This window comes from Eufriesea mexicana, unplaced genomic scaffold, assembly GCF_001483705.2.
Source record: "Eufriesea mexicana isolate 0111107269 unplaced genomic scaffold, ASM148370v2 scaffold474474898, whole genome shotgun sequence".
In the NCBI taxonomy this organism is placed as follows: Eukaryota; Metazoa; Arthropoda; class Insecta; order Hymenoptera; family Apidae; genus Eufriesea; species Eufriesea mexicana.
In genome coordinates, this window is record NW_016907983.1 from 288,157 (window position 1) to 344,062 (window position 55,906).

General features: G+C 27.9%; 12 protein-coding genes across 16 annotated transcripts; 6 read left to right on the top strand and 6 right to left on the bottom strand.

Annotated features, from left to right (window-relative positions):
- Positions 1 to 3,586: 3,586 nt before the first annotated feature.
- LOC108551305 (thioredoxin domain-containing protein 12) lies at positions 3,587 to 4,308 on the bottom strand. Its single transcript, XM_017905426.1, has 2 exons — positions 4,037 to 4,308; positions 3,587 to 3,902 (listed from the first exon to the last, which is right to left on the bottom strand). The coding sequence occupies exons 1-2, from the start codon at positions 4,306 to 4,308 to the stop codon at positions 3,587 to 3,589; spliced, it is 588 nt and encodes a 195-aa protein (XP_017760915.1).
- Positions 4,309 to 4,887: 579 nt separating this feature from the next.
- On the top strand, positions 4,888 to 8,501 carry PIG-O (phosphatidylinositol glycan anchor biosynthesis class O). Its single transcript, XM_017905524.1, has 4 exons — positions 4,888 to 7,486; positions 7,567 to 7,737; positions 7,797 to 8,017; positions 8,144 to 8,501. The coding sequence occupies exons 1-4, from the start codon at positions 4,906 to 4,908 to the stop codon at positions 8,336 to 8,338; spliced, it is 3,168 nt and encodes a 1,055-aa protein (XP_017761013.1). The 5' UTR covers positions 4,888 to 4,905; the 3' UTR covers positions 8,339 to 8,501.
- Positions 8,502 to 9,109: 608 nt separating this feature from the next.
- LOC108551390 (uncharacterized) lies at positions 9,110 to 11,500 on the bottom strand. The gene is made up of 4 exons (XM_017905535.1): positions 11,389 to 11,500; positions 9,527 to 11,235; positions 9,276 to 9,310; positions 9,110 to 9,200 (listed from the first exon to the last, which is right to left on the bottom strand). Exons 1-4 carry the CDS (start codon positions 11,498 to 11,500, stop codon positions 9,110 to 9,112), a joined length of 1,947 nt encoding a protein of 648 aa, XP_017761024.1.
- Positions 11,501 to 12,156: 656 nt separating this feature from the next.
- Positions 12,157 to 13,929, top strand: LOC108551681 (uncharacterized). Its single transcript, XM_017905931.1, has 5 exons — positions 12,157 to 12,181; positions 12,335 to 12,665; positions 12,734 to 13,223; positions 13,312 to 13,626; positions 13,891 to 13,929. Exons 1-5 carry the CDS (start codon positions 12,157 to 12,159, stop codon positions 13,927 to 13,929), a joined length of 1,200 nt encoding a protein of 399 aa, XP_017761420.1.
- Positions 13,930 to 19,236: 5,307 nt separating this feature from the next.
- Positions 19,237 to 22,526, bottom strand: LOC108551582 (uncharacterized). Its single transcript, XM_017905811.1, has 7 exons — positions 22,464 to 22,526; positions 22,242 to 22,380; positions 21,075 to 21,411; positions 20,707 to 20,948; positions 20,435 to 20,629; positions 20,008 to 20,283; positions 19,237 to 19,929 (listed from the first exon to the last, which is right to left on the bottom strand). The coding sequence occupies exons 3-7, from the start codon at positions 21,220 to 21,222 to the stop codon at positions 19,237 to 19,239; spliced, it is 1,554 nt and encodes a 517-aa protein (XP_017761300.1). The 5' UTR covers positions 21,223 to 21,411; positions 22,242 to 22,380; positions 22,464 to 22,526.
- Positions 22,527 to 23,049: 523 nt separating this feature from the next.
- Positions 23,050 to 25,606, top strand: ICA69 (islet cell autoantigen 1-like protein). 2 transcript variants are annotated; one of them, XM_017905742.1, is made up of 6 exons: positions 23,050 to 23,322; positions 23,529 to 23,797; positions 23,901 to 24,243; positions 24,338 to 24,613; positions 24,696 to 25,302; positions 25,463 to 25,606. In XM_017905742.1, exons 1-6 carry the CDS (start codon positions 23,312 to 23,314, stop codon positions 25,580 to 25,582), a joined length of 1,626 nt encoding a protein of 541 aa, XP_017761231.1. In that variant the 5' UTR covers positions 23,050 to 23,311; the 3' UTR covers positions 25,583 to 25,606. The 2 variants fall into 2 exon arrangements, with proteins under 2 accessions (XP_017761231.1, XP_017761238.1); XM_017905749.1 differs by having other exon boundaries at positions 23,050 to 23,124; positions 23,535 to 23,797.
- Positions 25,607 to 26,211: 605 nt separating this feature from the next.
- On the bottom strand, positions 26,212 to 29,601 carry LOC108551445 (armadillo repeat-containing protein 8). Of its 2 annotated transcripts, XM_017905626.1 has the most exons (8): positions 29,492 to 29,601; positions 29,295 to 29,368; positions 28,634 to 29,084; positions 28,068 to 28,562; positions 27,705 to 27,996; positions 26,932 to 27,455; positions 26,579 to 26,745; positions 26,212 to 26,398 (listed from the first exon to the last, which is right to left on the bottom strand). In XM_017905626.1, exons 1-8 carry the CDS (start codon positions 29,516 to 29,518, stop codon positions 26,362 to 26,364), a joined length of 2,067 nt encoding a protein of 688 aa, XP_017761115.1. In that variant the 5' UTR covers positions 29,519 to 29,601; the 3' UTR covers positions 26,212 to 26,361. The 2 variants fall into 2 exon arrangements, with proteins under 2 accessions (XP_017761115.1, XP_017761109.1); XM_017905620.1 differs by lacking the exon at positions 26,212 to 26,398 and having other exon boundaries at positions 26,493 to 26,745.
- Positions 29,602 to 30,080: 479 nt separating this feature from the next.
- Positions 30,081 to 31,552, top strand: LOC108551638 (DNA polymerase delta subunit 3). Its single transcript, XM_017905871.1, has 2 exons — positions 30,081 to 30,191; positions 30,333 to 31,552. The coding sequence occupies exons 1-2, from the start codon at positions 30,123 to 30,125 to the stop codon at positions 31,533 to 31,535; spliced, it is 1,272 nt and encodes a 423-aa protein (XP_017761360.1). The 5' UTR covers positions 30,081 to 30,122; the 3' UTR covers positions 31,536 to 31,552.
- Positions 31,553 to 31,764: 212 nt separating this feature from the next.
- On the top strand, positions 31,765 to 33,858 carry LOC108551312 (toll-like receptor 7). Its single transcript, XM_017905439.1, has 5 exons — positions 31,765 to 31,798; positions 31,883 to 31,933; positions 32,113 to 33,200; positions 33,267 to 33,454; positions 33,559 to 33,858. Exons 1-5 carry the CDS (start codon positions 31,765 to 31,767, stop codon positions 33,833 to 33,835), a joined length of 1,638 nt encoding a protein of 545 aa, XP_017760928.1. The 3' UTR covers positions 33,836 to 33,858.
- Positions 33,859 to 34,840: 982 nt separating this feature from the next.
- Bem46 (abhydrolase domain containing 13-like protein Bem46) lies at positions 34,841 to 36,963 on the bottom strand. Its single transcript, XM_017905669.1, has 6 exons — positions 36,910 to 36,963; positions 36,155 to 36,467; positions 35,853 to 36,084; positions 35,584 to 35,777; positions 35,347 to 35,507; positions 34,841 to 35,113 (listed from the first exon to the last, which is right to left on the bottom strand). Exons 2-6 carry the CDS (start codon positions 36,318 to 36,320, stop codon positions 34,841 to 34,843), a joined length of 1,026 nt encoding a protein of 341 aa, XP_017761158.1. The 5' UTR covers positions 36,321 to 36,467; positions 36,910 to 36,963.
- Positions 36,964 to 37,009: 46 nt separating this feature from the next.
- On the top strand, positions 37,010 to 38,303 carry Pgls (6-phosphogluconolactonase). The gene is made up of 4 exons (XM_017905684.1): positions 37,010 to 37,131; positions 37,468 to 37,668; positions 37,754 to 38,037; positions 38,130 to 38,303. The coding sequence occupies exons 1-4, from the start codon at positions 37,011 to 37,013 to the stop codon at positions 38,238 to 38,240; spliced, it is 717 nt and encodes a 238-aa protein (XP_017761173.1). The 5' UTR covers position 37,010; the 3' UTR covers positions 38,241 to 38,303.
- Positions 38,304 to 41,110: 2,807 nt separating this feature from the next.
- Positions 41,111 to 52,265, bottom strand: SCaMC (Short Calcium-binding Mitochondrial Carrier). 3 transcript variants are annotated; one of them, XM_017905581.1, is made up of 9 exons: positions 51,631 to 52,265; positions 50,380 to 50,506; positions 49,646 to 49,733; positions 49,424 to 49,535; positions 42,450 to 42,608; positions 41,917 to 42,174; positions 41,663 to 41,830; positions 41,339 to 41,590; positions 41,111 to 41,264 (listed from the first exon to the last, which is right to left on the bottom strand). In XM_017905581.1, exons 1-9 carry the CDS (start codon positions 51,817 to 51,819, stop codon positions 41,190 to 41,192), a joined length of 1,428 nt encoding a protein of 475 aa, XP_017761070.1. In that variant the 5' UTR covers positions 51,820 to 52,265; the 3' UTR covers positions 41,111 to 41,189. The 3 variants fall into 3 exon arrangements, with proteins under 3 accessions (XP_017761070.1, XP_017761086.1, XP_017761077.1); XM_017905588.1 differs by lacking the exon at positions 41,111 to 41,264 and having other exon boundaries at positions 41,499 to 41,590; positions 41,686 to 41,830; XM_017905597.1 differs by lacking the exons at positions 49,424 to 49,535; positions 49,646 to 49,733; positions 50,380 to 50,506; positions 51,631 to 52,265 and adding an exon at positions 46,837 to 47,261.
- Positions 52,266 to 55,906: the final 3,641 nt, after the last annotated feature.

Genomic DNA, 55,906 nt, shown 5'->3' on the forward strand with positions numbered 1-55,906 from the left:
TCTTTCCCTCGCTCGCTCTTCGCCGCTTTTCTCTCACTTTCACACCTCGCCGCAACTTTTTCTCTCTTCCCTTCCCCTTCTCCAACCCCTCTGTCCCCGTTCCTCTTCCCGTCTCACTTTCTCCCACTTACGTCTTTTACCAAACGATTTTCCTCGTTTCCCACTATGCCGCCCTCGAATCCACCCCTAGCCACCTCTATTTCTCTCCCTTCAATTTTTGCACATTCGCTGATGCGGCACATTGCAAGCTGTGCCGGCGGATACGACGGCGAGCAGGACTGGACCCCGGTCACTCGAATCACGGTTGGACCGGAAGGGAGGAGGCGGAGGGCCGCGTCCAGGCTGGAGGGCCGCGTAAAAATAATGTCCTGGCTCATTTTTTAAAACCCCCAACCGCAAAGAGCGGCCAGGACTGCGAGCGAGCCAAGGTCTGGGATAGAGGGAGAAAAAGATAGAAAAAGGGAGGACAAAAAATAAACGTGACGGACCGTGGATATAGGCACCGACGATATTACGGGGCGCAATAGCACGGCCCGACCGACGCCGGATGAAACGGTCAAAGCTAAAAAGCTCTCTCCGCCGAAACGGGCTATATATTATCTGCAACCCTTCAAACACAGAACACACCGAGATCCATACATAACCCATATGCGTGCGCTTCTCTACGTGCTGTTTCTCTGCCCAAGAGCTCACCGTACGGTCGCAAGTATACGTCTGTTTCCAATAGACATCCATTCTACGAGATGCTGACGCTTATGCATGACCCCTTTGCACACAGGTAGACTCGTAAAGGAACCGCAAGAAGTTTCTTGTGAACGATGAAGAACTTTTACTACTGAGAGGCTCCAAGGATGGACCATTTTTTCGTTTTCCACGAATCGCGTGAAATTTCATGCCAAACCTTCCAATGATCAGTTACGTGTAACACTGTCGTTATGTGATTAAATTTCAGGTATACTGGTTTCTACAAAAATTCTTCTTTTTTTAAGTATCTCACTGTCCCTTATTACCAACCAGTAGAAATCTCAATTTTATGTCGAGGAAGATAAGGTTGACACAAAGAAGCAGAAACAGTGAAACCATCTGTGCGATCTGCCTAGGAAGCACGAATAAAGATTGGATTCTGTGTTCCATGTGTCTAAGAATGAGCTCATGAAACATGTGCTGACATTCAGACAAATATGTGGTCATTGTGTTATATCACGTTTTTTCGTTCTATTCAGTAGCAGATGCCACTTTTTGTTTCATCTGTAACCACAGGAAAATGTTCATTCAAGTTACGTGTAATAATAATAATAATATTGATTATTTTGTTATTTCGTTTTGAAAGAAATATATCTATGATTAGCAATGATTAAATACCTTTCCAATATACAATTTTTCATAATTAAATCGTAATGCAAGGGATTAAGAGGGTCTTCTATGTTGAATGGTCAAAAGAATCGATGGTCCTTTTTGCATTATTTTAAAATTTAAACTTTGAAAATGTGGTTACCAAGCCATTTCGCGAACCTTCCGTGAAATGATCAAAATCTGATGCGTTTTTCTACTATTTCGAAGCGCGAGAGGTCAAAGAAGATTGACGAAAATGGATATTTCGACTTCAAAATGACGTTGTTTCCTTAACTCTCGAACTATATTTAATTGTTTTTTAGTTCGGGCATATAACTATGTCCTTACTACACAAAATATTTTATCATTTGTCCTTTCCGTATAAATGGCATAGCCAGAATCACGAAATCAGGAGTGAGAGTACAGTTTTCAAACCAACCTGTGTTTATCGCATTATTACTTTTACAATTTTCACTTTCTTCAATTGAAATAATTCATTCATATAGACTAAGGACAAATAAAAGAGACAGCAAAATCTCGATAGCAAAATGTCTTACGGTTTTCTTTTTTAAATTTCCAAATATGACCTTTTTTTCATCTCTGAAAGTAGAAGGCGATCTTATGTCGCTTGAAATGCTAATTCTTCTTAAAACGAATTACAAATTCTCGTTCTCGTTTCCATTACCTACATAATTCGAAATTAGCAGAATTGATAGAAAGGCGTATGACCTGGTGAAATTTGATCGAGAACTCGCGTACACAACATAGGTTTCCGTTGTTAGTGTGCCAATGGCACGTGCCACGATGAATAGTGTTGCACATCATTACGTAATCACAACCAAGAGTAGAGATACCACCAACTAAAAATAATTTCCCGATTTAAATGCGAAAAGAGAAAAATCTATTCTTCTGGCCCTCGAAAGTAGAAGACTCCGTTAACAGATTCTACAAACTGAGTTTAGTGATTGTATCGCGAAAAGGATGCTTGATTTAAGTAATTGTAAATCCTTTTAGGGCCAATTGTTCTTTTACTAATTCATCCGTAGTAAATTCCTATGGAAATTTTCTTCCAAATAAATGGTTATCGCGCGCAAGTGTGTACTTGAAGACATGTCCTTAGCGACTCTGCTAACGACTCGAATTGGTCGTTAAAAAGCGATAGATACTGTTTGTTTGAAGGTAATCGCGTAACTCCAAATGTAAGCAAGTCGATTCAAAGCGAGAGTAAACCAAGCCACGTGCTCGTATATGGGCACACTATACTTGAAGAGGGCGAAACGGGCGTGGTTAGCGATCTTGATGAGACAGTGTCGACCAATACGGCGGCGTTACGCGATATGGCAACTGTTGCAAACGCAAGCGCTGTTAGGGTTGCTGTTCCGAGCTGGTGATAGGTTGATGTGCAGGGGTGTTTAATGTATGGGCGCAGACTCGAACATCGGGAACAATGTTGAAAAGGTTACGCCTGCTGTAAGCACGCGTTTAGATTGGTTACACATTAACCCATTCACGAGAAAGTCTCGAGGCACCTAGACCAGTTGCTCATTTTGTTTCCTTGATCCTATAAGTGTCTCGGTTAATTTTGGTTATATATATTATTTTCTTACAAAATAAAAAATATTGCTAGTTACCTTTCTGAAAAATTCGTATTTTTGTTACCTATAGGATCGTTAATTCCATTTATCGAATTTAAAATTCGATCGATTCGTAAACAAAACAATATTTAGAATTAAAAGTATATTTATATTAAACAATCGAGTACTGTTATTCTAAAATATGTTGAAATGACGAATGTTCTAATTCCACCTATATCGTATTTTAAATAACAAAAGTGAATTATTTTTTTTTCCATGGTGAATATATTCGTTATTGAACAAAAAATAAACTCAAAATACAAAACTAACGAAGAATTCTATGATTTATTTAGTGAAATTTTCAAAATTGAAATAAACAATTTTTTGTATGTGCTAAGTTATTATTAGTTATTTGCTCCTTTTAAAATATAGTTCGCTAATAATACCGTATGCTTCAAGCGCATCTTTTTCTATCTTTCATTTCATATTCATTTCATGTACTTTGTCAATTTTTATCGACGAAAAGAAAATCGTTCTTACATTTTTCCCATTCAAATTCTAATATCCAGACAAAATGGAATAAAATTCATTTCATTTTAAAAAAATTTAGTACTTTCTATTATAAGTTAATGTTGTTTGTAAAACTAACAAGGTAGTCATTTATGTTTTGATCGGTATCACTATGATATGGTCGGAGTAAGAATATCATCTTTTATATTGTTGCTTTCCAGTTTTAACGATTGTTCAAACATTACTGGCAATGGCTGTTTAGAATAATTTTTCAAAACAAATAACATAGTGTTTATAACTTGCGAGGGATTTTTGTAAAAATATTTGTATTCCGTATCAGCATCTGCATGCTTGTTGTAGGCTTCTTCGATGAAATTGCCATCAGACGTAAAAAATAATATTCTAGGGACATATTTTCCATCTGGTTGAAACATTTTTTTATTTAAAATTGCATCATTTTCCATGTCCGCTTTTATCATTATAAACCTGTTACCCATTAATGAAAATTAATTTGATTACGTGAGAAATAGTCGACGCCGTTATAATATCCTTTAATTTTATTTGGTTATTTTTGGTAATAATTATCTAACCTATATAGATTAATACGTATCAATACATACCGATCACTAAGATCCATCAACCGTACAGACTTTGAAAAATTCTGTTTTAATTTTTGACAAGAAGGACACTGTAGTTTATATATCAGCAAAAATATCGGTTTGTTGCTAACCTTAGCCTCTTGAAAGCCATATTTAAGAGACCTCCATTTGAACAATTGTTCGAAACTAGCTTCAAAATTTGAATCTCTAGTATTAACAAGCTTGTTTCCGACTATATGATTTGCTAAATTAATTAAATTTAAAGCACTGAAATATTTGATGCATTGATTCATAACTTCAATATTTTTCATAATTTTGTCATAGAATGTAAACATAATAATCAATTCTAAATACTTTCATTCATAAGATTTCGATATATCAATTTACATTGTAAAAAAGATGGCACTGGAAATTTATGTCCCATTAATAAATACTATTTTATCGTTTGATACAAATATAGTGGCCGCTTCAAAAAATTTTCTAAAAACTGATATGACGATTTTATTATAAGTTGATATAACACTGTTTTATTAGCATTACATAAAAGTAGATTTGCGAAATAATGTGTTTGCAAATTGTGCCGACATGGCGACACTGTACTAGATACTTAAAATTTAGCGCCATATGAATAAGCACAAAGTTACATTTTTATACTTATTTTACTCATATATTGTATATGTTCCTCGGAGAAATGGATTATCAATTTGTCTCATGCTTTTAACAGTCCTTATCTGATATTTATTTTAAACAAGTACTCACATTATTTTTACAAGAATGTAACGATAGTGAAGAATAAGTTCACATCAAGAAATAGGTTAACATTATGTTAGAGTTCCTTTGATATCGTATTCTTTTTGAATAACGCATGAAAATATCGAATTGTGGAAAAAATGAGCAAATTATGGAATTATTTAATATTTCAAGGATGGATGTCATATTTGATGGCAGCTGGTTTATTGATTTTTACAAGCGGTTTTTTACTGAATCGTATTGCGAGACCAGAACGTGCCGAATGCAAATACTGTACAGATTCTGACTGTACCATTGAACAACTTCTCCAGAATCCCGAAATTGCTGCAATCACGTGTGTTAAAAGGAAGTCACGCGTTGTGTTACTAGTTGTAGATGCTTTAAGATATGATTTTGCATATTGGTACAATGATAGTGGTTCTACTTCATCATACTATCGCAATAAATTACCAATAATTCACGAATTATTGCAAAGTCAACCTATGAATTCACGTTTATACAAATTCATAGCAGATCCTCCAACAACCACTATGCAACGATTAAAGGGTCTTACTACAGGATCGTTACCTACTTTCATAGACATTGGATCTAACTTTGCTTCTGAAAACATTAATGAAGATAATCTTGTTGATCAAAATGCTGACAAAGGTATTGTTTTCATGGGTGATGATACTTGGATTAATTTATTTCCTGGTAAATTTAAACGTCAATTTCCATCACCATCTTTCAATGTTTGGGATATAGACAGTGTTGATAAGGATGTTAGATACCGTATATTTTTTGAAATGAAGAAGAAAGATTGGTCTCTTCTTATAGCACATATTCTTGGCATCGATCATTGTGGACATAAACATGGTGCTAATCATCCTGAAATGACTAGAAAATTAAATGATACAAATACTCTTATAAGAGAAATTATTGGATCCTTAGAAGAAGATACAGTACTTTTTGTTGTTGGTGATCATGGAATGACAGAAAGTGGTGATCATGGTGGTGATAGCAACAATGAAATTGAAGCTGCTATGTTTGTTTATTCTATGGTTCCTCTTGTAAAATATAATTCATCTAGCAATACTGTGAATCAGATTGATCTTGTTCCCACATTGGCATCAATTCTTGGAACACCCATACCATTTTCAAACTTAGGATCTGTCATAATTGATTCAGTTCCAAGTTCAACAAAAAATGGAAAATTAGAGAATGATTTATGGTATCTTTTACTTTCAATGTGGAGAAATATTGCACAGACAAAAAGATATATGAATGTGTACTCTAGAGATAGTTATTCGTTTTCTAATGAGCAACTTCAAAATTTAGAAAATATGTATAATCATCTGTTTCAACAAATTAGAAGCATAACTACTATTGATGAATTTGAATCTTTTATTATAAATAGTAAAAATTACTTTAAACTGCTCAAAGATACATGTTCTGAAGTTTGGGTTCAATTTGATTCTAATCTAATGTCAAAAGGGCTATTTTTAATGTTTAGTGCTTTGTTTTTCTTTTATCTATTTATCACAGGCATTCCAGAAAATCGCATGTCTAAGATATTTCAATCATCATTTTCACAGTACTCTATTTTAACAAATTTAATTACTGCACTAATAGTGTCATTTTTATTCTTTTTTGGCATCGTAGAAGAATTTAAAAATACTACATTATTTGCTACTGGTACAGTATCTATAGTATTATTAGTATTATTAATTGCTAAAAACTGGGATGTAATTTCTTTAACTTGGTATGATTATCGAAAAATAAAAAAATTGATGTATGTTACAAAAGTGGTACTTTTTTTAACAATATGTAGTCTCTTTTCTAACAGTTATATTATTGAAGAAAATAATGTACTATCTTTTTTAATTGTTACACTTCTTTGGCTTCTTATGTTTAATTTAAAGAAAGAAAATACTAATGAAAATTCAGAAAGAAAAACAAAGCCATTTTTAAAATCACAGACAAAGTCAAGTTTAAAGACAGTTATAATAGTCACTGGTTTAGTAGCATGCATTTCTATACGATTATCTTATTACTTCTGGCGATGCAGAGAGGAACAACAGACACGTGTATACTCTACATTTATAATTGGTAAAACAGGATCTATAACATCAGATAATTTAGAACGTATTTTACTTGCTATCACCTTGATTATACTTGCATTATATATTACAATTATTAGATTATGGTTACAAAATTGTGGAAATCTTTCTGGTTTCTCTCCCAGTGTTTTGGTAGGACAATATTGTCCTGTTGTGATTGGTGTTTGTATGGGCTGTTATTGGGTCCTTCAAAGATTACCAAAATTTGTGAAAGCAAAGTATGCATTGTCGTGGCAAGTAAACACATTGCCCAATATAGTGTACGCATTAAGTCTGTTTGCAATTTTTATTCTGTACTATCGTCCCCTCAGTATATTTCTACTACCAAAGAAAAAAGAATCGATTAACATATATCATAACGAAAATATAGTACCTCGATTATTTGAGAAAATAAAGGAATCAATTTATCGCAAAAAAATAGATGTAGATCAAACACCAGTTGTTTATGGTTTGGGTACTGCCTATAGCGCGGCATTTGTCTCATTAAGTGTATTTCTTATGTTATTGTATTCTTTATTATTAGGAGATATATTATCACCTAGTACTTTTTTAATGTTTATATGTTGTGCCTCTGTTTTGGGCTTATCAGCAATAGAAAGATACAAAAATGCTAATAGTATATGTAAGTACTTTGAAATATAGATAATCTATAAATAATTTAAATTACATATTGTATTTTTAATATTATAATTTTAAACACAGCTGAACTTGTCAAAGTGCCTACTCCTATACTGTTATGTTGGTTCTTAATAGCAGAATATTTCTTTTATGGCACTGGTCATCAACCAACTTTCCCCACCATTCATTGGGATGCTGCTTTTGTGGGGACTGGTGGACACTTTTATGGAAATTTATTACCTGCAATCTTGATAGGTATACATAATTTTACTTACATTAATTTAAAAATACTTTCTACAAATAATTATTTGCAGGAATAAACACATTTGGATCATATATTATATTAGGTGCAACATTACCACTATTAGTAATTGTGCCATTTACCTTTTATCTTGTATTTCCAAAATTGGTCAAAGTAAAATTTTTGGAGGATGATATGAAAAGGGGAGAACTGCTTCTGTTTGAACAAGATTCTGTATTTCATACTGCAATCTTCTCAATTGCAGGAAAATACATACTGCTTCATGGAATTAGAGTAAGAAATACTTTTAATATTTTAAATATATTAATGTATTAAGAAATATAAGTTGAATGAATACTATAAATGTTTGAAATTCAAAAACTACTTTGATAAATTTTCATAACTTCATATGTGTTATAGACATTTGGCAGCATGCTTGCTACAACTATTCACTGTCGGCACTTAATGGTTTGGAAGATCTTTGCACCAAAATTGATATTCGAAGGTTTGGGATTATTGGTAACGTTAAGCAGTGTACTGGCATCTTTTTATATGGTGTTCAGAATTGATCAGCAAATGGAACATCTTATATCCAGAGTAACAAAAGGCAGATGATAAAACTTTTCATGATACGAAATATAATCAATATAGTAAAGTATCAAAGTTTGAAATGTAATATTAAACCAGGAATGTCTGCAATGACTTTATTCTTAACTTTGAAAACGAAAGTTTCTATCAAAGAGAAGTAAATTAGACGTCCAACATTAACACTTACCGATACTGCCATTTTCATAATTTTATATGACTTTATATAAAAAATAGTGAAAGTGTAATTAATATGAAAATTGAACTGAAATATTTAGCACATGAGAATGAGATGTTTTTCCTTCATTTCTTCAAAAATTATATACCGTGTTATTAATTCTGGTGCTTCCTAACACACTAACGCTACCCTGCGTGCAATGCATTGCTGATTACAGAGAAACAAAGCAACGCACTTGATGCAGGATTGCGTCCATGTGCGCTGATGATTGCTTGACCAATGTACGTATTCATTTTAATGTTTTATGTTCATCATTGTTAATTGCATTTATATTAATTGATACCATAATGTACATTTCCGTTTCATTTGTCATAAACATAATAGAAAATTTAATAAAAAGATATACATCTTTAAGATAACTCTTCCTGAACATTTTAAAATGATAAAATTTTTCGATTTTATACTCTTTTAGTACATAATTTTATGTGCACTAAGTATTTTGTAAAACATACTTTATTGAAGATATTATTAAACGTACACATTCTATATAGTATACGATAAAAGCGATCAATTTAAAGGTTCGTAATTAAAAGGGATAGGAATATTTCTGCTCTATTAGTAATCTAATGGTGATTGTGATGTCTGTGTCCTTGGTAGCCATTTTGCAGATATTCCATCCAGTTATTCCATCTATTAATATCTTCATAATTGTTGGTTTCCTGTGACAGATAAACATGTTCAAAATATTCATAGTACTCAAATTACACATACTTATTATTTTAAAAGTATGGTATCTGCATATTAGGTAATACAGGCATTTGTATCTGAAAACAAATGAAGTTTTCATGTTTTATAAGATTTTTTGTCACCATCATTTGTTTTACAATGATACAAACATTCCCCATATTTTTTAATACTACAAATTATCATTAACTATTATAATTAAGTTTCATTGTGTCTAATATATAATACAAACATATAGATTCAAAACATTTAACAAATGTTTAATTTGCAATTTTTATTTCAATGTAAATACTTACAAATAACTTGATTCCTCCACCTTGATGTCCAAGTGTAGATCCTCCACCTGCCTGTATGGATTCTATAGAACCAGGTGGCAAACTTTGATATCCTTGATGCATTTGCATATTAACTGAACGTGTTTGCTGCTTTTGATTGGAGTTACTTTCCTCATTCATCAAAGATGTAATATCATTATCGACTTCTCGTTTTATACTTTGTTCATCTTTAGGGTAAGAAACCCAAAATGACGCTGGACTTTTTGACAGTGTTCGAGTCATTACTGGTCCAAATTTATCAAAACTTGTTTTGTATGAAAGAGGCATTCCATAATCCAATGTATCTAATTTATGTTTAATAGCTTCTAGTAAACTCATGTTATTGAACATACCATCAACACTGGGAAGAATGCCATTAGCCATAGGATAGTTGGCATTAAATGTTTCTTCTGAAGTACCTGTAGACACCATTTTGGCTTTCATTATATTTTCAATTGCTAGAGTAATATTCTTTTGTAAATCAGTTAGCATATCAAACACTTGACTTAAAATAGCTATTTTTTGCTGGAAAGGAAGTAATCCATTAGCTGATTTTGACCATGCACTAGGACCAAAAGGTTTGAAAGGCTTTTTTGTTGACAATGATGCTGCAGAGTTTTCATAAGAAATTAAATCATTCATTGTTGTCACCATGTTACTTTTTAAATCACCTAATTCAGATAAAATGCTAGTAACAATTGAGTCTTTAGCAGCATTTATCGATGATAAATCTTCAACAGATCTTACAATTTTTACTTTGTCTTCATCAGATGCAATAGCTCTCACTAAATCATTTTTAACATTTACGCTATTGTCAGTGGTTATCATGGTTTTATTCAATTTTAAAGTTTCAAATAACTTATCTAGGAATTGTGTTACTTTTTTATTATATTCCATTGGACTAGGAATTAATGATGATGGTAACCAAAAGTCTGGTGCTACAATAGTACTTTTCATTAGTGGCACTTCCGTCGAAGTTGGTGATGGAGTAGTACTAGCTATATTTTTGAACAAAGTATCCAAGAAAGCAGATTTTTTTGCTATAAACATAGTTGGATCCATCACTGGTCCAAATGGTCCAAATAGTCCTGGTAAATATTGTTTTGGTGTGACCATACCTCCCAATCTTTTCTGTAGATTTACATCTTCCTCAGGTTCTTCAGAAATTGGAGCAAGAGTGGGATATGAAGGTGGTGGTCCTAAATCTTTTATTTCAGGTTCACCATTATCCATAATTGACCGAAGTTTTGCTACAGAATATTCATCTATACTTCTTCTTTTACGGGAATACTTATTTTTCATACTATAATTAGGTAAAGTATTTAAACTTGAGAATTGAGACATAGGTCCAAATTTAGGACTTAAAGGATCAAAAGGTTTGGAACCAAAGGGTCCAAAAATTCCACGTTTGTATGGAGCAATACCATCATTCACAATACTTTTGCTCAATAACTGTGCTGCATCAGGCATATTATATGAAGGTGATCCACTTGTAGTATATGGTATAAATGGTTTAAAGTCCATAGGATAAGCAGGTCCTAAACCACTAAACAAATTACTGAGTAAATCTGTCTTTTTTGAAATCATCATTTTAGGATCAACAAATTTTGGAAAAAACGATGATTTTTGCATGTAAGGCACTGTTATGGTATCTATTCCTGATGCTGGTGGTCCAAAAGCTCTTGCATAAACTAGAAGGACATTTTTCACGTAAGAACGACATAAAATAATTCATATGCATATACTGTATATTTACATCTAATATTAAAATATCAATTTGATTAAAAAATTTTAACTTAAAATAATATCAAAATTATTTTTAAAAATTAAATAATTTATATTACCAGGTTTTGGTGTAATGTTTATCCATGGTGTTCCTGCAGGAACTTCAATAGCTGCACTAGTTGTTAAAACTATTAAATAAGAAAAAGGTACCAAATATTTTGGTAGAATCATTTTGCAGTAATTTACTGAACTATGTTCTGTTACTGCTTTTATAGCAGTGATCAGATAATAATACTTGCAAAGCTTTTAAGATTATTAGCATAGAACTAATACTCTTATTAAAATAATCCATGATGTACAGAAGGTACATATGTGTTTTATAATTAACGAATATAATTTATTAATGCTACTTAAAAGAAATATAATTTCCTTCTTTCTCATGCTATATAATATTCCAACTACTGCATTTTTAATATATTTATTAATATTTAATATTAATTTAAATATATTTAAATTAATTGTTTAATATACTAAATAATTTAAAACAAAAATTTATATGAAAAATAGTTAAATAAATAGTGTAAAAATTAATTTTAATTTCCAGTTATATTTATTTATTTTATTCATACTTCTATAACTTTATTCATTTGTTTTTGTTTACCTATAAATAAAAAATATTTCATTTATTAAATGTAAAAGCGGGACATTTCTTTACTTCAAATTATAATCCGATTTCAATCGACTTGCAAACGAACTTGCGAGAAATGCGTTACTCATTTATTAACAATAATATCTTGAAGCAGCTGTTTTCATTATTTGGTAATTACCAATTGATTGTATTAATATCGCGGAAAGCTGTCACTTTATAGAAAGACGTTTACATCGAAATGGAAATGAAAAGCTATTCTGATAGTAAGTAACAATATTATTTAATATTTATTATTTAAAATAGTAATAAATACTATTCTACGTTTAATTTTATAACAAAAATGCTATAAAATAAATCGAAAAGTCGTTGAAATTTTTTAATCAGCTAATTAAAAAAAAATTAATTTATTTTAACAGTTATCAAAAGTAGGAATGCCATATCAAATATTGTTTCTACATGTAAAGATTTCTCATGGACTGCTTTACAACAAACTTTGAAAGACACAAATATTATTAACGCAATAAATCAGTTGTTAAGTATATATCATCCTGATGACGGTATAATTGCATATGAACGTGTATTAAAAGCTTTACTTATTTTATCTAAAAATTTGGATAATAGTATACAGCAACAAATAATTTCTGTAGTACCATTACCAAAAGGTGTATCAAATGACAAAATAAGGAATCTAATATATAAAATTACTGAACTGATTAAAGCATCTAATATTAAGTCTTCATATCAAAAGTATGATTTTCATTAAAGTAATTTTTCATATTTTTATAATATATAATGATAAATTTATTTCTTTTAAGAATTATCACAGTTCCTGAAAAATCTAACAAGGAAATATTAAATGACAACTCAAAGATCCATCTAAACCAAAATATTTTGCTTAACACATCTCATAATTTTGAATTAAATGAAAAGTTTGTATCTTCAGTACCTAAAGTATTTAAAGGTTTTCCTCCTAATGAAATTTCAACCATTCATAATCATGTGAACTACATGTATGATACATTGAATTATAATATTTCATGTATAAAACCTCATGTTAATATTAAACAAAACTTTACATCAAAAGTTTTAACTAATGAACAAGAATCGTTAAAACTACAATCAAAACTAAAATGGTTCAACACTCCTCATCTTCTGTATAAAACTAATTTTTATCAAAACTCTACATCAGATTACCAACAACAGTTTTTTAAATCAATGGATGATAAATACTTTCAATTGTCCATTGACAGATTCAATAATTGGAATCATTGTAACATAACTGATGTGCCTCATACATTAGATCAGGTTTGTAACAATTGTTTTTTAAAAGTATTTTTTATAATATTATTAATTTAACTATACTTAAATAAAAATAATAAAATTAATGTTACAGAATACTACATGTTTAAAAAAACTACATAAAAGTGCAATTACAAATAAACAGAATAAAAATGAGATCTTAAATTTAGAAGTAACATGTAGTGACAGATTTATACAAACAGAAACAAATTATGAGATTTTAGATAATGGTGATGTAAATAAAAATTCCAAAAAATATAGCAGTATAAATAAAAATAAAATTTTTAACATGGAGACACAATATTTTAAGCAAGAATTAAACGATGAACAAGCAATTCAACAAGATATATATAAAATGGATGTTGTACATTATGAGGAAGAAAGAAAAGATACAATAATCAATATACAGGTGAAAGAAATTTATATTTATAATAATTATTTAAATAACTTGTTATGATCCTATAAATATTACAGACTTTAAAAGAAGATCAATTCTTAATGGATGATTTTACTGCACATAAAAATCTTAAGAGAAGTTTGCAATGTTTCTTAAAACGTGCAGAACAGGAGACTTTGATCGGTAATAAAACTATTTTTATAGTCATCATTCACAAACATACTTCAATTTCATGTGTACATATATTACAAGCATTTCTTCTTTTTATATATTCAGAATTTCCAATATTGCCTTGGACAAAATCTCTGTATGTAGTTCCTCCTACATCCAAACGTTGCAAGATTGTAAATCAAAAAAACCTGGAAAACAATAATCAATTAGATGTTTTAAGTAAAAACATGAATAGTTCTAAGAATATTAGTACATCAGGAAATACAAAAAAATTTATTGAAAAGAAATCATCATTTCATATCTATCAGAACCCAGCTCAATTAAAAATGCTTCATAAAAGTTTGAATACTGTAGTTAGTAAAACTAAAACAATAGATTGTGAAAAAGAGGATTACATAGAAAATTTGTTATACAAGTACCATTAAAGTTGCTGTGTAAATTTAATATTTTTCCACAGTCCACAAACTTATTTAATAAAATTATTTATATGCAGATCTGCAACGAAACAAACAAAACAAAAAAATTTGAACACTTTACAACAAACTGCATCTATTACAGAGTTGGTTACATTTAAAAAACAATACTATGATACATTGTTAAATATTCAGAAAGCCAAGAGTTTGTTATAATTATTATAATTTTCTTAACATTCTTACAAGTATCTAGGATTATATGCATATATAAATTTATTATTTTGTAGTGGCAGTAGCAAATTCCTTGGCAATATCATCTGTAGAAAATTTCACCAAATATGATCCATATTATTCCAATCATTCTTATCAGCAGCAACAATTATTACAACATGGACCATTAATTATGAACCCACAATTCGCAGTACATACTATGACACAATCAGGATTATCAAATATACATGATACACCTTGGGTGAAATACAACAATTGGAGACATTCATCCATGAAACATTTAAAACATTCACAACAGGTGAGATATAATTAAGAGTATTACTCGTATACATACATATTGCTAAATATTTATTCAATTACTTTATTCATTTTATCTTCTTTTAGTTTCCATTTCAAGTTTCAAGGAACAAAGAGTAAGTTTTCTAATCATGTCTTCTATAGTAATGTATTTCATCATTAATTCCTTCTCATATACTTTTTTTGTACCAGATATTATATTTTACTTTTTATTTCTTGTTTTTTATTTTTTCATTATTCTGTTAAAAGGAATTCTGTACTACATTATGTAAAAACAATGGATATTCAGTGTTTTACGGAAGATAAAAATAAACAAATGAAACAGAGTGTACAACGTAGAAAATTAGAAGATATAGTAGGAAAGTTGAAAGAAATAGAAAACAATAACACAAATAATTAAAAATTGCTACTGACCTCTGTTATTTTTAGTTTGTAAAAATATTATTGCATACTTGTTCAGATGAATAATCATAAAAAAAAGTCAAATCATTATAATATATATGCAAACAGATTTTATGAAATTATATCTACTAAAGAAGAGTAAAAATAATACAAATGTTATAATAAAATTTGGTAAAGACTATTGAATTAGGAGAATACATATCAAATAAAGTTTCTCATTCTTTCATTTATCTCACACCAGTCTCAACAATTCATAAACATTGATACGTTTACATGGTACATAATAACGCGCGCGCGCGCGCGCACGTGCGTGTAATTATTATATACATGCATAAATGTATGCATATATATTTTCTATTATATTTTTTGGCACTGGCAAAAAATAATTAAGTATTAGATTAATCGCAAATATTTTTAATTTCGTTTGTATTTCGGACGATTACGTGACAGTTTTCTTTGTTTAATCGCTTATATGCAAAATTATATCTTGTTGATGTCAATCGAACCTTAATACTTGCAACATAATAATTAAATAAATCTATTCGTATTCTTCTTGATTAACATAGAATAAAGTTGTTTCTAGTTTACTAACATTATGTGGTATATTTTATATTAACGTATAACATACGCACTTATGATTTTTGCATAGTCTATACTATACAATGGTCATTCATCTCATTATTTCTAAGTGTATAAAATAATTTTTAAAAGAATAAATGATAATAATAACTTAGGTGTTATGGATCATTAATTGTTATTGTCCAGAACAATCGCTATGAAATATGACAAATTACCAACAGGTTAATATGTAATGTAACTCTTGGTAATTTACCCAACCACATGTATCAACTCACAATAATCTTTCCCTGTCTCAGAAAACATCCAATATGCAAACCTTTACAATGAGTCTATAATAGAAATATTATTATATACTCATATTTATCATTAATTAGTATTGACAGCATCATTTAAAAAAAATACAGAGATAGATATTCATACAAATGATGCTGTCAATACTTGGTATAATATCTAATTATGAATCAAAACACATCCAAAGGATCTACAGTAATCGATTTTCTTGGTAGTAAAGACTTTTACATTTTATTTTTGATATTATCCAATGAACCAATGTTAGGCCAAAGAACTCTTGTGTCATGTAGTACATATATCTCTTTTGGATTGTCATTATTTAATATTATAATTGTTAGAAACAATATGAATTTTTTTCATAAATAAATAAAACATGTTAAATTAAAACCATACTTCACTTTTATTAAAATAATATAGTTTAAAAAGGAAAGAAATGTACTATAGCAATGTATTTTAAAGATAATACAGAAAAAAACTTTAATGAATCAAGATATTGTATATTTCAACTTAAATAGTAAATAGAATTAAATTATACATGCAAAAAGCAAAATAATAAGTATTTAGCTGTATTAATTTTTTTGTGCGTACAATGTGTGCTTCTATTTTTCAACATAATCCTTATTTACAAACTAATTTAATTCAACATTTTTTATTCAATTTAACATTAGTATTTGATTAGATAATCGTTATGCTACTTTTTAATGCAAATACCTCTTCGTATTTCAAACTGCTTTCCTAGTGAAATAAAAGATATTCATAAATGTTTTTTAAATGAACATCATAGTACAAAAAATAAATATTTACAGCAACAAGATTATAATTAAGAATAAGTTTATAGAAAAAATTTTATATAATTTATATTAATTTTAATAACTTGTTTTAATTAATTGAAAGAAAATACTTTTCAATCAGTATTATTTATAAAATGTAAAGGAAAAGTATGTTTGTCAAAAAAGTAACAACCTTATTACAATTGTGAAATAGATTTACATTTCATTTGAACAGTAATATTCTTTACTTTCTAGAATGAATTCCAATGACTAATATTCAAACCTAATTTCAATCTTTATTATTTGTGCTATGATTTGAAGCGCTTTCAGTTAAAGTTTGTACAGAAATATATTAAAAAGTGTTGTAGATTCACATACTAAATATAAGTTTAACAATTTATTTATTATGAGGTATTGCAGATTGTAGCGAGGTAAAGCCTCTGATACTAAATTATCGAAAAGTAACAAAGTTATTCGACATACATGACACTCAAAGAGCGTTATATTTCTTCTGGCAGTGTCTGTACATTTTTTTTAATCATTTTGGTTAAACTTTTAAGCTAAATATCTTGCACCACATAACATTTTCATCGAACATTTTTATCATGAAATCTATCCATATTTTTTAAACATTTTATCAGTACACCAGTAATGTACCATGTATAAGAAAAATTACATTTATTTCTTCGTTGTGTTCAAGAAAATCAAATTACATCATCAATATTTTGACACAACGAAGCTACCATAATATATACTATTCCTTTCTTTTTGTTATGATCCTATATGAACACGCACTTTTTTCCTTATGCTAATTAATTGATTAGATAACTGACGCGTTATACACGCCAACATGTAATTAGATGCCTGATCCAAATGTATATTCTAATATTGTATCAAAAGACAAAGTAACTGTTGCTTATGTCTCTAGTCAAAATTAATTACTTCTTTGTGTTTATGTGATTATAATAATCTTAATCAACTGAAATATAACAGAGGTCCCAATGTAATTGAATCTATATACCACCTGTTGTACGATAAAAAGAGATTTCAAGGACCAACTGGTCAAGAAACGCAATCTTCTGATAGCCTTGAAGATAAATTGTACCTCTAACACGATATGTATGTACTAAAAATTACTTTACTCTTTAATTTGATGAATCAGTAAAGACAATATTGTACAAGAGTACTGGACTAGAAATGGTTTGAGACTTTCATTAAAGTAAGTAAGTAATGCAACAGCATTGCTACTCATTATATTCCAAGTTTGCAAATAGTGCTTATATCTTTTAGGAAAGTAGAGATAAACATTCCCTAAACTCCCAGACTGCATAATTATATAAAACACAATCATTTATGTATAAAATACTAATAAAAAAAGTAAAATTCATTATGATATAATTGTAGGAAACAATTATAATAATTATAGGAAACAATTTTTGTTTAGCTTTGTCGACAATCATGAAACACATTTCTATGCCCATCTCTATGCAACAATAATACTGTTTTAAACAATAATTGAAATATTATAATTTAAATACTTCTTCCATGCATACTAATTCGTTGTATAACACAAAAAGTTAAACTGATATTAATTTTTCAGTCTTAACATAAATATTGTTGTCTGTTTTATTTGAGGAGCAATTTTCATAAATTTGTAACAAAATGCATTAATATAATTGTCTCTTATTAACCTTTTATCAGTGTTTATAGATTGAGTATGCATGGAGACAGAATAGACATTAAAATATAATAAAATAACAAATGAAGAAATATTTTAATCAGTAATTACTAATGTAAGTTATACTTACAAATAATCCTGTTAATACTTAGACTTACTATTTAATGTATAATTGGAATGAAACGACATAATTTGTATGTCGAAGTCAGGCAGTCTGGTTGTATGATGCAAAGTGTAAAAAATCGACAACTAAAAGGAAATTATCTTCATGGCAGCATAATATACAAGGCAACGATAATTTTATACAGGATTTTTAAATGTTTGGACATAAGACATTGTCTCAATCTTGATTACAATGTAGAGCTTTCTCATTAAATGTGAAATGGAATTTTATCTGCAGTTGCATTGAGTAACTGATTAATAATATAATTCCAAACTTACATTTCATTTTACGCACAAATGAGAAGAACATAGATGTAAAGGATGATAACAAAGTTGTTGTGGTCACTGTGCACTACTTTAACATTAAAGTGACTCTTACATATGTAATTTCAAACACATTCAATTTGGGCAAATGAGAAACAACGGAAATATTTCACTGATAAAACAATAAAATATTGTTTCATTCTTTTTTCCTTTCCTTAGTGTAAACAGTGAAAGAAGATTCAATATGATATTATGAAACTATCATCCCAAGGGAAACTTCTGTATTACATAACTGTTCCCAAAAGTCATTCACTGCAATGAGTCCAACATTTTCTAAGACATATGTATGTATTTTCAAATTCAATCAGGCAAAGCTGTAAGGATCAATAGTTTTACTAGAACAAGGTTGGACATCGTCAGGTGGTGGATGCCATTGTCCAGTCCACATGGCAGTACGATCCATAGCTATTTCTGCTGCTTTTTCCATATTGTTACTAGATGTACATTCCATTTCCCAGTGAAAACCATTTTTAGTCACTTGCATTGAACTAGATTCATCTATGCTACAATAGTCCTGTGCTTTATTATTCACTGGCATTTGTAAAGTTTTATTTCGAACTTGTATAGAACTATTGCCTCTATGCTCAGCACCAGGCCAAGGTCGGGATTGCTCTACCGACTGCAGAGGTAATTTCCGCGGAACTCGTCTAGGTTTATTATCTTCCAGAATATGACCACTATTGGTTTTGGTACTTATTAAATTTCCATCGCCTGTTGAACTACTATCACCTTCTCTCCTTCGTCTTCTTCTTCTCCTTTCAATATCGATATCACTTCTTTGAATATCTTCGTTATTTTCTTGGGAGTTTAAAAAGTGCTCCCTTGCAGAAGCCCAATGATCTTTTCTATTAGCACCTTGCTTGTATCTTGCATGATTATCATTACCATGATGGCCATTATTTGTGTTTGTATCACTGTCTGTATTTTGTTTCCTCGACTGTTGATTTTTAACAACCCATGAAGCAGGCCTTTTAGGACTACGTTCTTTAAGAGTAACCTGGAGAAATAAAATTAGAATTATCAGCAATAATATAAATATATTTGTAAGGAAATGATAAAAAGTAAAATTACTTACTCCAGAAGAAGAGGAATTATCAACAGGTTTATAAAGTTGTGTTGGTGTATGATTACGACTATCTGAACTCCTACAACTTGATCCACTGCGACCATGTATCCATGAAAGTAAGAAGGCAAAAATAGCACATGACAGTCCAAGCACTGCCGCAGCAGACAACTGGGAACGAGTGCGTTTTGGCACCCAGCCACCAGTATGATATTCCCATATAGAGCATGCTAATAATGCACTACTCAAGGCATAAGATAAGCCTATGCCAGTGAATATCCAAGCATTCTATAAGAGGTGATGTCTATCAGATACATCAGTGTTAAGATATTAAAGCACTACTAAATATATATAAACATATATAAAAAAGACTTATATTTTTAATCATGATATTAACCTCAACCAAGAATAAAATATTAGTAAATTATGGATTACTTACCAATTTTGCCCAATTGAAAGGAAAAACATAGATAACATGCGAAATATCAAGGAAGAGGAGTAATGCAGTGACCAAAAAACAGAAAACTGCTACAAAGATCATGAAACGCAGCCGCCCGACTAAAGGCAACATAAATAAGCTGACCTTGGCAGTGCCAGAGCTGCACAATGTTGCCAAACACGCTGCAGATGATATCTAGGCAAACAATTTAAAGTAACTTATTGTTTCAGAAATTGATAAATAAAAAATAATTGAAATACAATATTACTTACAAGTAGTAAAAGTCTAATAACACCAATAGCTGTTTTAAGATGCCCCTGTATGTCACAATAAAGGACCAAATGACTTGCTCTTGGCCAAGCCAAAGCATTTGAGGAAGAGCCATGGTGATCACCATAGCCATAATTACCATGATAATTAGCATGTGAGTCCCATGAGTGGACTGTTGAATGGACCCCTGGTGAATCCAGCTCCAAAGGTTGGGAGCTAATTTGCCCCCCTGTTCTACTGCCTGCTATTAATATCAAATAATGTATATATTTAAATGCTGTACTTTTTTTTTAATATTTTACATAAAAACACAATATTTTTTAGCAATCTTTATTAGAAATGATTTGCAATTTAAAAGCTATTCTCATACCAATATCAAAGTCCTGAATGTCCTCAGGTCTAGAATATGCAGAGGCTGGTAATTCCAGGTCACGAATCTCTTCTAAGAGAAGTACTTCTATCTCGTCGGCTGCATACAAGTCCGAAACCGAGTGAAGATGATGCTGAGTCTCGCTCATTACTTAGGCACACTCGATTGTTTACTCCTTCCTGCCTGCCGATGATCTTTCCTATTTGTTCCACTATTAACCACCATTCGTTACTCATTGAATTTAGTAACTGCTTTATTTGTTTGCCAGTCATTGTCTACACATATTGTGTGCCATCTCTTTTCTATAGGCAATACCATCCCTTGGCCTTCAGGCCACCTATAGGAATTAATTAATATTGCACTACAACAACAGGATAAATACTAGGATATTAATAATCCATTGCTAAATGATCCAACTGTGTAAGGATAAGGATCAAATTTTGAAGTAAAAGAAATAAACACAATTATAAATAAAAATAATTTATTCTATATAAGAACATAACAGCAACAAAGTGATAAATAAAAAGTAGTAAAATAAGGAGTAATATAATTATTTTAAACTATACATAAATCCAATTCAATAGATCAACAAAATATCTATTTTAATATAGTATTGAAACTACATTACATGTAAAAATATAAATTATTAACTATAACTATATATTTAAATAATAACTTATATGATAATAGTACAATATAAATTTCTAAATATTAAACATTGTTTCATTACAGGTTGGGACTTATGTTTCTATTATTGACAAATATAAGCAGATATTTCAAATATGCTTAATATTATTTACAGTATTAGCTTTAAACATTAATACAGAAAATAAAAATAAAATTAGTATATCATTTACGAAAAAATTACAAATAAAATATACTTTTACTAGTGTAAATCATTGTTTTTTCAATTTAAGAAATCTGCAGTATAAACGCGATAGAAATAAGAGAAAATTTTGTTACAAATTTTGCATTCTGTTTGACATCTAATATTAATATTAATCTAATGTATAAAAATAAACATAGTTTTCATGGTTAGTTGTTTTTATAAGAGAGTATCTATTAATTCTAAATCCACATGTGGTTGCATGTGACATCACATCGGGGTGTATTAAGTACAATGATCATCGAGTTCATAAATTCTCCGAAAGAACAATTGACACGTACCTCAAATTTGTTTTTGATGAACTAACACAGAGATCACATTTTTTCGGAAATTTTCATAATAAATTTTGTGACTGCCTGAAGAATATCCGCCATTGCCTTTTTGCTGTTTTTGCTCATAATCTATGCTCGTCACGACGACCTAGAAATAGCAGATGGAACTTGACCCTTTTTAACATTTGCTACTAATAAAATATGGGACAAATACATAAATTGTTTACTTACGATAAACAAACTTCTTTTCTGTATAGTTATTTATTTACACTATGAAAAAAGAAAAGAATTATAATTATATATTTAAAAAATACAATTTTTTAATTTACATGCTCTGTTAAAATTGTCAAGTTTTACGTTTTCTTCTTTTTAAAATATCAATATAGACAAATAAATTAGGAAAATGGTAACTAATTATAATAAATAAGAAATTAATTTGTTTTATTTTAACATCTGATCAATTTCAGTTATTTCAGTTTTTTAAAGTACATTTATAACTTTGAAGCTAGTATAATAATTTATCTGAAGATAAATCTGAATATTAATATTTCAAAGTTTAACTTATCATATATAATATTTACAGTTATATTTTCTAAATAAATTTTTTTAGGAAATTTTTTAAAGAGCAATCCTAAGTAATTGATTTATACAAAACTATTAATTTTCCTTATTCCAAATTTATAAAATAATAAATACTATATCTTTTAATAATGTTTCTTGAAAAATTGTTTCTTCTGTGGCATTGTTAATGCGCCTTGTTGTAGCTTCTGCATTGAAGTCGCATCCATTAAAATCTCACTTTAAGCAGTTCTTAGATGGACAATTAGCAATAGTAAGCTGTATGTCAACTCGATCTGTCAAGTTGACAGGAGAAAAATGTATCAATCTTTCTGTCAGTATTAAAATACACACACTTATTTTAATTATTATAAAAGTATTAATCATGCATGTTAAAGAAATATGATACTTATAAATAATTTGTTATTTTAAATCATACTTAGAAATCATTTGCGTCTTTTAGTTGTAAGCATTAACCATTATAACATAAGCATTCGCATTTCTAACCAGCGTCTTCCATCATGAATACATAGTAAGTTTTTTAATATTAATTTTTATAATATTCTCTTACTTTAAATAGTTTTATATTCGATAAAATACTGTTTTATTTGCGTAACATTAAACGTATTACTCGTAATTGATAAAATATCCACCCACACATTTATAATGATATTACTTTTTATAATTACTATTATTATTATTATTATTACTATATTTACTAATGATATTAATTTTTAGTAACAGAAATGGACCAGGTATATCAGGAAACACTTTTGACCGTTGGGTACAGAGGACCAATATGCATGATGATTCTACTATTACAAAAATGCAACATCAGTTTTGGGTTACTAAACAAGCTTTATCACGGAAGTTAGGAAAAAAGGAAGATGATTGTATAGTAGCATCTGATGCAGAATTGGATGCCAAGTTAGAATTGTTTCGCAGCATTCAAGAATCTTGTTCTTATTTGCAAAGAATTATTGACAAATATCAAGAAAAATTATGTGGTAAATTGTTATAACTCCAATCATTGTAAAATAGTGATAAATTTAATTAGAAAAAAAGAACATAAAGGTTATAAAAATAATTATTGCATTAAATTTTATACAGATCTTGCACAAGAAGAAAATGCAATGGGTCGGTTCCTTAAAGATGCTGGTAAACAAGATAAAACTAGAGCTGGTAAAATGATGACAGCAGTTGGAAAATCACTATCATATTCTGGTCAACAAAGACTTGCATTAAGAGCTCCACTGAGACGATTATATCAAGAAGTAGAAACATTTAGACAGAGAGCTATTGAAGATACATTGCAAAAGGTTCAAGCAATGGAGAAAGCTCGTACAGAGTACAGAGCAGCTCTCTCATGGATGAAAAATATTTCTCAAGAGTTAGATCCTGACACGTCAAAACAATTAGAAAGATTTCGTAAAGTCCAAACATGTGTTAGACAGTATGTACTGTTATTTATTTGTTAATTGATGCTAAAATTTAAATTTTACATATATTGAAATACTTCTAAATTTATAATTTGTTTATTGATCTAGGGGTAAAATAGCCTTTGATAACCTGGCTTTAGACTGTCTTCAAAAGGTAGATTTACTGGCAGCAGCAAGATGTAATATGTTTAGCCATGCTTTAGTTTTATATCAAAGTACACTTCTAAATTTCACTGAAAAATCTGCACAAGCATATTCTACAATAGCAAGCAGTTTTAAAGGTTATCAACGATACAATTTTATGGTAGTGCGAGAACTCGCTGAACCTTCAAGTAAATTAGCTCAAGAAACTGGAGGTGACGATGATGCTGATGAAAAAAACAAGTATATTTTATAAGAATGAAGAAATTTCAGCAAGTACTAATGATAGGAATTTACCATGTTTATAAAACATTTTTTATTATAGATTATCATTTTTTGATATGGATTATCATGATAATGTTGAGGAAGCTGAAGAAGTAATGTCAACTAAGAATATAATTGAAAATGACAAACACGATGAAAAACTACTGGATATTGAGTATGAAACACAAGACATGTTAGGATTGGAAGGATTAGACATAAATTCCAGTTCTTCAAATAATAGAATTACACAATCATCTTCTAATATAGAACATGAAAATCTCGATAAACTTTTTGAAAATTTAGTTTTAGATAACAATATTTCTCATAGTGATACTTCACGAGAAAAAAATCAATCTGAATTTGATAAAAAGTTTGATGAACAAAATTTAACAATGGACATATTCGATAAATCTGATACAAATTTTAATTTAGCTGATTTTTCTTCCTTAGAAGAACAAAATTCAAGAGAACAATCTCTACAATCACTCACATCCGAAAATATGGTACTTTTGAATGATATTCTCACTGATAAGCAAAATACTAATAGTGAATGGGAAGTAATATCGAACGATACATTTTTACCACCAGATATATTAAAACAAAGTTTAGGTGATGTAGCACTTGGTGTTGAACAGAAAAATATGCCTACTACCAACATGGGTGATAAAGTATGTACAAATTTTTGGTAATATTAAATATTAATAATTTTTATTAAAATTAAATTAGAAGTATTTAAGAAAAGCAACATTTCATAAAAATTAATTAAACTAAAAAAGAATTACTTGACAATTGTTAATTCTAATAAATTTTTATCATATTTTTTCTTAGAAAAAAAGTAAGACTGGCAAATCTAAAGGTAATTCCTGGTTGGATTTATTTGCTGAATTGGATCCTTTGGCTAACAATCCAATGGAAAATCTTTCCAGTGACAGTAATGCATCTGCTTAATTTTTTAAAGTGCTTAAAATTATATTCTCATGACATGGTTAGTTGCTATTTATAGCAACAATTAAAAAGATATTTTTATTTTCTTCAAATAGTAATAATGCTTAAAGCATTATCTATTTCTTACATTTGCATTGATATTTCATATCTATTATGTGAATTTCATCATTCCAGATTTACTAAATCTAATAAAAAGAGTAAAATGGTGGTAAGAATCAAAAATATTTAAATTTAATGTATAACTTTCCAAGCTCCATACCAAAAATGTAAGATTCATGATAGTTTATAAAATACTAGTTGCATACTTTTTTCAAATACACTAAAAAAATTTCTTTTCTGTGATGATAAATAAATACCAACTTTCCTATCTGCATTTATATAACAAAATATATTTAAATTATGTTTAATGTTAAAGTATATTAAACAAATACTTGTAATTTGTTATCATTTCACAGTCTGAAATTTTAAAATCAATTTCTTTAATATTATCATTGTATCAAACAATTCATGTTTAGAAAATGTATAATAGAATTATTACATTATTTCTTCTTTTTTTAATATACTGAAATATTGCATACTACTTTTTTTTTAAATAAAATAAATACAACATAAACAGATTACATTGTCAGGGATATTGTTTTTGTATGTTTTCTATATAAATATAAAATGCTTATGCATTAACAAAATATAGAATCACAGTGTAACACCAAAATATAATTATATTTCACATATAAAAGAACTCTAAATCAAAACCTAACTTTCATCAATAACACATTTGAAATTTAAGCATCATAGAATTGTGCCATAGCAGTTCTGACCCTGGAACAAAACAAATGTATATTAAAAATTGAAAATGTACAAGAGAAAATATTTTTATATTGATTATATTAAAATGTAATATCTTATTGAATTATTATAATTTGCAAGAATATTTAAGAATTATTTTTAAGCATTTTTGAGTGCAAATAGAAAACAAAATTCGTAAACTGTTTATCATACCTATCAAATAATTGAAGATCCTTGCTATGACGTAATTGTTGTAAAATACGATAAAAGCCTAGTTCTTTTAAACGTGTTTGTCGTTGTGCAGCACCAGGCTCCTCCCTCCAAACTAAGTTGCACACACAAAAAACTGCGGCAACTTGTAGCTTTACATTACTATGCATCTAAATCAATACCATAAGTGTTATAAATTTCTACTATTACTTCGATAACGTGTTATTTAAATATAATCAATAAATTATATAAAAATCATAAAATAATGGAAAATATATGCTGTATTATTCTAAAGAATAAAAATAAGACCTAAAAAGATAAATTAAAAAATGAGGAAGTAAAATTTGTTTACAAACCATATAATCCATAAGTTTCTTAAGCACATCCTCATTAGCCATAATATGATCCTTTGCTCGATTCCCATCAGCTACATTTGCTAAAATACAGAGAGCTTGCTCCTTTACATCTGCCGGATGTCTTGGATCTTCTAAAACTAATATAACAGCTTGCATAACGTGTGCAGCGTGTTCTCCCATTATACGATCTATATGAGCTTTTGTAGAGAGCAAGTTTCGTAATAAACCTAATGTCTTCATTAGAACCGGTATATTTTTATCTGCCAGAAGACAAAAGATCTGATCGGTTCCCAAACATTGTAGAATTTGCAATTTTACTTGTTGTTCGGCTTGAAAAGCCACGTTCATCAAAGCCCAGATTCCGTTTAATCGCAATGCCGGTGTACACCGCTTTGTAAGTGAGCATAATAACTCTATTCCTCCGGATTCAAGAATCGGTTCTTTACTTGGACTAAATTCCAATAATAAGTTACATAAAGTACTCGAGGCAACAGTTAATAAATCAACTTCACTTTCACCTCTACCTACATAATACAATTATATTAATCATTAATAATAATAAACACTATTAATAATATACTTTGATTAAAACTTTTTTTACTCTAAATTTACATAACGCTAATTACAAAAAATATACAAAGGGATAAAAAATTTTCGGGAATCGTATATAATTTAAGCAATACAATTTTATATAGTTAAAGTGGAATATAAAATATCTTATAGTTTTGTACAAATTGAATTGTTTAAATGATAATTCATGAATTATATTTTACCTTCCAATCCTTTATCTGCTCCATGTAACAATTGCATAAGTGGTCTCCAAACAGCATGATCTTGAAAAGTTGTTCGGAGTTGTTGAACACTTCGGGAAAGAGAATGTAGGCACCTAACTGCTGCTAAACGTACATGCGAACCACCCGGATCTTGAAGGCCTGCTACCACCTGCTCCATAAGACTTTCTGTTTCAATAATACGTTTTCTAATATCTTCATCATTAGCACTAAGAGACGCAATTGCCCTGAAAGCAGCTTGTCGCATATCTTGCGTTAATGTTGCATCTTGTACCTGAGAAAATTGTTAACAAAATATTAACAATGGCAGACATAAAATAAGTATATGTATATAAATATACTCACATGTGGATGAGGTCGTAATAACTCTGCTAGCGTAGGAATTAAATGATTACTAATGGAAGCTAAACGTTGCAATTCTGTATTAACTTCAGTAAGAAAAGCCAAAGTTTCAGCTGCGGCTACTCTTTCACGAGGTGGATGATCTTGATGACAAAGACGCACCAAACAAGGTAAAGCACGATATATAATCCTTGAATCTTTGTATAGTAAAACTCCAGTTCTATGCATATATGTAACACATCTTGCAGCTTCAAGTTGAATCAACGAACTTTTCTCACGGCCCATTAACTGTCCTAATGCTACAGGTACAAGCCTACCCTGTGGTGTATTACTGGTAGTTGCTGATGCAACCATAACACATACCCTATAATTCTTATGACACATATTTGCCAAGCATGCTAAAGCTGATAACTGCACATCAGGTAATGGAGAATCCAACTGCATTGCTAATGTTTCTACTGCACCTCCTTTAGATAAAGCATTTTGCTCTTCTGTTGTCTAACAGAAAATATCTGAATTAATTTTATATATTATATAATAAAATATGTTTGATTTTGTCATCCTTTTACCTTACATGCTGTTGTTAAAATTGTTGCTACACAAATTTGACAAGTAACAGATTGATTTGCTAATGATACTAATCTTGGTACCAATGCAGGATCCTGATATATCGAATGAACTGGGGCTGCTGAATGTTGAAATACTGTTCTCAAACAACGCAAACATGCTTCATTTAATAAATCTGTTACTTTTGGTTTTCCTTCTAAAGGAGTTTCTGTGACAGGTGTAGATAATATAACCTGAAAAAGCAATGGCACTACACCAAGATCTATAAGTGCCAGTACATGCTGATCTGTTCCTTTAGCTAAAGAACCTAAAGTCACTGCAGCCTCAAGCCTAATATTGTCTCCAATTCTGTCTGATGAATCTCCAAGAAGTTGTAACAAACGAGGTACTACTCCTTGTGCTATTACAGATCCTTTTTGTCTATTACTCCCAATTACAGAATTTTTTAGACATCTAGGAATGATAAAAAGAAATTAATTATAATTAGTATACATGTTCAATTACATAAAAATTAACAAATTAAAAAAAGAAAATAACAAAAATTAAGATTACTTTAATAATATTACCTTTCTAATACTTCTTTTACACCATGTATTACAGTGATTTTAATAAATAATGACCTTTAGTAAACAAGTTTAGAGGTTAAGTACAATTTGTACTCACATAATAGCTTCTAAGCATTTTTGAGGATCCAGCGAGTATAGTTCATCGATGTAACTTCTCGAGCTCTCAACATCCTTTGACACAATTGAATAATCATGTAATTTTCAGAATTTTCTACTTATTGTATAAAAATGGTATGATTAAAAGTAAAAAAGAAAACAATAACGCGTTTTGCCTTTTCAATATTATTCACCTACCATGAATGGTTGCATCACTGACACCATACTTCTTTCCTTTCGGTTTTACATAAAAATATTGCAGATATTCACTTAAAATAATTCTGTACCATATAATAAACTACCACGAGGAATCGTTAATTCAACAATCGACTTTGTTTGTTATGTGAACACTCCCCGTTTCATTTGATATAATTTGTGTTCAAAAAATATTTTCACCAGAATAGTGTTGCCACTACTATATAATTATGGTATTATAATATTTAGCAAAATTCAATCTTTTAAATTTTTTTATGTGAATGTAAATTGTAAACTACTATAATCGTACAAATTGTCTTTATTAGCGAATCTAATTATTTATATAACAATTAATATATATTTTAATATTTGTCATTATTCATCACATAAATTTTTAAAATAGAAGAATTAATTTTATTTAGTATATAATTATTTTAATAAAATGAATTTATCTTTAAAAAGTTAAACATTCTTTTGATTGTTTATTGTTTATAATATAGTAACCTTTATATAATTGGTAATCTTGAAAACGTAAGCAATTTACGCGCATTTATTAAGAAAGGGTATTTATTTAACATTAAATTGTGTATTTGTTATAAAAATATTTTTTGTCCGTCAAAAAAATTAATTAAATATGTTTCTGGAATCATTACACAAATATTTAGATATCGTGGCAGGATATATATTCGATGAGGATAAAGTGGTAAATATTGTACACACTTTTGATTCCTCATTTTGCACTATTAAACTTATATTGATTATTATATTGATTATATTGATTATCTTCAATATTATTTTATAAAAATGTTCTGAAAATTATTTTAAATATTCAAAATAATTGTAGGTAACGTATAAATGGTTAAGTAAAGAATTGGAAGTTCATGTTAATATTTCAAAACAAATTTTATGGGAATTTTGGCACAAATATAAAGAGGAGAAAGATTTTGATTGTACTTTTTTATTAATGGGGATTTTGCATGATAATGGTATGCGTATTGAAGTCGTAAGAAGTAAAGATCTATTAACAGCAAAAGAAAAATATAGTAAAATTATTTGCAAGCATATTTATAGCCTTCAAAAAGTATTACCTGAAATACAGATACTTGGAAATGTTGAAAATGGAGATATTAAATTCAGTGCAATTAAATGTATTGAGAACAATGAACGTAGTGACGAAGAAATGCATATATTTCGTTGGAATGCTAGGTCAAATGAAAATAAACCTGTACTTGAAGAAAAGGTACAGTCAATATCTAAGACAAATAAAGTAGAAAAAGAAAACAGTTCAGAAGAAAAACAAATTGTTAAAAAGAAAAATGCTGAAAGAAAAGGTTTTGATAATTTGTTTGGGAAAGCCAGTAACAAACAAAAGGATCCATCTGTGCCACCTAGTTCAGAAAAAATGGAAGTGGTTTCTTTTGATCAAACAAAACAACCATCTAAAGATGTTACTCTTAAGTTTTCAAAGAGCATTAAACAAAAAGATGGACTTAGCAACTTCCTTCAACCAAGCAAGAATCAAACAAAAATTGTAGAAACTGTGGATGAGGATAAAATTTCAAGTTCCATAGAAAAGAAAATTACAGAGAAAACAACTACTTTAAAAAATAATGATAAACAAAAAAAGACTGTACGCGGTAAAAAACGTACTAGAAGCAAGGAGACTAATAACACTGTAAAGAAGCGAAAACGTATTACAATTTGTAGTGATTCTAGTGGTACAGAATTGTCTGATAAGGAACAAGAACAAGAATTAGAACTACCACCTTCACCTGAGAATTCTTCTTTTATAAGGAAACGTTCTGTTTCTCCACCACAAGTCAAACATGAAAATGGAAAACGTAAGATTTTAAAAATAGTAGATAAAACATTTGAAGAAGATGGTTTTCTTGTAACAAAAAAAGTACATGTTTATAAAAGTTGTTCTGAAGATGAATCAGAAACCATAGAAGCAAAGGAACCTATAGTACCTGAATCACGTTCAGAAGTCAAAGGAAAGAAAAACTCAAAACAGACATCTCTAACAAGTTTTTTTAAAAAATTATAGCATATTTCATTGCTTAGATTGCATGCTTTATAATTATATTTATTTATTTTAATAACAATACTATTTTTTTTATGTTTAATAAAATTTATGAAACAAAATCAGTTTAATTTTTATTTAAAAATTATAATCATCTTCTGAATCTAGATGATATAGATATATATTCACTTGTTAAATACAGTTATCAGATATGTTATCACAACTGATGCTAAATGCATGATACACCCTAACTATGAGTAATAGTAATCTTGTAGTGATTGTTCCAAGTATAAGGTGTTTTTAATATAAATAATAATTTAATAAAATGTCTTTTTATTTATATCTATTTACATTCTGTTTCTTATGGACAGTACAGAGTTCTACATGTGACATATGTTCAACATGTTCGTGTTCAGTTCTAAGTAAGTAAAAATTTCATCTTTGTAAGATATAACTTAAAAAAACTTTAAATAAAATTATATACTAATTACATATGTGAATTATAAAATCTGTATTAATTTGTATTAATATCTGTATTTCAAATGTAATTATTTTTCACTTAAATATTAAATGTTAATGAATTATATTTTATATGTTACAGTAAATGAAGAACTACAAATTAATTGCTATGGAAAACATTTGAGAAATAATGATATGCTTAATTTTGATTTATTAACATTAAATAATTATCAAGTATTGAACAAGCTTATTTTATCAAAAAACAATATAGTTAATTTATCTAAAAATTTATTGAAAAAGTTAAAATTTTTAAAAAGTTTAGATTTATCTGAAAACAATATGGAAGAAATATATACAACAATATTTATGGACTTGAATAACCTTGAAGATCTAAATCTTTCTCAGAATGCATTAAGAACTTTTGATGACTCCCTACTGGAAGTACTTCCTGCATTATTGACATTAAACCTTAGTTATAACAATATCAGTTCAATAGAGCATATAATGAACAAAACTACAACACAGATCAATACACTTAATCTTTCTCACAATAACATATTCAGTTTACCTGAACAGTTCTCTAAATCATTATTACATCTGCAATATTTAGACCTGTCATTTAATAGAATTCATTCTTTGCAAGAATGTAATCTAATACATTTATCTTCTTTAAAAGTAATTTATATAAATAATAATTTTCTTCTTCTACTAAACATGCAGATATTACCAAAGACATTAGTTGAATTACATTCTGGATATAATCAAATTACAAAAATGCTATATAACACGCATTATATTCAAATATTGAATATAGAATACAACAAAATTTCTGAAATAGATACAAATTTAACAACAGATAGTTTACAATATTTGAATATTAGTGGAAACATGTTATCGAGTTTCCCAAATATGTTGTTTGAAAATTTGAAAGTTTTAGACATATCTAACAATAAATTAACTTATATTCCTGAAGTGATGTCTGTTAAAAATTTCCCATTACTGATTCACCTTGATGTTAGCAAAAATCCTATTCAAAACTTAACAATTCACTCTGATTTGAAATTAAATTTGTTTATTGTAAATAATATGGATATGTTGGAAATTATTGATGAAGATACATTAATAAATTTAAGATCACCATTGAAAGATTGTATCAATCTTATCATATCTAATAACAAAATGTTATCTTTCATTCATGAAGATGCTTTCAAACATATGAATTTATGTTCAGTAAGTTATAAATTTTATTTTAAAATATATTTTAAAATTAAGTAAATAATTTTTTGTTATTATTAGTTAGATTTGAGCAATAATCAACTTTCGTATGTGGCACAAAAGCTAATTTTACATAATTGTACTTCTGTAACATGTAGAATTAATCTACAAGGAAATCCATTTAAATGTAATTGTGCCTTACAATGGATGCTAAATGACTTGATTCCGAAACTTTATTCTGCTCATCCTCATCTATTAGATGATTTGAGGTATATATTTTAAGAAAATATTATTAAATATTAATTCATTATTGTAAAATTAAATACAACAAAGGTATATTAATTATTTATTACATTTTGTTGCATCATGTAAGGTGTTCTTGGCCTTTACAAATATCAGATATGAGAATGGTACATTGGTATGGATGGAAAGATCAAATTTTTTGTACTAATGAATCAGTTTTTAATGAAAATCTTTCAATGAATGCTGCTGGTGTAGTAACTCATGAGATGATAAAACTTGATTCTAGTCCTGGTTTACTAGTTGCTGTAGGAATAGCTACAACTGTATTAACAATTTTGATAATAGTGGGCATTATATGGACACAAAGAATAATCATGAAAAAAAGAAGAGTCAATAGAAAGTTTTAAAATTCATTATTTTTTAATATGCAAACCTTTTTGTTCTTTTATATATTATTTTTAATTAAAAGAAATTTCTTAAATTGTTAATGCATTGATATTTTACAAGACCATTTCTAAAATTATCAAAGTAATTTAAATAATAGCAAACAACTTGTATTGTTTTTTAAGTTGAAAAATTAAATAATAAATCATAATAAATTACCTTTTGAACTAATTTAAAATATAAATATTATCATTCATACAGACATTAGTCATTTTATAAGATTGACAAAATTACTAACGAACACGCTATTAAATATTAGTAATGTTACAAAAATATAAACACTATTAGATACATCAGCTAAAAAAATTCGGAAATTTTTTTTAGCATTGTATAATATAACTATCATGTCGATATTTGTTTCCCATTAAATTTAAATGTTATTAAAAATATGGTCATGAATAAAATATTTTTAATATACAATGTATGTATAAATAAATATGTATGAATACGTATATAGCAATACATTTATCAAAACATGAAAATAAATGAATAAATAAATAAATATACACACATTCCCACACATACATGTGCGCGCGCGCTCACATACGCAGTTAATTTTTCGACGAAAATAGTTAACGAAGTCTATTCGAATATTTTCTAAATCTTATAACTACTTACCAAAATACCTTAAATATTGGTAGGAAGTTTTATTAAATTATTTGCCAATTTTAATCAAGATAGATTCTTAAATTTTACAATTCAATGATTTTACGTATCATTTGCAATGTTCCTATTTTAGTATTTTAATATACATTCTAATAAAATATTTTGGTAGAAGATTAATTATTATTAATTACAAACTATATTATCTTTGTAATTAAATTGACTGATCACAATAAAAACTGATAATGTATTCAGATACATTAATCTATGCTTTTATTATTTGTTACAATATACTGACCTAATATTGAACGATCTTAAAAATATAGTCATCGCTTTGAACGTAAAGTGAGCTTTGCAATTTGCAATTATATATCATCTATTTGCCAGTGACTAGATGTCACTTGAACTGGAGGATTTTCTCTTAATTCATTTAAAAAATTACAGATATTTTCATAATAGCGTGGTTGATACCACGTTTCATTGTGTGTACCTCCAGTGATTGTAAGTATCTTTTTATACGGACTTTTACAGTTCTTATAAAGATCTTGCATCATACGCGGAGGTACTAAAGTATCCGCCAGGCCAGAAATAAATAACGTAGGCACCATTACCGATCGCATTTTGAGAATGGATAAATACTATAATACAAAATGCTTGTATGAAATTATTTTAATACAAAAAATTAATACGTTCGCTACCACACCAAGAAAACTGTCTACTACAAGACATACTTTTTTTTCAAGGTTCTGCAAAATATATAATAAATTTATATCTATGTACGATTAAAATCTAATAAATGTGAACAAGAAGCATTAAACATATGTGATGCTAGTAACGAACGTATTAAACTGTAAAAAAAAGGTCATATTACCTTATTTTTATACAAAAAAAGGGGTAAATATTGCAAACATTTTAATCCAAAAAGTAATGCTGCCATATCAGGAATACTAGTAAAAGTATTCTCAAGAATTAGACACCAAATTCTTTGTGAATTTTCTGGTTTTGTAGCTAAATTAATGGCTACAGCTCCACCTATAACAATATTTAAATGCAACAAACATATAACACATGCTCTTTATCAAAAATAATTAATTTAAAATATATATACCTAATGATCTACCAAATACAATTATTTCATTTGTATTTATATCAGTTCTACTAGATAAATAATCAATTCCTGCTCTAGCATCCATATATAATCCCTCTTCAGATGGCGAACCTTGTGATAAACCATAGCCTCTGTACTCTAACATTAAAATATTACATTTAATAGTATGATATAATCCAACTGCATTTTGTAATCTGAAATAATTCTAGAATTATTATTTTATATTTTAAAATAAAATTATATAACATAAGATACTAAAAATTACTGACCTATGTCCTACATTACCAGCATTGCCATGAAGAAATAGCAAAGTAGGCACCTTTTTTGCTTTATCTTCTGGTTGAGAAATAAAAAACATGTGTATCATTATACCATCTTCTGATTTAGTATAAATACTTTGATAAGGTAATTTAAATATTGAAGGTGCAGGAACATATACCCGAGAATTAGCTGGTAACTCTGGACGATATACAAGTTGATCTTCTCTATGATATAACATACCTATAATCATAAATGAGGATATGAACTTATTAGAATTATAAAATTTTATTATAAATATTAATAAATTTACCTGTAATGGCAAAACAAAGTAGGAAAAAAGCAGAAATTCCACCATACAGCCAGTATAGGAGAAAACAAGCAAGTATATAAGTTCCAGAGAAAGCCCAACATTTTATAACTATATTTCCTAATAAACGGATGGGTTTACTGCGAACAAGTCGCATATAAAATGACATGATTGCTGTATTGTATTTTCAAAAAATTAATTAATAATCATCTAAAGCACTTCTACAGTCACTAAGTTTGTGATATTGTGCATCTTGACTTGATCATAATATTTCACTGAATCAAAGTATTCCAGTTATCATTAGAGATCTTATAACCTAAAATTTGTATTAAAATTTATTTTATAAACATAATCCACTTCATAAAATATTGGATTTGAATTGACAAATAAATGCATTTAGCTTTTTAAATAAATTTATTAAATCATAGTTTACATAGTATAAGTAAAATAGCTTCAATTTGTAAAAAATTTGGAAACATCGAATGGTAATTGGTATCGTTGCTATGTGTTCAAATATAGATTATATCAATAAAGCATGTAAATATTAAATACAAATTACGGATAAATTTTTTATAATAAATGATATATTTCAAAATGAAATTTCATATTGATTAAAAAAACATTTATATACAAAAACGACTGGTAGCGCAATCGTAGTAACATTTAGAAGATGGTATTGTGAGTTTATCACGTGTCATCGTGAATGTCCAATACTATATTCTGATTACAGTTAACCGATGCTATATAACTAATACTACCTTACATCTTTCTACTCATCACGAGTTTCACTATTCGTATAGAGTTCCTCGTTTATTTACAGTTTCAAATATAAGTGCTGTTTAAAAATTGCTCATAAATAATGGAGAAAATACTAGTCGAATCTCAGGATGGACCTGTAGTGTCATGTTTATCTAACCTTCTTCAAACGAGTGCCGATGAGGCACTCGCAAGTCGTGATATATTTAAAGTTGGATTATCAGGTGACATGCCTTAAATAAATATTAATTTGATTTATTATTTCTAAAATATTACAAAAAGAAATTAATTATATAAATTCAAATATACTTATAAAATACATATTAAACAAAAACTAACTGTAATATTTCTGTTTAAAATACATACATATTTATAGGTTATACATGCTGTAAAAAATTGTATAATTAAAAATTTATATGTATATATTTTTTAATTTAATTGTGACATGCACTATTGTCGTTTCAATATAGTATATTTTTATAATTTTTGAAACATAAGAATTATTTCTTAGACTGACATATTAATCTAGTAGTAAAGTATAAAATGCTTATTTCTCTTAGGGGGGTCATTGGTACAGTTATTGGCTCAAAGCTTACCTAACATTTCGACTGATTGGAGTAGATGGTATTTCTTCTTCTGTGATGAAAGAGTTGTTCCTTTTGATAGCAGTGATTCTACTTATGGAGAATATAAGTCAAAGTTAATTGGGAAGATACCAACAACTGAAGATCAGTTTATAAAAATTAACCCTGATCTGTCTGGTAAAATAACATGTTTCAATTTATCTCTACTCTGTTTCTTCGTAAAATGTCACATGTATAATCACACTAACAATAATAATTATAGCTGAAGATGCTGCAAAAGATTACATTAAGAAGATGTCTGTATTTTTTCCTCCTGATCGTGTTCCATGTTTTGATGTGCTTCTTTTGGGATTGGGTCCAGATGGACATACATGTTCCCTTTTTCCTGGTCATAAGCTTTTAAATGAAGCAAGCTTATGGGTATGCCCTATTAATGATTCGCCTAAGCCACCTCTATCTCGTATTACTTTTACTCTTCCTGTGATAAATAATGCAAGGAGATGCATATTTGCTATTACTGGATCTAGTAAAGCTGAAATTGTTAAGGTGACTATCTCATTGAAAGTTAAAAGGAAGTAATTTTTAAGTTTTACTTTATATAAAAAATATATTTTTATATTTAATATTTAATATCTCAGAAAATTTTGCAAGATAGAGAAAATTTACCAGCTGCTCGTGTGCGACCATACAATGGAGAATTATATTGGATCCTAGATGATGATGCTGCAAAATTGTTAGAAATGGCTTAAACAGCATATTCAATGAAATTAACTAAGACATTCCATATTGATATTATGTCCTAATGTTCAGCAAATTTCTTGGACTTACTTTTGTAAACATATGTGCATCTTATTTAAGATACCTAATAGAAAAATAATTAAATAATAGCATTTTTTGTAATTTATTACTCAAATACTGATACTTGTTTATTTTGATGTTAGTATCATTTAAAATATATTAGGTTATTGTGTTATTCATATTTATATAATTAGTATCTAATACTTTATTTTTTCATTCAAATTTGTAAACTATAATGAATATAAAATACAAAAAGCTAAAGCATTTTTACATCACATTGCTGTATTATTATTATTATCATCAAAGCACAATTTATATTTTCGTATTATTTTAATAAATTTACAAAATCATATAAAATAGAAATGGTAAGAAAATTTTTTAAATAATATATGAAAGTAAGTCAATTTTATTTCTGGAATAAAAAAATACACCTTTAAAGAGCATATAAACATTTAGCAATATTTTTTTTTATTTAGATATAACAAATATGAAAAATAAAAATATAGTAATGATAATAAATATATATAATATAATACGATTTAATTTTTAAATTATTTTTCAATTGAAAGTAAATTATAAATATATTAAAACCAAATAAACGATTTTACTTCTTAATTTTGTTAAATTACAAAGTTTAGTACACAGAATATTAGAATTAAAATAAAGCTATAAAAAATTAAAATTTTTGAAAAGATATACTTATGAAATGAATATATTTTTATTATTTATACCATACTATAAATAAAATAATATATAACACGTTTTCGCAACAATTTCTATTTAATTCTGTATAGATTAAAAAATAATTAATGAAGTAATTATATGAAATTTTTATGGGATTATATTTCATTTGTAAGAATGAATATTATAATCACTATCATTTTAAATACAGAAGTAAATAGATGTATTTAATATAAGTTGAATAAAGAATTGCGTCATTTGGCGGTTTATAAAAACATTCTTTGGTGATTTACATAAAATTAATAAATATAGATAAATAGGTATGCAGCAGATTACTTATATACAATGAACATATTTTTGTATAATATTATATAAAATTAATATCATTAACATATATATGTAATTTAAAGTAGAAATATCGTTTGCAATATATACTTAAAGGACAACATCTACTATCACTCAAATTTAGTAAACAGTGTTATTTTCTTAGGAACTAAAGTTTTTTATAATAATTTAATAAATTATGTTTATTTTTTTTACAAAATCTTAAATGTACAATGGATATCAAATCATAAAAAAAATTTAAAAGCTATTAATTCACATTCGTCATTTTCTAATAATTCACATTTCGTCATAATATTAACTAAATAATGTTGTAAAATATTTTAATTGTATACAGTATGATAAATAACTTCTTTACAATTGTTTTAAGTTCACATGAATTATTTACAAGATTCTACTTGGAAATACATCAAACAAATTACATTAAAATTAAAAATATTCAATTATATATTTCTACATAATGTACCTAATATATAAATGCTATAATTATTTATGAAAAAAGATTTCGTAATTTTTAATTCATTTACTTCCATTAGATTACAAAGAGAAAAAAAAAAAGAAAAAAAAAATATATATATTTGCAATATATATATAATGAAAAAGTAAGGATGTCGCTGAGTTTAAGAAATCATACGTGAAAGTAATGTTCGTTGAAAACTGAATTGCAAAACTATTATTCTTTATCATCATACTCAACACTCATAACTATTTTTGTGATTATTTTGAAGAAAAAAGTAAACAAGCATGGATATACTTGTTAATACTATATCATCGTGTACTTCTCTACATGAAGCCTAAATGTACATATTTATAATACACGTAAGATATACAATTGTTCTCAAGATTCAGTAATTAGAGAATTATGTCTGAATAATATGTGTAACATCAGAGTAATATCGAGAGTGAAACACTCGGTTATAGAACAAGTTTAAAACATAAATTATAACATGTAAATGTGCAGTTTTTGCAATAATTCATAGCATAATACCATGACATTAGCGAATTCATTAGTATCATTATCATTATTATTATAATTATTAAAAATAATTATTAACATTAATATATTAATAATAATAATATTATTATTATTAAATACGCGACTGGAAGATGTTTGCGATAAGGATTAAATACATTTTTGAAATTGATAAGATGTTATGCATTGAATTATCTTTTTACTTTACCTTATAACCATATATATCACAGTAACAATATAACTCGATCCTCCTAGTTTCGAAATGTGTAAGATTACATAATGTATTTTTAAGTAATACATTCGTTTACATTTTCATAAAATTACATTTCATGTATATATTACCTGACTTTCGAAACACTTTACAAATTGTATGAAGTATTTCATATTACAACTATCAGTTTAGTTTTAGTTTCCTTTCCATACAAAATAAAATGAAATTATGAATCATAATACTTTTTCTCTTTTCTAATGGTTTTTGTACTATCATTTCTATTTCAAAATTATAAATCTACACGTTCGTTTTTCATAGAAGTAAAATACGAGTATAAATCAAAATAGTGAATACAATTAAACTAATTCGTATGACATTTGCACAAAATGTATAAATGTAAAGTTGTTATAGATTAATTCATATTCCTGGCCATTTTTGTTATACTTATTTTCTTACTTGTATTAAATGTGTGTTCTATATCAATAGTATAATACAATTGAGAAATAAAATGGCAAATGCTTAAATAATCGTGGAAGCTTTGAGTTAATAATAAATAAGCGATATTACATGTAACAAAAGGCAAAATATGCCAAATTGCTTAATATACTAACCAATGACTGGCTTGTTTGTATATCTTATGATGTAGTTAAAGAATAATTTAGTTAAATTATTATCACCTAAAATAAATAATCATCACGTCATATTAACACCCAAACATGCCCTGAAGTTTTCATATACCATATAACTAATCGATACGGCTGGTGCCACCTAAAAAGAATTAAAAAGAAATATATAATCAATAATTTATAAGTTCGAATTCTATGATAAAAGTTATTCCATACCTTTAAAAAGTTCGGAGTTATACCTCTATACAAACCACGAATTCCTTCGTTCTTAATAATGTCTTTAAAAACACCTATCATAGTATCAGGTTTTCCTGGTAATATATTCGCTTGCATCCGTGTTCTAACTAACGCTAATGGATATGAGCACACTTGGCCAGCTGTACTAGAAGTTGTTCCACATAATAGTAATATCCAAAACGGTGGTTGTTCATTTTTGTCATGTGTTTGTAAATACCTATTTTTTAGAGTCTGTAAAAAAGACAACATTTAATATTCTAAATAAAGATTATTAAACACGAATTTCTTTAATTTTATATTTACTTCATACACAGCTAAATCAATACCAGCATACGGAATTATTCCCATTAAATTAGGAAGATAGCCTCTATAGAAAGATTTCAAACCTCCTTGTTTATATATTTTTTTTGTTGCATCTATTAAGCCTGAATACTCTCCTGTTTTTCTAAGTGCACATCTAGTTTTAAGCACCTATAATATATCGTGAATAATATTAATAAATATAAAGTAATAAATATTTTATATTGATATTATGGTTTATCATATTAATTACATACCTCGAGTGGATATATGGCTGACTGGCTAATTCCTCCAGCTAAAGATCCTGCTATGAATCTTTCATAAAGACCAAGATCTCTAATGTCCTTTCCTTTAATTGCCCTCTTAATCTGTTCATAAGCCATAAATTTCAGTGCACTTTCTGGTCCAATTTTAAGTACATTTATACCATTTCCTCTCCAGAGACTAAGAGAGCCACCTTCACGAAGCATATAGTTGAAGCAACTCTTTATTTTACAATGACGTGTTCCATGTACCTGAAAGTTTTCTTGCTTGTAACACAAACAGGACTGAACTTTAATTTTTAGTCTATTATGTACCTAATATTTTGATTTTACTATCTATTAAATTATAACATCTCTATATATTTTCAATCTCCATTTTTCCTTAATCCTTATTTTTTTCTTTCATTTTGATAATATTTTTTCCCTATCCTTTTCAAATCAATATTAAATTTTTTAAATTTATAAAAAGCTTTGCTAAATAAAGTAAAAATTTATATGTATTTGATATTTTTATATTCTATACAAACCTGTAAGTAAACTTTAATACGATCCAAAGGTGCGGTACACGTGCGCGATACAGTACCCGCTACACCACCAGACACCAAATGTCGCCACCACATTCCAGAGACCATTTCGCCAGTTGTAAAATCCTCGGGGACACCGATATCTTCCCCAATGTCCATGTACTGAAAAAAGATAATAAATACAATTATTAGAATATTTTTGTATAAATATATACTCCAATTAGTGAACGCACTGAAAGTGAACCGCCACTCTGCCCATCGAAGAAAATTATCCCACGAAAATATGGTTTAAATTTTGATAGGTCGTGCATGATTAATTCATTCACGGTTAATATTTTATTCGCCATATTTAATGATTTTGACATTTAGTTGTTACCGCAAATGTATGGTTCCGTCATTGTTGTCAAAGTATTTGAAAAAGGCAACTTATAACTTGTACGATCTATTGAAATTTTCTATTTCAATCCCAATATTTACAATTTATTGGATGTCATTAGTTTTCATTTCAATTTTAAGAATAGTTTTAAGCTGAAAAATAAGTGTTCCTCCAGCCCCTTATCTTTCAATACATTCTGAACCAGTGTCCACTAGTTATATCCCTGGTCTGATTAAAATACATAGCCATCTATGCTTTGCTTGAGCCGGTAGTCCGTGTACCACGTGTCAGATAATTCTTGAACTCCGATCAACTATATACTTTCAAGATTACTTGTTCAGACGTAAGCGAGTTTTCAACTGTTTTATCGATTTCAGACATTACATTACATGATATTTTGTAATTTATCTACAATTTTTTGTTATTATTTAATATATATGAAACATATTACGAAACGAATAAATTAAAAGAAAAAAATCATCTTGATCAATCTTAAAACATGTATATATTACTATATTTAGAAAACAGTGCACCACTTTGGACTTACTAATTTTTTAGTAATCATGTAGTGAGAATAATAAAAATTAAACCTTTTTGTAATTTTTGAAACGCAGTTACTACTGAAATATTATTTATCGAATCTGTATGAAATAAATATTTTGGATGCAAGCAAGAAAAAAAACGTTTAGTAACTTCGTAGACTTGTTAATGATTTAAGCAATCATTTTCATTTATCACGAAAAGCTAATTGCATAAAAAATTGTATAATTATTAATTGTTCTCTGTTTAAAATTAATTAATTTTCTGCTATCATCGATGTTATACATACTAAATACATATGGAATATAAAAACAATTCATATTGCTTTACTTTATCTATATTTTAATCAAACTCGTCTATGAGCGATATATAAGGTAAATACCTAATTGAAATTACAGTGCAAAATTACTCTTTTTGATAAGAGAAACAATTAAATTATTTAATTAACAAAAAAAAAAAAAATCGAGTTTCATTTGTAGCCGCACAAAGAAGATAAAAACAGTTAGAAAGAAATTTCGACGCAAATAGGTTTTACTAAATTATATTTCAACTTTGTAAACCTTTGAATTAGACAAGTAGTTATTATCTATGGTTTAAGCACAAAATATAATTCACAGAGACGTGCGCCTACTAACCACTGAAGTGGCCAATCTTAAGACTGCAAACTCTATGATTAAATTTTTAAATGACACGATCAACGTGAAAAATATATAGTCCTAGTCAATACTACATTATATTCCAAAATTTGATGCTATGTTAATACACGTACAAAAAGTTTAAACTAGAATGTAATGAGATATGATAAAAACAAATGAAAATGCAAGGGTATCTATTGCGAGAATTTTTCTTGGAACTATCGCCATCGCCTGGGAGACTAAGATCAAGTACAATAAGTCAAAATAAATATCAATCGCAGATACTTAACTTTGCATGAAATTGAAACGCGGTATCTCTATCGATATCGATGCTATCCATCGTGGAACAATTGTACTTTGTGTTATTTTTCGAACAGTACATTAACGCTATGAGAAACACTGAGAAACAAATTCAAAGAACAACTGAAAGGAACGAATAACTACACAGCTTTCTGTGGTTAAGTCGGGCTGTAAGCCAGCAAACAATTTGGTATCTCGCCCAATGTCAGCTTTAAAATCACTTCTAATTTGACTAATAATAATAATAATAATATCCTTTTCCATTGTGAAAGCGTTTTAGCCATATATTAAAATGTTTCTTTTTTTCAGTCTACCTAATCAGAGGCAGCAGAATTCCACTAAATGAATTAGAAAACTACAGAACTTGAAGCTCTTTATTTTATCCAAAGATTCTTTTTCGTGGAAAAACAGAGATGTTCAAATATGAAAAATTAGTAAAACACTCTTAGCGCTAAAAAAAGGTCAATGTTAATCAGTGCAAAAATTTTATTTTTTCACATGTAAATACTTAATGCAGTTTCGTTAATGCACTCTCCGAATTTGGTTAGAACTAATATGACACGACTTTGTATGTAAACAATTCGTTTCTGAATAATTAGATTTGCAAAGATTTGGAAATAGAAATTGGTGACATTGGAACAGTTTTTAAAGAATTAGAGCTTTTTAATAATGTAAAACAAAAATCATTCAATTGATATCCATACGTATTAAGTTCTGATTAAAATGATACTTTGATAAGATTAGTCAAAGTCTATCAATAACGATTAAATATTTGAAGTTTCCGTCTTTTGGAACTATACCGTTTCTTATCGAAAATATTCGGACTCATTTATTACTGATAAAATCGTCGAGTTTTACGTTTCTACATTAAAAGTAACAAGAACTTTTGAATTTGTTTCTAACCGTAATCTATAATGTAGTGGATAAAATATAGCACGATAAAACATGCAAAATTATGTTAGTGTTTTAAAGCGTAAAATACAAATGAAAATAATGGCGGTTAGAACTTACGAGGAAATCAATATCACAACTCAAGTGTCAGATAACAATCAGCCGGTCACTAACTACAATACTTACTTTATGCTATGAAATATCGTACATATTTCATTTAGAAATGCATATTAATATTTTTAAATATCTTCTTTTAATTTTTATATTAAATCGAAAAGTATGCTTTAACCTGATTCTATTTTTAAATGAATTTTGTTCATTTTTGTTCTCTACAAAAATTTAAAATATATACAAAATAGTTATTCTGCAGATAGGACGATGTCTCTTATATTTACGCATGCATGTATATCATGTAATTCTCTTGCCATTACACAATACTTCTACCTACGTTTCTCCCAAACATCACTTCTGACAATCGGTATTCAAAACATGATAAATCAATATAAGTCTCTATAAATTATATTTAGGCAATTTAATCTTAAATCTTTTATTAGATATTTTTCGGTATTTTAATAAAAGATATTAATTTCATTTTTAAGATTATTGTAAATATAATTCTGATTTATACAATAAATTAATCACCGGTTTTCCAATCGTTAATCGTTATTGTAAAATTTGACTTTTGAAGTAATTTACTTAAACACGATAAACTGTAAAAATTCTGCATAAAGCTCTGCTCACAGCAAGTCCTCACAGGCAAGCTTGTGCAGAACAATCTGGAACGAATCAGAGGAAAGAAAGGATTTGCATTCACGATGAATCATCGTTTGATGTTTCACGATTATCGAACACGCGATCCTTATTGTCATTTTATTCAATTTTCTATATTCATATATTTATACCTTTCTATATTCACACCTGATAAAGTTTATCGAATATATCTCTCAATTACAAATTTTATACAATACTTGTGTGCATTTCAATTCGGAAAAAAATATTCGTATTGACGAGTGTATTTTGACAAATCTTATCGGTTACTAAAACAATATAGACAATAATTATTTTGATTTATTAATAAATGATATGCACATGTGCAATAATAAATTGAATAGAATTTTCGTAGTGTCACATTTCATAAAATAACGATATATATCTCTGGCAATTTAACTCGAAAAAATTTTCGTATTAAAGCTTTGTTTAGTCTCTGTTTAAGATTTAATTTCTTTCACAAGAAATTAATTCAAAAAATATGCTATAAGAAAGTATAGAGCAATACGTTTAAACTTTCTCCATCGACTACCACGTGATATTTTCGACAAACCTAACCTCTACGCGTCTTTATAACCTCTCATAGATGACCATATTGACACAAAAAAACCGTTGAGCTACCGTACATTAAAAAATAAATTTTACTATAATTCCTGAAATTCAAGTTTTATAAAAATTTATACAGAATAATTGAAATTAACCGTTACAATATTAAAATAAATCTTTGATTGCGCTTCCTTTTCTTAAGGCTATTATATCTGATGGTCAAAATAAATTAAAATCGCAATAAAGTTTTGAATTGTATTTAGATTTGTTATCTCTTTTGGTGTCATAGATAATCGTGCTACCTTATGTTACTATTTTACAGAAAAAGACTTACCCTTTGCAACAACTCATGATAATTCTGAAGAAATTCTTCACAGACCGGACATGTGGATGAAATACAATCATGTTTTAAAAATCCTGACTTTTTTAACGTGTACATTACTTTGGAAATATAGGCAGAACCGTTGTTACTAAAGAGCTTTTTTTTTTAATACCGAAAAGTCGAATTAAATTTTAATAATACAATTTATATATCTATAGATATGACACCTTCAAGAGCCCGAAACGAATACAAAAAAATAGATGTGGAAATATAAATAATGACAGGCAAAAATTGCCGAATGAAGTACACAGGGAAACTAGATAAAACGAGCTTCGCCATTAGCTAGCGATTTGAGAGCTCGGAGTCCGATCTCAAGACTAAAGAACACCAAGGAACATCAGAATTGAAACAAAGATATCGTTCGTTTAGCCGGGGAAGTCCCCCACTACTTTCTTGTAATATCTATAGTATACGTCACGTTACTTAATGTATTTTCAATACCTGTCGTAAATTACCTTTAGTTTTCTATATCTGCGATATGGTTAATTTATATACTTCATACATCTATTATACATTTATTTGGAACTTCATTATTATTGTACTGAATATTTAAAAATATGAAATAATTATAAGAAAATTCAAAAAGATTGACGATGTTATAACGTTAATATCATTTTTAATTTAATGGTACTTGCATTTTGCTATATTTTTCTTTTCTTTTTTACATTAAAGGCAACTGTTACAGAATATAAAATTTATTTTTGCAATAACAGTAAAGAATGTCAAAGATTATTATAACGATTGAATCCTGCCAAAGACTCAATTTAGAAAACTTTGTATTTTAATTAGTGTATCAGCATATTTGAGAGGAACGTGTAACTATGTGGCCTCTTTTCGCGTGAAAGTTAACTACGAAAATTAAATTCTGTAAGAGATAAGTTACTCGGTCACGCTTGACAGTCTTATTTATCCAGCTGTTATGAAAAATACTTTTGTAATTCTTTTTATATGTACGATGAAAAGGTTACAAGGCAAAAGAGTTATGTAAAAACGTGAAATTTTGTTCGCACCAAATGGATTTTCAAATAGTATCTGTATGTACCGCGTATGCAGAGTATATACAGAATGAGACCGTTTCAGACATACTACAGTTGCATTACAGAAATACACTTGTGAATAATGAAATGCATTATCATGCGAGAAAACTAATAAAAAAGTGTTGTGTACATAAACATTTCTTCCTTAAAATATTTTAAATTTATATATATAAAAAAAAAATTAATTAATAACATACTGAACAGTTGCAAATAATAAATAATAATTATTTATGACGTTCAATACCTTATCGTTCTTAGAACTTAATCATAAGATTTACACATTTAAAATTTTAAATTGAATAAAAATTTTTAATTTAATTTTAAATATTTGTCTTCTGGTTATTTAAGTGTAAATTCATAATACGGCACTGTTCTCTGCGACGATGACCTCACTTAAGTACGTGGCTGACGAAACATTGCAAGATATTTTACCACCCTCAGAAATTTTGCTGTTTACAGTTTAGTTCAAACTACAAGATAATGAAAAAGTAGCATTATTTTCCGTTAAATATTATCTACAGTCTTTAATCTGCTTTATTTTTTGTAAGCAATTATAAATTATAAAAATATTGATTCATATCGTTAACTGTTATTGATATGTATGTTATCTAAAATACAATGTTTCAGTAAACAATAATACTATATTTTGCACTATCCTCCTGAATAATAATTATGGTGACGTAAATTAAACTGTTATTTAAAATTGATTACTAATAAATTTCGAAACAATCAAGCCTTTGAAAAGTCTCACAGTGCAATATCATTGGCATAAAATTGTGCGTAGTAACATTTCAAGCGGATTCACGTATCGAATTCTATTATGAGATATTATTGAGCGATATTCTTTTTATTAAATAAAGATGAAAAGAAAGGATAATCAATACAAAATTTCACTTGTACCACAAATAACATTTACACTATCATAGGTATCCTTAGCTACAATAGAGGAAACGATCATAATGTAATGATTCCAGTTCCATCCTAGTGAATCGTTAGATTTGTTACTATTCCCTTTCTTGTGCAAAGATATAGACGTGCAAAATTAAGACGGAGCATGTGCAAGAAAATTATTCGTTCCATCAGCGCATGCGTGTTAAAATCATGATAGGGTGGGATGTAGAGATTATAGCGGGGAAGTGGTAGAAACAGCTGGGAGACTATCAAGGTCATTTTGAATGACAATCACTACGTCACACCTCCGGTCGAGCCTTCACTGTCGACGAATCAGAGGCTTGAATCGATTCGAACGTTTTCTCGTGCACATGAACTACACCCACGTACGAGTTCATCGTACAATTGGTATTTAGAGAGTAGACGATCACAGAGTCGTTTGTTCTATTACGTTTCCATTCTATCAAATATAAAACAATAACGTAATAATTTTTTAGATAGATACTTAATAGATAAGACCATTTATATTACAAACTGATCAAAGTATTTGTGATGTAATATATAAAGTAATGTATACCGATTATTATATACTTTCTGTATTATTTACTTACATTTGTGTGATGCCAATATTCGATAAGACCCAGCAGATCGGTACTTGGTGCATAAAGTAAAAAATCTCGCCACTCGTTAAAGCTTATAGTGAGACTTCCATCTTTATCCATTCTATGAATTATAATCACAAATTGCACTTTACTTTCAGTATTTACATAAATTTAAAATTTGTAGATAAATTAGAAATAAAATACCAAGATGTATTATCGCTCAGAACTCACCGTTGCAACAACTTCTTCGCTTCGTTGAAATCCATTTTTATTCCTAATTCTTCAAATGCTTTTATCAATTCTTCAAGGTCAATTTTACCTACGGAAATGAACTTCAATTGTAATAACATCTTACGATTTATTTATTATGTTGATAATTGACTATTGCATTGATAAACACTTTTGTCAACAAAAGAAATACTAACAGATAAAGGAATAAAAGAACAACAATGATCATAAATTTATAGATTATGACTTATTTGCTTAACACTGAATAAGCTTAAAATCTCTATATAGAGTGATTCCAAGCAAGTTACCATTTATATGACGTCACTTCTTGTTCTCTAACGAATGATTTTTTAAAAAATTCCATTTGAAAGGATTAATTAATTGACAAAGTTATATTTTCCAATAATTTTGATATTTTAATTGCTTTGGAAATTTTAGAATAATAATTTCTAGCAAAAATCAAATAAAAATTATCAACCGGATTGAAATTGAAATATATATATCAAAATACGATATTTTTTATTTCGAAAATTCAGATTAATTCAACTATTGTATTATCCTCTATTATTATGTGTTAATTCTATTTAATTAAAATTATTTTTATATTTCAGTGGAACAGTGTTTTGAAATCAATAGATAAGAAATTCTTCAATTAGAAATTTCCAGCTAGTGAGCCAAGAACTGTATTCCTATTCGATGTCATATGTGTTGAAGTCATTTTTTCGTGTACTACTAACCATCTTTATTTTTATCTAGATGCGAGAATTGTAGACGTAGATTTTTTTCGTGTTCGCGGACATAATGTATAAATTCTGCTAGCGTAATATCACCGCTTTTAGTACTATCCGAGCTGGCCAAAAATTTCTGAAAAAAAAATCCTTTTTTAATTATATAAAAATTATTTTAATTTTTTTAGAAGTTAACATATACGGGTAGTAATGAAAAAATCAGAATTTACCCAAATTCAGTTCGATATTCTTACAGTCATATACGTGGTAAATTGAAAAAACTAAAAATTTGTAAAAATCGTAAAAAAAATGTTACTATTTTAAGAAAAGAATAAATAGCAAACTGTTATATATAAAGTTTATGCATCGAAGCTTTAAAAAGTAGTATTATAGTAGGTATTAACCTTGATGAAACCATGTAAATTGTATTAAGTACTAAATATAGTAAATATACTTCGTTCGGCTTCAAGAATATCAATGACAATATTTTTTAAATTAAATAACATCGTTCAAATGGCTAAAAAGCTTGTAATAAACTCAAGGTCATTACTACTTTATTACATAAAAATATACAACGTAATAAAATTTAAAAAATATTTTACAAAAATGTAATTTGGAATAAATTTAAAAAATGTATGTAATTCAGTATTCATGTTATATACGTGGAACTGAATATTGCATATAATACATAGAATTAAAGATTTTAGAATTCAGTTCATAATTGAAGTGTATTATTTAGATTATTTAAACATATAATAAAAACAGTGAATCATTTATTGCTTGTATGTTTTACACTTTATTTTACTTGTTCTATTTAATTATTATTTTTTACGAGTTAACAAACAATACGTTTTCATTTACATTACTTAAACTAAGGAAATAAAAAATTTAAACTATCATCGACAAAATTAAAAAATTAAAATTAAATTCTTAATATATATCGTATCGCTTTTAAATTCCTTTATAATAATAACTGCAGTATATGATTGCCGCATAGAGTGCAATGCGTATGTATGCTCTTAATGGAGTCTAACATAAAATGTATTTTATAAATCTTTAATCGCTAAATTTTTAATACTTGCAACAAAAAATTTAGCGAAATCGCAATATATTTAATCATAACATCTTAATAAAATTAATAATGTATCAAACAAATATTAGCTTCCGTTGGATATTCAAAAGTTTTATATATCTGCATTGTGCAGAATGGTCGTACTGTAGAATTTTAAAATAAAATATACATTATAAGATTACACGTACCTCTGCATAGTATTTATCGACTCCAACTTTTCGAAGAGCTTTAGATAAATCTTTTACATCAATTTTTCCCTTTCCATCTAAATCTAATTTCTGAAATATCTTTTCAAACCTCTCCTCATCTTCAGCCGGCAACTCATGAAGATAATGCGGTGGCATTACGCCATGTATGTTCCCTCGACTGTCAGGCATTGTTTTCTGTTACGTTTTATATTGCGAAGTACTAGAATTCTTTCTAATATCTACGTTACTGTTATTTGTTTGCTTCCTTGTTTTCTTACTTTTAAAACATACACATTTTATGAATTATTTGCTGACTCTTGATATGATCACTGCTACATGTAGTATTCAGGTACACGCATACGATGGAAGTCATAACTGCACACACGTGGTAATTATTACTAAATGCTAAACATCGATTTTTTAACCATTCGCGCACTTTTTACCGACGAATGAATGTCATCTTACGTGTCTATTGTACTGTCAAATTGAAAAACGTCTTTGCGGAATTTCACGCTATAAGATTGAACAACGTATAAAAATATTTCGAATCTTCACATTCCTGCAAATTATATAAATACACTTAAATTAACCATATATCCACCATACGACCTTCCCTTCATAAACGTAACCGAACAATTGTCTACGCACAACTAAGTCCAATATTGCTGGAGTCCTTCTGTACTTGACAATAATTGGAGGCGCTATCTGATGAGATATTTCAGAAACTTTTTTACATGGCATCGATCGATAATAGAGATTCTGTGAATACTACATATTTCTATTTCTGCGCGCGAATTTTTAAACTTTAAACATTTCATTAAACTGTTATTGATTTTAATGAAGAGGAATTAAAATTATAATAAAAGATTGACAAAGAATCGACGTTTATATAGAATAGATAAATATATTACACTCTCACTTACAGTACACTTTTTAGAAAATACATTAAACTTTCATGAATGTTTATAGAAGATACAAAATGTTTGAATAATTTTACCTTGATGCAATGTTATCTTCAAACAAATGTTTCTCTATTGTCAAGATATTCGTATTTTTTTTTTAATTATAAATTTATTGTGCTTACATGCATCGATGAATGAAAAAAGTAATAAAATCTATTATTCCAAGCATTATTTAAAGTATTTCTCAACAAAATGTATCAAATAGTTACTTAAATTAAATTTATAAAACTACATGAATGCGATAATATGAGGCGAAAAATTGAACGATATAAATGTTTTTATTTATTTTTCTATAGTAATTAACGAAATCAGGGTAGTAAGTATTATTATGAGTATCACATCATGTTTATATTATAATGTGACTTTTTCTTCCATAGTTATTTATTTTAGAAAAATACATTAAAAATGCCAGACTAACAATTATGTTAAACACAATAGGCAATACGAATATGTAATATTGTTTAACACTGAGGATTTTTACAAAAATTTAATGAAACAAATACTATAATAAGGTTTTGATTTATTTTTTTTACTAAATCATTTTACTTTAAATAATTTTTAATTATAATAATTGTAAAATGTACATATGTGCATTGCTCATTGTGTTTACAGCTAATGTAACAAAAATCTTACAATCAGAAATTAATTTAACGTAAGTGTCACAAAAGTACTATTAGTACTGCTAAGTGCCAAGTGCTCGCTGACTATATGCATTATATACCGATATGTATATAATTATTATTGTTTCATTATGTTCAAACAAAGAACGTTAATATAGATTGTATGTGGCTTCATACCATTAACATAGGTACGTGTGTATTATTATACACATAGTGACATGTTTAACATGCAATTAATCTGAAGCTTGCACAAACAGTATTGTTGCGCTTATTACTTCCCAGTGTACACAGCCCTCTTCGCTTTTTTATTTTCTACATTTATTAACGAGTCATACTACGAATAAAAATAAAATAAGAAAAAAAAAAAAAAAAAAAGAAACGAAAAAGAGAAAAAGAAATTTAAGAGCAACATTTGACACACAGCTCACTAGATTATTAATCATAATTCCTTTAAACAACAAAATATTTAAAGTTATCAAAAGTCTTTTTAATTGTCTGTATAAAGGAATTATTTAAAATATCAAAAAGTAATTTAAAATAAAACTTTATGAAATTAATAATTTTATAAACATTTTACTTTTGTTGTATCTGAACAAACTGTGAAAGTGGTGTTTATTTACAGAAAGGAAAACTTAACTTTTTATCTTCATTTTTCTCATAATACATAATATTCAAAGGATGATTTTGGTCAAAATTGTAAAACTGTTATGATTTGATTTACAGCTACATAATATAAATATTAAGAAAAATTTCAAGTTTTAATTTAAAATATAAAAAGTACAGATTTTATTTATCATTTGTTAGATTTAGGATGAGAAATTAAAAGATGACCCCTTTCTGAAATATTGTCCCACATTTTCTTCAGTACTATTATTAATCATGTGTGTGATGTCAAAATACAACCTTATGATAAATGTATAGTGATTGCAAATTAAGTTTCCACAGATACTATACAAAATTTGTACTATATAAATTTTTTTAAAGATGTTACACTCTTATCTGTGAAACCACTAACAAAATAAATAATAAAGTTTCTAACATATTTTTTAAACATATAAATATAGTTTCAAATCTAAACATGATCAATACCAATGATGCTTCCAATGTAGAACAAATAACTTAATATTTTGTATGTTAGGTATCTTTGAATCTGTAATGAAAATATTTTCTGTAGAAATATAAGAAATCATTTAATTTACATATGAAAATTCTTAATTACCACATCTGACTAAAGGTAGTATAGCTTTAATTTGAATTTAAAAATATGTAATTCTATATGCTGGAGTAGAACAAATTAATTTATCTTATATTTTTTTCGCGTATATTGTTTCATTACTGATATACCGTGACAAACCAACAAAATTTGCAACAATAAACTAATAAAACAAATAAAATTGCACCGTTATTTATAATTTTTATAAGAAACTAGTTATGTTCCGAGTTTACATTTCTTTCCACAGATCAAAGTAATGTGCCTTTATGCATTGCAAAATTCGGAAATACTGAAATCAATGTATGCAACTATAAAAACGTTTTATATGGTTTTATGTTGCTACATATAATTCAGAAGGCACATTTTAGAATGAAAGAAATAACATTCTACTTGAACATATCCAGTTGTATGTAGTATTTTTAATGAAAAAGATAGATCAATTTCTTTTGATCTCTACACTTTGTAAAAGGTCTATGTTACTTCCACTAAAACTGGAATCATGAATATCTATACTACATATTATTTTATAAAAAATAGAAGAAACCAAAGACTATTGTAATGCATAAATCACTATACTGTAAAGAAATTACAACTTGATCAACGTATTTAATTTGATCAAATTTTGTATCACATTTACAAAACATTATTGACTGAGTCAATTTTTTAATAAAGAAACCAAAAACTTTCGATTAATAAATATATCAAATGCAGAAAATATCTATCAAGAATATAAATTTATCGTCCATAAAATAAAATACATATTTCATTTGACTTTTGCTGTGAAAAATATTAATTTCATTTTCTGTTTTGTTTTTTCAACAATATTATAATATATTAAATCATATCTAACATAAGAAATTAAAGTAATAGTTAAGAGGAAGCCAATGTGACTGTTTCAGTTTCTCGTAAGTCCGTAAATCGAACATGTTTACAAACGTGAGAGCTGCAGCTCGCATAACAGTCCGTTTATATTAATTTTTTCACTCTTTAGTACCAAATAATTTCAAATTAGTCATTTTCTGTATCTATCCGATTTATCTGATAAATTTACAAAAAAAAAAAAAAAAAATAATAAAAAGGTCATCAAAATTTTTCAAATACTCTGCGAGTAATGAATCAGGTATTTTGACTTTTACATTAAATACAACAGCTTATAAATCACTATTTTGAATATATCAATTAGTCACAGCAATAAAATAAAATGCAATGGTTATTTTACCAGGCACAAATGGAATCTATAGTTAATTTCCCACTATATATTGTCAAATAAAGGAAAATTTTATATACTATTAAATTTTCCTCACTTTGCTTTTTTTTTTAGCTTTTTAAGTATTCAAAACAGTAACATTTTGTACTTAAAACATGACGAAAGATTCTTAATATCGATTTAAAAAAAAGGAAAAGGAAAATTTATTTCTTTGAATTTATGAGTGAGTGAGTGAGTGAGTGAGTGAGTGAGTGAGTGAGTGAGTGAGTGAGTG

Excerpts from the sequence above, each read along its gene's own strand:
- LOC108551390 (XM_017905535.1), bottom strand. The coding sequence starts at position 11,500 with ATGATTCTACCAAAATATTTGGTACCTTTTTCTTATTTAATAGTTTTA. Across the intron at positions 11,236-11,388 it reads AAACATTACACCAAAACCTG|TTTATGCAAGAGCTTTTGGA; the intron begins GTAATATAAATT and ends ATGTCCTTCTAG. Across the intron at positions 9,201-9,275 it reads TTACCTAATATGCAGATACC|CAACAATTATGAAGATATTA; the intron begins ATACTTTTAAAA and ends GTCACAGGAAAC.
- SCaMC (XM_017905581.1), bottom strand. The coding sequence starts at position 51,819 with ATGCCTGACAGTCGAGGGAACATACATGGCGTAATGCCACCGCATTAT. Across the intron at positions 50,507-51,630 it reads TCGATAAATACTATGCAGAG|AAATTTTTGGCCAGCTCGGA; the intron begins GTACGTGTAATC and ends TTTTTTTTTCAG. Across the intron at positions 41,591-41,662 it reads TTGATTTAGCTGTGTATGAA|ACTCTAAAAAATAGGTATTT; the intron begins GTAAATATAAAA and ends TCTTTTTTACAG.
- LOC108551445 (XM_017905620.1), bottom strand. The coding sequence starts at position 29,518 with ATGGTGTCAGTGATGCAACCATTCATG. Across the intron at positions 27,997-28,067 it reads TATTACGACCTCATCCACAT|GTACAAGATGCAACATTAAC; the intron begins GTGAGTATATTT and ends CAATTTTCTCAG. Across the intron at positions 26,746-26,931 it reads AGAAACTTATGGATTATATG|ATGCATAGTAATGTAAAGCT; the intron begins GTTTGTAAACAA and ends GTATTGATTTAG.
- LOC108551582 (XM_017905811.1), bottom strand. The coding sequence starts at position 21,222 with ATGAGCGAGACTCAGCATCATCTTCACTCGGTTTCGGACTTGTATGCA. Across the intron at positions 20,284-20,434 it reads CTTTCAATTGGGCAAAATTG|AATGCTTGGATATTCACTGG; the intron begins GTAAGTAATCCA and ends CACCTCTTATAG. Across the intron at positions 19,930-20,007 it reads ATAATTCCTCTTCTTCTGGA|GTTACTCTTAAAGAACGTAG; the intron begins GTAAGTAATTTT and ends TTATTTCTCCAG.
- LOC108551681 (XM_017905931.1), top strand. The coding sequence starts at position 12,157 with ATGGAAATGAAAAGCTATTCTGATA. Across the intron at positions 12,666-12,733 it reads ATTAAGTCTTCATATCAAAA|AATTATCACAGTTCCTGAAA; the intron begins GTATGATTTTCA and ends ATTTCTTTTAAG. Across the intron at positions 13,224-13,311 it reads TGCCTCATACATTAGATCAG|AATACTACATGTTTAAAAAA; the intron begins GTTTGTAACAAT and ends TTAATGTTACAG.
- LOC108551305 (XM_017905426.1), bottom strand. The coding sequence starts at position 4,308 with ATGAATCAATGCATCAAATATTTCAGTGCTTTAAATTTAATTAATTTA. Across the intron at positions 3,903-4,036 it reads TTGATGGATCTTAGTGATCG|GTTTATAATGATAAAAGCGG; the intron begins GTATGTATTGAT and ends AATGGGTAACAG.
- Bem46 (XM_017905669.1), bottom strand. The coding sequence starts at position 36,320 with ATGTCATTTTATATGCGACTTGTTCGCAGTAAACCCATCCGTTTATTA. Across the intron at positions 35,778-35,852 it reads GCTGGTAATGTAGGACATAG|ATTACAAAATGCAGTTGGAT; the intron begins GTCAGTAATTTT and ends GAATTATTTCAG. Across the intron at positions 35,508-35,583 it reads TGTATTTGGTAGATCATTAG|GTGGAGCTGTAGCCATTAAT; the intron begins GTATATATATTT and ends ATATTGTTATAG.
- Pgls (XM_017905684.1), top strand. The coding sequence starts at position 37,011 with ATGGAGAAAATACTAGTCGAATCTCAGGATGGACCTGTAGTGTCATGT. Across the intron at positions 37,132-37,467 it reads ATTTAAAGTTGGATTATCAG|GGGGGTCATTGGTACAGTTA; the intron begins GTGACATGCCTT and ends TATTTCTCTTAG. Across the intron at positions 38,038-38,129 it reads GTAAAGCTGAAATTGTTAAG|AAAATTTTGCAAGATAGAGA; the intron begins GTGACTATCTCA and ends TTAATATCTCAG.
- PIG-O (XM_017905524.1), top strand. The coding sequence starts at position 4,906 with ATGAGCAAATTATGGAATTATTTAATATTTCAAGGATGGATGTCATAT. Across the intron at positions 7,487-7,566 it reads CAAAAATGCTAATAGTATAT|CTGAACTTGTCAAAGTGCCT; the intron begins GTAAGTACTTTG and ends TTTTAAACACAG. Across the intron at positions 7,738-7,796 it reads ATTACCTGCAATCTTGATAG|GAATAAACACATTTGGATCA; the intron begins GTATACATAATT and ends AATTATTTGCAG.
- ICA69 (XM_017905742.1), top strand. Across the intron at positions 24,614-24,695 it reads GATGCTGATGAAAAAAACAA|ATTATCATTTTTTGATATGG; the intron begins GTATATTTTATA and ends TTTTTATTATAG. Across the intron at positions 25,303-25,462 it reads CTACCAACATGGGTGATAAA|AAAAAAAGTAAGACTGGCAA; the intron begins GTATGTACAAAT and ends ATTTTTTCTTAG.
- LOC108551638 (XM_017905871.1), top strand. The coding sequence starts at position 30,123 with ATGTTTCTGGAATCATTACACAAATATTTAGATATCGTGGCAGGATAT. Across the intron at positions 30,192-30,332 it reads TATTCGATGAGGATAAAGTG|GTAACGTATAAATGGTTAAG; the intron begins GTAAATATTGTA and ends AAATAATTGTAG.
- LOC108551312 (XM_017905439.1), top strand. The coding sequence starts at position 31,765 with ATGAGTAATAGTAATCTTGTAGTGATTGTTCCAA. Across the intron at positions 31,934-32,112 it reads ATGTTCGTGTTCAGTTCTAA|TAAATGAAGAACTACAAATT; the intron begins GTAAGTAAAAAT and ends TATATGTTACAG. Across the intron at positions 33,455-33,558 it reads CATCTATTAGATGATTTGAG|GTGTTCTTGGCCTTTACAAA; the intron begins GTATATATTTTA and ends GCATCATGTAAG.